The sequence below is a fragment of the Mya arenaria genome, chromosome 14 (assembly GCF_026914265.1).
Source record: "Mya arenaria isolate MELC-2E11 chromosome 14, ASM2691426v1".
NCBI classification, from domain to species: domain Eukaryota; kingdom Metazoa; phylum Mollusca; class Bivalvia; order Myida; family Myidae; genus Mya; species Mya arenaria.
Genome location: NC_069135.1, coordinates 20,851,216 through 20,923,304, shown reverse-complemented (window position 1 = coordinate 20,923,304; position 72,089 = coordinate 20,851,216). Strand labels below are relative to the sequence as shown.

Below are 72,089 nucleotides of genomic sequence, written 5' to 3'. Positions count from 1 at the left end.
CTTATACTATAAAATATTGACTTCAACTTCTATGGACTTGTCAACTATACATTCAATCATGTTACCTACTATTGACTTCTACTATTGACAATTGACTTCACTGATATTGGCTTGTATGACTTCACATTGACCTCTATCAACTATTATCTTAAACTGCTAAAATTGACTTGCATGACCATTCTTTGGCTTCTACTTCCAACTATTGACTTTTACTATATACTTCTACTACAGTATTACTCATTGGACTTGACAACAATAATTGACATCATCGACAAATCAGCTCTTGCCTTCCTTACGATGAAGCGTTGACGTCCACTTCTGACTACAGACTTTATCAAACTGTTCAATTTCTACTTTCAACTTTTGAATTTAACTACTAAATAAAGATCTTTAATTCTAAGTATTGATTTATATGACTTGCTATTTACCAATTATACTTGCTTTAGACGTCTACAACTATAAATTTATATGCACTTCTGACGATTGACTTCTGCTTCTGACTATTGACTCCTACTTTTAACCATTCTTCACTTCTTTTCATCTAATTGTCTTTTCGCGCCTGTTTAGACTCAATAAAGAACTCAGCGGAGAACATGATGGTCGCATTGCCATAGATGACTTGCTCGAAGCTGACGTCTCAGGGGTCCCCCTTTTTGACAAAGTTTGGGACATAAAAGTGACAAACTCTGAATGGAGAATGTCTTCGACAAAGAACAAAGACGGCCTTATGCCATTCAAGGCAAGCTTTCTTCTTCTTCTTCTTCTTCTTCTTCTTCTTCTTCTTCTTCTTCTTCTTCTTCTTCTTCTTCTTCTTCTTCTTCTTTAGAGTTTAAAGAGTTTCAAAACGTTTACATTAGATGTTAACCAATAAGTTGACTCTTTTAGAGCATGCTTAAATCATGCCGGAAACCAGGAGCAAAACTGATCACAGTCGGCGTGCTCTCTCACTCCGTCTTCATCAATAAGGACAAGTCCGTCTGCTTCTTTGACTCGCATGGCCTCGCAGGGAGACTATTTGCTACCAGAGTGGTTGACAAGGCATCTGTGTTCAAGTATGTGAGTTTAAATGAGTGGAGTGGATTTTTCAAATTAATATGTACACCAAAAACATCTCAAATACTCAAAATTGAAAAAATTATCTCTTGGTAATGTTATTTGGAATTATCAATAACAAACATTATAAAAGTCTGCAATTTTGAAATGATCCCACCCCCTTGTTGTTGTCATTTATGGAAGCAGCTGTGGTGGATCTCTGCTTCGTCGGCGTCCCATAAATTGGTTTACTTTTTGTCATTACTAAGGAGACTTTCAAAATATTTAGATGACAATTTGCACAGTTGTTGACATTGTAAATATACTTTCAAGAATACAGCAAGCATCTATCATTCTGATCAAAGTGTTTGTTTAGTTATGTCCCTTGTTCGACTGAAAAAATATACGGACGTGCGTTTCGAAACGGTTGTCGGGTTCTTCTCCAATTAAGTTTATCTCCACATATTCCCAACCATTCAAGTGTTTATAATTTTGATGGTGAGATTATGATAACACGGAAAAAATCAGCCTGTGCATAACGATGACGTCATATCAATGACATCGTTGAGCCCTGAAGACAGGAATTAAGTAATTTTCTTATCTGCCCTAAAGGTTCCCGACGATCGGCAAGTTTATAAAGTTCCTGGTGAGACTGCACGGCAAAAATAACCCCGTGCAAATCGTTGACGTCATCGCGACCAGGAGCAATACCGATGAGAAGACTGGTGATACTTGTACATGGTATATTATATTTTATAGGGACCTCTATTTCATATTGCCGACATGTTTTTCAAAATATGTTCATTTGTTGTATTTTTCGTAATGATTAGTTTAAACAGTTTGAAACAGAAATATAGAAACAAAAAACCGGAACAGAAAATATTTTGTGTCACATTATTCAAATATTTCAATAGATATCAGCTCGTTGTCAGTTTTATCATCCTCGAATCTATGAAACTGCATCCTCAGCATTCCATATATGATAAAGGCTATGAATACGCTGAGGTGCAGAGGATGCAGTTTCATAGAACATGCTCAATTTTAGTACTTAAAGGTTCGAAGAACATGTCATGAATAAACTGTTCATATTTGCTACCATAAAACATAAAAGCGTAAATTCACACCAGTTACAAGCCAAACCTTCCCACGGAAACTCTTCCAAAACACGTTATCTACGTGAAACCTGCCTTCACCGACGACATTGCCGACGACGACGATTCCGGCCCTTACTGTGCCTTCATGGCCGGCGGCAGAGAGAATTAAACAGGGGTATGTGTGCCTTTATGGCTTTCCCATTTACCAGTTTTAAAATAACCGGTTAACAAATACTAATTAATGTTTTCAACTCAAAATTCCACCGAAAATGCAGCCCACTGTCTTAGACTCAACTGATAACTTTATTTGCTAATTGAGATGTTGTGAAAAACTATTTGTACGGGTACGTGTACGTGTGGATTTCTGTTGGTGCAGTACGTCATCAGAATATGTTACATGCACGTTACGATTAAATGTCGTATACACTAGCATGGGGAACGCTTTTTATACCGATATCAGCGAGCTTACAAGCAAATGTTTAAAGTTTCGTAAATGAGATTTAACCTCAACAGCAATGTTACATGAACGTGTAGCTACAGATACAAGTACACATACAAATACCCGTACAATTACACATACAAATACACTTACAATTACACATACAAATACAAGTTCACATACAAGTACACATACAAGTACACATACAAGTACACATACAAGTACACATACAAGTACACATACAAGTACACATACAAGTACACATACAAGTACACATACAAGTTCACATACAAGTACACATACAAGTACACATACAAGTACACATACAAGTACACATACAAGTACACATAAAAGTACACATAAAGTACACAAACAAGTACACATACAAGTACACATACAAGTTCACATACAAGTATACATACAAGTACACATACAAGTTCACATACAAGTTCAAGTACACATACAAGTTCACATACAAGTACACATACAAGTACACATACAAGTACACATACAAGTACACGTACAAGTACTAGTTCACGTAAAAGTTCTCACACAAGTACACATACAAGTACACGTACACATACAAGAACACATACAAGTACACATACAAGTACACGTACAAGTACTAGTTCACATACAAGTACACATACAAGTACACATACAAGTACACGTACAAGTACTAGTTCACGTAAAAGTTCACATACAAGTACACATACAAGTACACGTACACATACAAGTACACATACAAGTACACATACAAGTACACGTACAAGTACTAGTTCACGTAAAAGTTCACATACAAGTACACATACAAGTACACGTACACATACAAGTACACATACAAGTACAAATACAAGTACACATACAAGTACACATACAAGTACACATACAAGTACAAGTACACATACTAGTACACATACAAGTTCACACACAAGTTCACATACAAGTACACATACAAGTACACAAACAAGTACAAGTACACATACAAGTACACATACAAGTACAAGTACACATACAAGTACACATACTAGTTCACATACAAGTTCACATACAGGTACACATACAAGTACAAGTACACATACAAGTTCACATACAAGTTCACATACAAGAACACATACAAGTAATAGTTCACGTACACATATAAGTACACGTACAAGAACACATACAAGTACAAGTACACATACAAGTTCACGTACATATACAAGTACAAATACAAGTTCACATACAAGAACACATACAAGTACTAGTTCACGTACACATGTAAGTACACGTACAAGTACACATTCAAGTACACATACAAGTTCACATACAAGTACACATACAAGTTCACATACAAGTACACATACAAGAGCACATACAAGTACAAGTACACATACAAGTACACATACAAGTACAAGTACACATACAAGTACTAGTTCACGTACATAGGTAAGTACACGTACAAGTACACATACAAGTACACATACAAGTTCACATACAAGTACACATACAAGTTCATATACAAGTACACATACAAGTTCACATACAAGTACACATACAAGAGCACATACAAGTACAAGTTCACATACAAGTACACATACAAGTACAAGTACACATACAAGTACATATACAAGTTCACATACAAGTACACGTACACATACAAGTACTAGTTCACGTACACATGTAAGTACACGTTCAAGTACACATACAAGTACACATACAAGTTCACATACAAGTACACATACAAGTTCACATACAAGTACACATACAAGTTCACATACAAGTACACATACAAGAGCACATACAAGTACAAGTTCACATACAAGTACACATACAAGTACACATACAAGAGCATATACAAGTACAAGTACATATACAAGTACATATACAAGTACATATACAAGTACACATACAAGTACACATACAAGTACAAGTACATATACAAGGACAAGTACATATACAAGTACATATACAAGTACAAGTACATATACAAGTACATATACAAGTACATATACAAGTACACATACAAGTACACATACAAGTACAAGTACACATACAAGTACAAGTACATATACAAGTACACATACAAGTACATATACAAGTACATATACAAGTACAAGTACATATACAAGTACACATACAAGTACACATACAAGTACAAGTTCACATACAAGTACAAGTACACATACAAGTACAAGTACACATACAAGTACATATACAAGTACACATACAAGTACACATACAAGTACATATACAAGTTCACATACAAGTACACATACAAGTACATGTACAAGTTCACATACAAGTACACATACAAGTACATATACAAGTACATATACAAGTACACATACAAGTACATATACAAGTACACATACAAGTACACATACAAGTTCACATACAAGTACACATACAAGTTCATATACAAGTACATATACAAGTACACATACAAGTTCACATACAAGTACACATACAAGTACATATACAAGTACATATACAAGTACAAGTTCACATACAAGTTCACATACAAGTACACATACAAGTTCATATACAAGTTCACATACAAGTACACATACAAGTACACATACAAGTACATATACAAGTACATATACAAGTACATATACAAGTACACATACAAGTTCACATACAAGTACACATACAAGTACACATACAAGTACATATACAAGTACATATACAAGTACATATACAAGTACACATACAAGTTCACATACAAGTACATATACAAGTACACATACAAGTACATATACAAGTACACATACAAGTACATATACAAGTACACATACAAGTACATATACAAGTACATATACAAGTACAAGTTCACATACAAGTTCACATACAAGTACACATACAAGTACATATACAAGTACACATACAAGTACATATACAAGTACATATACAAGTACAAGTTCACATACAAGTTCACATACAAGTACACATACAAGTACATATACAAGTACACATACAAGTACATATACAAGTACATATACAAGTACATATACAAGTACATATACAAGTACATATACAAGTACACATACAAGTTCACATACAAGTACACATACAAGTACATATACAAGTACACATACAAGTACATATACAAGTACATATACAAGTACATATACAAGTACACATACAAGTACATATACAAGTTCACATACAAGTTCACATACAAGTACACATACAAGTACATATACAAGTACACATACATATACAAGTACACATACAAGTACAAGTACACATACAAGTTCACATACAAGTACACATACAAGTACATATACAAGTACATATACAAGTACACATACAAGTACACATACAAGTACACATACAAGTACACATACAAGTACAAGTACACATACAAGTTCACATACAAATACACATACAAGTTCATATACAAGTTCATATACAAGTACACATACAAGTTCACATACAAGTACACATACAAGTACACATACAAATACACATACAAGTACACATACAAGTACACATACAAGTACACATACAAGTACACATACAAGTACACATACAAGTTCACATACAAGTACACATACAAGTTCACATACAAATACACATACAAGTACACGTACAAGTACACGTACAAGTACACATACAAATACACATACAAGTACATATACAAGTTCACATACAAGTTCACATACAAGTTCACATACAAGTACACATACAAGTTCACATACAAGTACACATACAAGTACACATACAAGTACACATACAAGTTCACATACAAGTACACATACAAGTTCACATACAAGTACACATACAAGTACACATACAAGTTCACATACAAGTACACATACAAGTTCACATACAAGTACACATACAAGTTCACATACAAGTACACATACAAGTACACATACAAGTACACATACAAGTACACGTACAAGTACTCGTTCAAGTACACATACAAGTACACATACAAGTACACGTACATATACAAGTACAAATTCACATACAAGTGCACATACAAGTACACATACATATACAGGTATAAGTTCACATACAAGTACAAGTTCACATACAAGCACATATATAAATACTGTACACATATACCAGTCACGTACAAGTGCTCGTAAAAGTACTCGTAAAAGTACACATACATATACAAGTACAAGTTCACATACAAGTACAAGTACAAGTACAAGTACACATACAAGCACATATATAAGTACTGTACACATATACCAGTCACGTACAAGTACTCGTAAAGTACACATACACGTACTCGTTCAAATACACAAACAAGTACACATACACGTCGTATTTCGCAACCTTTCGAGTTCTTGCACCGGAATATTCAAGTCATCAGCATTCATTTGTATAAAAAACGTTCATTCTTTGGTTTCGTTCAGTCAGTCGATTATGTATATTGATTGGTCAATATTTATCCAGTAGTGATTAGTTGCCCAATTAAATTGCTTACATGTGCAACCTAACTAAAGGATAAGTATCTTTCATGGCCGAGAGTGTAAGATAGGCTCATCCCGACCCGAGCGTAGGGTGTTTTCCGGAAACGAGGTTTACTAAGTTTCAGCAATACACCCTGTGCGAGGGTTGGGATGAACATATCTTACACGAGCGGTTATGGTAGATGCTTTTCCTCCCACCTCAGTTAAACAAAATTAAGTAAAAATGTATTGTTTTGCTGGAACTCTGTTGTGCGTAGAGAAAATAAATGCGTATGTTTTTTTAGTTTAGGATGGTAATGCATTTCACCTCGTTAACACCAAAAATGAATGTAACTTTTGGTGCTCACTCGGTGAAATATATTAGGATTTAACACTGAAACAAACAATTATCCTCTATATATCCTTGAGATATCCGCATGCAAGTTAAGATTGAAAAGCCTGTTGTATGATTTCAGACAAGACCAGCTGTGCCGAGCCACCCATGGTACGTGTTCCTACACAACACCACGCAACATCAAAGCTAAGCCCTATAAATAGTGTCAAGAAAATCGCGCACAGGCGCTCCTGAAGATCGAAAGAGATAGATTGTACACACGTATCATGGGTATAAATAAAACGTCGACGACTGCAAATACCTGGCAAAAAATACTACACATATAAGGCCACAGGACATTTCTTGAAATCCATATAGCAAACGACTTGTTCTTGAAAATAGTACATTCATACGAAAAATGAATAAAATTGAATAAACGCAACTCAGTTGGCGGCGGATTATACCGTCGTTGAATATATTGACGGCGGATAACGACGCATGGGGAACTACTTACGGCGGATGATAACGCATGGGGAACTACTTACGGCGCATGACAACTCATGGGGGACTACTTACGGCGGATGATAACCCCATGTGAACTATTGACGGCGGATCATATCGCCACGAGAACTAATGAAAGGCGGATGATTCATCCACGAGAACTATTGACGGCGGATGATATCGCCACGAGAACTATTGACGACGGATGAAAACGCCACGAGAACTCTTGATAGCGGATGATATCGCCATGAAAAATATTGACGGCGGATAATATCGCCACGTAAATTCATTGCGGCGGATGATATCGCCACGAGAACAATTGACGGCGGATGATATCGCCACGAGAACTATTGACGGCGGATGATATCGCCACGAGAACTATTGACGGCGGATAATATCGCTACGTAAATTCATTGCGGCGGATGTTATCGCCACGAGAACAATTGACGGCGGATGATATCGCCACGAGAACGATTGACGGCGGATGATAACGCCACGAGAACTATTGACGGCGGATGATACCACCATAGGGACTATTGACGGCGGATGATTACGCCATGAGAACTATTGCCGGCGGATGATATTGCCACGAGAACTATTGAAGGCGGATAATACCACCATAGGGACTATTAACGGCGGATGATTCCGTCATGAGAACTATTGACGGCGGATGATATCGCCATGAGAACTATTGACGGCGGATGATACAACCATGGGGACTACCGCCACAAGAAGTATTGACGGCGGATGATACCGCCAAAAGAACTTTTGATGGCGGATGATATCGCCATGAGAACTACTGACGGCGGATAATACCGCCATGGGAACTGTTGACGGCGGATGATAACGCCATGGGAGCTATTGACGGCGGATGATAACGCCATGGGAACTATTGATGGTGAAAGATAAAGACATTAGAACTATGGACGGCGGATGATAAAGCTATAAGAAATATAAGCGGCGGATGATATCGCCGTGGGAATTATTAGCGGCGGATGATATTGCCATTTGAACTATTGACGGAGGATGATATCGCCATGAGGACTATTGACGGCGGATGGTATCGCCATTGGAACTATTCGTGGCGGAAGATACCGCCATAAGAACTATTTACGGCAGATGATATCGCTATTGGAACTATTCACGGCGGATGATAACGCCATGAGAACTATTTGGGGCAGATGATATCGCCATTGAAACTACTGACGGCGGATGATAACGCATTAGAAACTACTAACGGCGGATGATAACCCCATGTGAACTATTGACGGCGGATGATATCGCCACGAGAACTATTGAAGGCGGATGATACCGCCACGAGAACTATTGACGACGGATGAAAATAGCCACGAGAACTATTGACGGCGGATGATATCGCCATGAAAAATATTGACGGCGGATGATATCGCCATGAAAAATATTGACGGCGGAAGATATCGCCACGTGAATTCATGACGGCGGATGATATCGCCACGAGAACTATTGACGGCGGATAATATAGCCACGAGAACTATTGACGGCGGATGATATCGCCACGAGAACTATTGAAGGCGGATGACACCACCATGGACTACGGATGATAACGCCATAAGAACTATTGACGGCGGATGATACCGCCATGAGAACTATTGAAGGCTGATAACGTCATGAGAACTATTGACGGCGTATGATAATTCCATGAGAACTATTGACGGCGGATGATACTACCATGGGAACTATTGACGGCGGATAATAACGCCATGGGAACTATTGACGGCGGAAGATAAAGCCATGAGCACTATTGGCGGCGGATGATAAAGCCATGAGCACTATTGGCGGCGGATGATAAAGCCATGAGAACTATAAGCGGCGGATGATATCGCCGTGGTAATTATAAGCGGCGGATGATATTGCCATGGAAACTATTGACGGCAGTTGATATCGCCATGAGAACTATTGACGGCGGAGGATTCCGTCATGAGAACTATTGACGGCGGATGATATCGCCATTGGAACTATTCGCGGCGGGTGATAACGCCATGAGAACTATTGAAGGCAGATGCTATCGCCATTGGAACTATTCGCGACGGGTGATATCGCCATTGGAACTATTCGCGTTGGATGATACCGCCATGAGAACTATTGACGGCGGATGATATCGCCATTGGAACTATTCGCGACGGATGATATAGCCATTGGAACTATTCGCGGCGGATGCTATCGCCATTGGAAATATTCGCGGTGGATGATAACCCCTGAGAACGGCAGATGATGCCGCAATGGGAACCATTCATTGCGGATGATCACACCATGGGGACTATTTACCGCGGATGATAGCGTCATGGGAACTACTGACGGCGGATGATAACGCCATGAGAACTATTGACTGCGGCTGATGCTACCATGGGAACTATTGACGGCGGATGATAACGCCATGGGACTTATTGACTGCTGCTTATACCGCCATTGGAACTATGGACGGCGGATGATATCGCTATTGGAACTATTGACGGCGGATGATATCGCTTTTGGAACTACTCGCGGCGGATGAGAACGCCGTGAAAACTATAGACGGCAAATGATACCGCCATGGGAGCTATTGACGGCGGATGATATCGCCGTTGGCACTATTCGCGGCGGATGATATCGCCATTGGAAATATTCGCGGCGGATGATAACGCCATGGGAACTAATGACGGCGTTTCATAACGCTATGGGAACTATTGACGGCGGATGATATCGCCATGGGAACTAATGACGGCGTATGATACCGCCATGGGAAATATTGACGGCGGATGATACCGTCATGTGAACTATTGACAGCGGATAATACCGTCACGAGAACTATTGACGACGGATGATACCGCCATGGAAAATATTGACGGCGGATAATAACGATATTGGAACTATGAACGGCGGATTCTAACGCCATGGAGACATTTGACGGCGGAAGAGAACGTGTCGGGAACCGTTGTCGAATACGAAATAGCTTCTGATGAGCTATTCTGATGGTTGGAGGTGACGCCTAGGGGGGTATAGGCGACAGAACATAATGCCGTGAAAAACACGCTATGGGAACTATACTACTGGGAAAAAGAAACGTAACGGACAATAGTGACGGTTAATGATAATGCCACTTGACGTGTCTACGGCAGAAGATAACGGCAAGGAGACGCAGGAACAATTGATGAGGGAGGGATGGCGCCATAGGAAACGTAGATTATACTACAAAACTATTGATGGTGGAAGTTTTAGAAACGTTGATGGCAAAATAGGTTGTTAAGATTGTCGAGGTGAGGTTAAACTGCGGAATAATAGTGTGGACAACCTTGAAGCCGGAATATCATGACACATGGGAGTAATTTACGGCAAAAATGTAATAGAGCTGGAATTTTACGTCACGGAGTTTATTGACGATGTGTTTGTAAAACGACATTGACCTAATTCCTGGATAGGGCTGGTCGATGACATCTTGAGGGGTCTGTAGGCGGGCGACGGCCCCTCGACGGTAAACGGGATTAACTTTTGACCGCTGATCACAACGCAACAGGGATCAACGAATGGAGGAAATAACGCCACCGAGACTACTAAAGCTTGAAAACAACGCCACTGGGACTTCGAATGTTGAAAATAACGCCACAGACACTATTCAGATGGAAAATAACGTCACGGAGCTGTAGACAGCGGGTAATGTTGCTACGGAAAATTTGTGAAGCTTCGGAGACTATTGATGTCGGAATATTCAATGCATGGTTATACTACACTAACTGACTTTGTGTATATATATTTTGATATTGGCATTGTTAGCAATGGCTTGTTTGTTGATAATAAAAAAGCTAGTTTTGTTTTTAAGTTAGGCTTCTTCTTTAAAGCAGGGTTACACAAAGTGAAACCTGGTTATAAGAATGACGCACGTCGTTGTTCGGGCAAGCGGGCGGCAACAAAATCAACTATGGTATTGAATAACTTTAGTTAGGAATAACAAATTGCGACTAAACTTGGTAAATAGGAAGAGTTTAGGGAGACCTTTCATTGGATTGTGTTTGGGGCACCTAGGGTCAAGGTCAAGGTCACTATTACTAAATATAGAAAAAACGGTTCGTACTAAATAACTTAAATAAAGGTTGAATTATTGTGGCCCCATTTGGGACCCTATGATCAAGTTCAATATTACTATTTCTAAAAATAGAAAAAACGATTAGTTCTGGATAACCTTTCATGAGATTGCATTTTGGGCTCCTAGAGTCAAGGTCACTGTTTCTAAATTAGAAAAACGGTTGGTATTGAGTTACTTATTGCGACCAAACTTGGTACGAAGGAAAAGTTTATGGAGCATTTGATGAGTTAATGAGATTACGTTTGGGGGCACTAGGGCCAATGTCAAGTCCCTGTTACTAAACTACTTTTAAAATAGGGAAAAGGTTTTTACTGAATAACCTAAGTTAGGGTTGAAATACTGCGACCAATCTTGGTATTAAGGAGGAATTAATGGAGACCTTTGATGGTTTTGCGTTTGGGGGCACTAGGGTCAAGGTCACTGTTACTAAAAAAAATAGTTGAAACTCAATTTCTCTGGTTATGGTTGTCAAATTGTGACTAAACTTGGTATGCAGTAAGATTATTTGAGACCTTTCTTGTGGTGTAATTTGTGACCACTCAGGTAAAGGTCAGTGCCACTGTTACAGAAAAACAGGTGAAACTGAATCTCACAACGATGGCTTTTTCGGTCAATCATTGTAAACCTGGTTTCGTCGCATTTCGGCGTTTCTTTGAATTGTTAAAGTTCATTAAGCAGAATAACGATATTACTTTTTGGAATTATACCAATTTAATTAGTTAACACATACATGTATTCAAGGTACTGGTACTAATTGAAATCACACGTATTGCATGCCTTAAGATACAAATCACGTATGTTTCCACAAATCTTTCCAACAATCTGAAAAACACAAATATGTCAAATTATCAACAAAACAACCAAACACAAACATTAGATAACCTTGGCATCAACTTAATGTAAAGTAAAAACACTGAACAGTCCATGCATCGTGATGACTCACTGTACAAACACTGAACAGTCCATGCATCGTGATGACTCACTGTCAGTCCCTGACTTTATTTTGATGATTACAAACTAATAAAATCATAAGTGCATTTACACTTACAGCAATAATAACTAGTATCAAATGGCTATTTTAATGGGAACAAAGGTGAGCTAAGAAGTTGAATTTGCAAAACATACAATGCTCGAATAGCTAGCAGGCAAACAGTTCTTTTTTAAAAAAAATGGAATACACCGAAATGCTATCATTTATTAATCATTATTGAGTTTCTGGAACACCCGGTGTCCATGCTTTTTCTATTCAATTAGAGTGATTTCCCTTGTTTTACTATGCGAAAGAAATTTAAGCGGAAAGACAAAATAAAATAAACGAAACGCAGATTCAGTCCTTTAGTACACGGCACAAATTATTCGATTAATTGATACCGACAAAACGTCGTCGCAGATTGTTGACTTTCAGCCCGACTTCCGCCGTTAATCGGCCCATCACTAATGATAATAAATTATAAAAATCCTGACGAAAACGCTTATTAGAAATTGGTAGTTGTAAAATGTTTATGTTATTTTAAGTATTAGTTTATTATGTTTGTTTCTGTTGGTACTTGTCAGGGTTTGTTTTCTTTACTAAAATATTGTACCTTGTTTGAGAGCACTTTTTCTAATCAGAACAGTAACCAGTAAGCCTTGCTACCGTTCAATTAATAGCGTGCGGTACTACTGAAATATTGGTATAGTTTATCAGCATGGCAACCTGACTGAGGTGCACGACCTTTCTTGCATGCGATTACGAAGAGTGTTTATTTAAGATATGATTGTAATCTGATTGTATTGCAAGCTAATCGTAGTTTTTTAACTTGTTTTTTTTTTTTTAATTTCTCGAATCCAAGTGGTAATTAAAACGGTACACATGTTAGAGTGTTGTAATTATAAGAAGGAAAATATTTGATACGGATATTACAACAAACACAATCATGAAAATGAATAAAAACATGGTATTCATAAGTTAAAAACACTAATTCCACAAACATTTGACGATGGAATGACCTTGATTTTTATCAATAAAGCTAAATTTACGGTATCTGAAAGAGAAATGGTTCCTTTCTACAAAACTTTTCAAGACAAAAAAAAAACAAAACAACATTTTATCTTTAAAAGTAATGCCAAACATTTTAAAGAAAAGGCACTGAAAACCTTCAAAGCAGTTTCGCCCTTTCGCCATTCGGTAGGTATGTCCTTGATGGTACCAATAAGAATCGCTAGTTTGCATAATTTCAATAACTATTGCAAAACTTAGCTATCACATATTTGGTAACTCAAATTATTGGCACTCAAACTCCTTAAATGTGCGTTTATCTATACAGACTGACGTGGAGACGTCCCTTGATATTTTTTTGGGTCAAGGAGCAAGTTAGTTATCTTGTAAGTTACGCAACTATGCATGTATTTCGGTTTTACAGTAGTTCCGGAGCAGGGCATCATTAGTGGCGACCGGCGCCTCAATGTTGCGCTTATTATTAAAAAACGGAGAATTCTATTGCCATAAAAAGAACACCTTGCATCTAAAATAGTTCAAATGAGCATTTTAAAGGGTTGTGTGGGCTGGTTCGCTAAACTCATCATCGAAGTTCGTGTAATATTTGCAATCGATTTACAGACAACTCATGCACCAAATTCAATTCAAAATAAACATCTTATCTAAGTGAGTTATCGTAAACTTAATAGCAGTTACTGTACTTTGAACTAACCATGCGTTCAGAACATGCTGATAAAAATGCTAGCAAATTTTCTTTATTTAATTTAGTTATATACATCACGGTGCGTATCCATATCGGTTCCCTCTTTGCGACATCTAGGCCGGGCTTATCTATAGCACTTCAATGAGTTTCAAGTCGGCTTAGGCGAAGGCAAAATATTTCAGTTCGGATGGTTGCCACACTTCTAGAGATGGGCAATTCAAACTTCTGTCGAAACTTCGAGCAGCCAGAGTTACCGCCTTCAGTACCACAGACAAGTGATACGCATATAACGTTACCATCATTCGATTTCTTGCCGTGGCATATTAACAAAAAGTAATTGGGTTAAATTATACAAACTATTTGCCAATTCGTCACACCTCTAGCAGATATTTGCAACGAATGGGTCACTTTTACTTCATTATGACACAGCGATCATATAAATTGTTACTGATATACTTTTCAGATTCGCCGACCGTTGTCGGCAACAATATCTAATTGCCCATGCTGCCCCTGACAATGGCAACAGAATGTCAGAGGAATGTCAGAATGTCGGGGAAAAAGTGCGTAAGGCACGCTGAGAGTATACTCATAGTTGTCACTAAAAATCACGTAGGATATAAGTATTGCATTGCAGACAACAGCCCGAAACCTTAATTTCGAAATGCGCGGGGACAACAACATGGAAGACATGTGTCCAGAAAGACCAAATGTAGACACAGAAATTAAACAAAACTGTTCGTAGGGCATGCCGAGATGGTGGTCATAGTAGTCTCTAAAGAGCACGTAGGGCATATTGCATTGCAGAAAATTGCCAGTTCCTCCAAGTGATAGCATTACCAGTTGGAAGAGATCTAACACTCGGAATGGATAGACTGTTAATGGGGATCCGAATCGTGACAGAGCGTGTCCTACTTTAAGTGTTACCTACCGTGACGAAGTCGAGGTCTAATTTTGACATTGTTCCACTAAATGATTAATTGGTGTCCATTTTTAAAGGGACTAGACACCAGATGGTCCCAAAGTCGGTAAGTACAGTATTTCATCAAAACAAACCTAGAATGTCCAATACAAGCTAATGTGTTGCCGATAATTCACTATTGTTCATGATTTAAAGATTTAACGCAAATATCTTGTCGACCATAACGCAGTCGTTTAGGCAGCAATGAAGTGTGTAAATTTAGCATGTGGAAGTCACGTGATAAGTGATGAAAAATATACAGCCTTTTTCTAAACCTACTGGGATTTACGGGGTACAAACCTATAAGAATTCGAATTGGAAAACTACGCAAAAACTGCGAATAATAAATGTGTCGTAAGCAATGTGATACATCAGTAAGTAAGATTCAATGCGTTGAACACAACGATGCAAATGTTGTGTACGTTTTTCATAATTTTCTTTTTTCTGTTTTAAACGTCAGATTCCAAATTCTTAACCCATACCTACCCGGTTAAAATTCCATTGAACAACAAGAAAATCTTTGTTTCTATCCAACAAATGTACCAATGCAAAGTTCACCAATTTGATTCATGAAATAAAACATATTTTATACATGATTATATAATTATATACATCTACTTAGGGCGGTCGTTTTGACATTACACATTTGCAGGTTGATATATTGAACTTCTCTCTGTATCCGAGTTATTTGTTGAAACATTTCGATTATTACTGTTTTCATTTTTAAGCTCTAAAAACTCACACTTCATTACTTAATAAAGATCGAGTTTAGTTTTTTTTTTAATGGCGAAGGCTGAAAACCTACCGAAGACGCTAAACAAGAATTAAATTTTCGATTGCCTAAAGCTTAAGCTGACATAAATACGGTGGACGCGTCTAACATAGTCATACTATGCTAGCTTACCTGTGACCATCCAGACCTCAAGACTCGAACCAATATGAGTTTTGCAAAGTCTGCGGTATACCTGATAGCGCTGGTATTTCTTGGGACATTTGTTTTTCAAAAGAATACCATGATGGAACTTGTGAAATCAAACATAAAGACAACTCTAAGATAGAAATCGATGCAGCTTATGATGTGGTGAAAATAACATTTGAGCCTGACGAGAATATAAGCATAAACGCTCTGCCGAATGGAAAAGACTACGATAACTCAAAGGCATCTAATTTCTACGGAATTTTTGTGTTCTTCCTTGTGAATTCTAAAGGTCGACAGCTTTTGCGATCCCGCAGATGTTGGCGGCACAATTTCCTTCAGAATCATGAGTTCGCGAAGAGTAGAAGTCGAAAGAGCAATCGAAAGTATTGGTATAAACTGTTCGTTTGACTATCAGTATATTAAAGAAAGTTTGAAAAATATCACCATTGACATAATACAGGATATAATAACGGCAGAACAAGAACTGTACGTTTGCCGGTATGATGTGTATTATAATTTTGCAATCGTTTATTCAATCATAATTCCGTATTTCACATGGAACCATTTCGACACTGTTTGTTTCAATGTCAACGGAAGTGATGAACATGTTTTGCCGCAGTCTCCGATATCGTATCTGATTTATGCTACCTCAATTATGGTACTTGTTTCGTTTCCTTGTATTTTGGTAATTTTGCAAGCAAAAAGAACGTTCAACTAGACCGATATCAGAGTGTTGACGTTCCGTACAGTTTCCGTATGTTCTGGAATACAATCATCTACCGTGAGGTGCCGATTAAGTGCATGAATCTACAACCACTTATAAGAGTATTTATTATTTTTGCGTCGTTGACATTATTTTTCAATGTATATATTCATCAAAAAATACCAGAAAAAGACCAAAGAGAAAAAGACCTTGTCCAAGAAACATTTTCAAATGCACTTTGGGGTGGCGAATTGGACGTGTGGTTAAATGCTATATTTTACTGCATTTCGACAGGCCTCCTGTTTACAAAACTTTTAGGACTGGGATTTCATCAAAATGATAGAGAGGTTGTGTACATAATTACTCCGGACGGCATAACTGAGGTTGATGCTGATTTACAACATTTATTCCCTGACATATCTTTTCATTATTACCTTGTTAAGCTTTTTGAGAATACTTTAATGTCGAAGCGTTTTCTTATTCAAGTCCTACAAAAACTAAATCCATGCAAGTATAATATGTCCCCAAAGTTGAAATCATTCTTTCTTTACATTATTGGATTATTTGTTTTAATTCCGATTTTGATATTACAATGTGTGCCATATCTAAGACTTAGCTTTGTTTACCCTATCAAGATTATCGCTGGTAAATTTACAAAATATTCAACGTTTTTCGGTATTCTATTTATGTTCTTCTGGTGTTCAGCGATGTACCTTTTCATCTGTAATCTAATTGTAGTTTCGTTTAAATTTTTTATTCAGGTGTTTGTCTATACGCTATTTGTGAGTGTTTCATTTTATCCCAAAGTAGCTTTGCCGAAGATTACCATTTTTATTGTGTTCTTCAAAATTTTAGCGGACTCTTGGGGAAGTTTTCAAAAAGAACTTCATATGGTTTTGTCGGAGTTATACAGTCACTATTTGAATGAGAAAGCTGAACATATAGCTGTTAAAGCTAAAAATGAAAGGTCTAGAGCTCAAGAAAAACTAATGACTATGTCTAGGGACAATTCGGAACAAAATGCAGACATTATTATGGTAAAGAATGAAACTATTAGAGCTAATGAAGACACTATCAATGCTCTAGAAGACATCATTAAAGCTAAAGACGATTTGATTAAAATTGTAACAAAAGTAAGTGTCATAGAAAAAGAAAAAAAATATCTCAAAGGCGGCGTATACCTACGTTTTGGAAAATGTACATGGTCCAGTTTTCAGTCTCTTTTTGGCTAAGATGCTTATTCTAATTTCGGTTTTCTTTATTGCTTATGAATCACTCACTACTAGTGGAGAGAATGGAGATTGGGAAAAGGCATTTACAGCCGCATTTCTATTTGTTACACCCGATGTTTTTGACAAGCTAATTGGTACAACGCCTGATTTGAAAAGGCATCGACTTTCCGACGAAATAAGGATTTTTTTAGGAAAAGGGAATGCCGCAAAAGGTTTAAAATATTGAATGAAGAAACTGATGACGAAAACGAACGCCGACGGTTGATAAGTTTTGATGGTGTTTCACTGAACTCCTTCGAGTAAGATTACCAAGGGCGTTGGTGGCAATCTCGGTCAGGAATACTGAACTCAAAGTGATACAAGTATATACAAAAACGTTTTTCCATCCCGACCGATACATAGTCGGAGGTACTAGTGTTTCGTGCATATTAAGCTGAAACATCTCATTGTGGCGAATAATGTATTGTTCAGCCAGGACATGTTTAAGAATAATTGACAGAACAATTATGTTTGCTCGTCTATTTACCCTTTGTATGACCTCCAGGACTTTGCTTTGATTCAAACATGTTGATACTTTTTTATCATAAAGCGATAAATATTAACTTAACTTAGGCTAGCTATGTCGGATATTTGTATAAATCGGACATTTCAGAAGTTGGCACTGTTGATCCGGTTGTGTTCATTCGTTTGCAGGTGATCAATGTATCTCGTTGATGCTAGCTTATATTTGTACATGCATGTGTAATACACTTTCTTCTTCATTGACTTCTATGGCTCTGATGGAGCGTAATGTTTTTGTTGTAATATGCATTTAGTGATAAACGTTGGTGTTGTTACAAGAATGGTATTTCTGTATTTCCTATTTAAAGTATTTATCTACTTCTATCAAATATTAACGTTTATTTTTTCTTTGTTGAACAGTGTATTTTTCTTTCCAAAATCATGTCATGTATGGGCACAAGTTAAAGTGTGCTCCTTCAAGTTTACAAAGTATAAAGTCTTGACCATATCAGGTAACAATTTTAAGAAAAAAACATGGGCACACTGAAGTAGGAATCTTAAAATTCACATTTACTGCTCGCGATTTATTGAGGTTAGATAGCCATAGTAGCTAGTTTACAACCCGAGTGAACTCCTGTTTCGCTGATATGCATGCATGTGTGTGTGTGTGTGTGTGTGTGTGTGTGTGTGTGTGCGATGCGTTTAACTGTTGTTAAATTTCTGATTTCTGGGCTTATTATCCCTGTAGCTTTCATTGAATTGTTCTTATCTTCAGGAATTGTCGCAAATTAGAAAATATTTTTAAAGGTTTCCATCAGGTTATCCTTTGGCAACTTTACACATTTAAATAACATGATTGGTGAATAGAAAATACTGAATAACTATTTGCCAATCATTAAACATTTTGGCTAAGTTTGACAAACATTGGCCACTGAAAGCTATAGTTTTAACTTAAAAACATGTACACCGTGTAACTATATAATCGTTTTTTTTTTACTTTATATCATTGTATTGATTTGCATTTCATATGACAAGTATGTGAACATGTGTATTAATATATATATAATCATGTGTGTACATAATTTCTTAACTTCGACTACCATATAAATTTGTGTTGTGTTGTACTATCCTATGACTGCTCGAATATGGATGTTTGTATAATTATGTTGTGGATGAAAATAAATTCAATCATCATAAGCAGTTTTGTCGCATTTTGAATTGTACGGCCGTATGTGTTAGCGAGTTGGAAACAAAAAAAACTGTGTATATTAAGTTTGGTCTCCGTTTGGTACATGGGGCTCGAAGTGAGTCCCATTCTGTATTCAAATTTTGAATAATACAGTATTGAGAGATCCATTGATAAGTATTCAGTAGCCAATCGCATAACACCGCAGATATATAAACCAATTGTGACGTAACTCAACTTTGAACACAAAGACAGGGTTCCCCTATTCCATGTTTTCATTCAGTGATTACAAATCAACAACATGCATAATTCGAGTAAGACTAGCCAGACGTAATCCGGCTAACTCCAGCTCGCCAAAAACACTCACTACCAAGCCCATGTCCAAAACTCAACTACTAACACAGAGAAATGGTCCTTATACGTATATACCAAGATTGTGGGGGAAAATCGTGACTACTAAGCTACGCAAGCCCACACTCATTGTAATAAACATGACAACTTATTCGTAGCTGTGCATTTGTACACAATTAGCTGTCAACCACATTACCGCTTAAATGGAAGATACCATAACAATCAAATATGTGCTACACTGATTAATGTGTATGTACAGTATCAAAACATGTATTACAGCTATAAATTTAATAAAAAGCTAATTGATTTATAAACGTTACGATAACATTCTCGTCAAGTAACATAATCAAATCCACGGTTTACAGACCTGACCGTGATAAAACAAAGACAGGTGGTACACAGATTATCTTTTGGCATGTTTGTGAATTTAAATGATTTGATTAGTTAATAGTACGAATTGGAGAATTGTTGACCAATCGTTACACATTATGGCTAACTAAGAATTGACAGATTTACACATTTGGTCGCTGAACGCCACCTTAACTATTTGATGGAGGAAAATATCCCTAACAATTTGGCTACTGTGACGTTTTTCACTGACGTAATGAGTCTGAAGTTGAGTCTTAGGCTCAGAAAAGTGAATTCATGAAAGTTTCAAAACGTCTTTGATACAACTACTTTTGACATAAGATATGGGTATGATTGAAGAACAGTTTTTTTTTTAAAACGTGTACATCTTTTTCATTATTGCACTAGTAAGAGCAATGTTACAAGACAAAAATATAGGCAGCTCTGAGTCTTACAGACAGACAGTCACACATAAGTGAATAAGAAACCTGGTGGCACCAAAAGATAATTAAAATGAAAACTATTGACAGTGGATGACAGCACCACAAAACCTATATATTGGTGGAAGAAGATAACGCCACAGAGGCTGTTTGCGGCGGGAGGTTTGCAATTGAACATGACATGACTATTATTGACGTCCCATGATAATGTTTAACACATTCGGAACTCCTCGGCCATTTTTTATCGAAAACAACCTCGGATGAATTTGGACGGTTTACATACTCAAAAGTGGTACGTTTAAGTCCGCTGCAAGTAGATCGCGTAGTAATTTTATTTAGCTGTTAAACTGTATAACTTAACTCTTGTGAATCTTAATGATGTTTGCAATAATTCACTTCACTGGCAATCAATATAAACTTAGATCAATAAATACAATTCTTATACACTACATTTAATTAATGATATAATTCAAAAATTTACGAACTACTTCAACCTATGTACCGGTGTAACGTTGTAAAGTGACCCCCATAGAATAATGACCCCCCGGTCATTATTTTATATAAAATAATGACCCCCGGTCATTATTTTATATAAAATATTGACCGGGGGGTCATTATATTATGACTGGGGGGTCATTATATTATGACTCCTCACACGTAGAAAAATGACCCCTCACGTAGAAATGTGACCCCCTATAGAATAAGGACCCCCCCCCCCCAATCCAAACCTTGACCTAACCTATCTAAGGTACACTTGCACAACATAATTATCTTCATCCATAGACATCGGAGGAGAGATGGCACCCGTCCGTGCATGCGTCCATACTGCACGTTTTTTTTTGACCGCAGTTAGATGGAATTGATCCAAGCTTCAGGGATTACCACTACCGATGCCTATTTGTGTGGAAAGAAAAAATGGTTAAAGTCTCCGACCGAGAATCACTTGCCCCTCACCGTTGTGAGTTCGACGCCTACCAGGGTCGTGTATGGGTGACAGGCATACAAACTGTGCGCTGCTCAGTTTATCATTTAAAACATAGGCGATGGACTGCATAGGAACGTTCCATCAACAAAATACGCAACTACTTGTTGTAATTTACGGCCTGTTTGAATATCAACAATCAAAAATATTTATAATCACAGAACTAGCTAGTTTTCAGGGGGCGAGGGTGGCTGGATTTCAATCTAGTATCGTTGGACTTCTTACCAGAACTCGTCTAATCCTGATCTGATGTAACATACTTCGATAGCTTCCTCGCCTAAGAATCGAATCTGTGCAACTGGATTAGGAGTCAACTATATAAACCTCTCTGCGATTGAAATTAAATAATTATTAATTATACAAGCAGAATCACTGTAAGTGCACTGTAAGTGACAAGTGTTTGTTAGTGATTTGAATCATTTTCGTAGTCATCAAAGTTGTATAGTGATTAAACGTCCCACACAGATTAATGGAACTAGCAATGATGAATGACTTAAAAATATTATCCCTTTTTTCTTTTCATGACCATTCGAAAAGTGGTTTTAGAAATCATTTAGCACAAAAAGGATAAGCAATTCATGCAAAAGATCTGAGTTACAGGTTAATTACAGCAACCTCTTATTATCATAAATGTTCTTTCTTCCCCAGGACTGTGTACCATTGGAACAACCTACCACTTACTGTTGCCCTCCTCCCTACCCCTGAGCAGTTCAGTGCAGCTATATTTAAGAAATGAACGCCTTCTCGCGTCGGTTCACGATTATATGAATACAACAAGTCTCGTGCATAGTTCGTAAACCCCGAAGGGGTTTACGTTAACTATGCACGCTACTTGTTGTATTCATATACCCGTTGAACTATAGCGAGAAGGCGTTCATTTCTTATATTTATATTATCATTTATATTATTTCTACTTATATCAAAAGAATAATAGTCGATTTATTGGATTATCTTCTAAGAAAATCGATTGCATCTTATTAACACGACGATCGCGTCCGTTATTCGGAAGAGCGGTGGCCAGCCCATATGACGTCACGGAGACTTGTTTATTTCGTATGTGCCAATCAGATTGCGTGACGAAATATCTCGCTCATTTTTTGAAGGAATTTAACATTAACTTGAGATATATTTTAACCTTAATTAGAAGACGTGTCGCGCACACCACCCAGATCCGCTCGTCAAAGGTCAAGGTCACACTTGGAGTCGGCGCAAAATCCGTGTCCGGAGCATAACTTCTATATGGATGGAGGGATTTTAATATAATTTGGCATAAATGTTCTCCATGGCAAGGCGGTGTGTCGCGCGAAAAAATTATGTCTCTGTGGCAAAGGTCAAGGTCACACTTAGAGGTCAAATGTCAAATAACAAGTTCAAGGTTACATAGACCTTAAAACTGAAAACGGTTTCCGCTCAATAACTTAATTATTGTTCAACCTTCAGCTGCCAAACCTGATAGGATGATCACCCATATTGAGTAAATGACCCCTATTGTTTTTGGGGTCACAATATCAAAGGTCAAGGTCATTATCATTCTTTCATCTTCACAAATGTCCATTATGAATCTTTCTGTGAAAATTTAAACCTACAAAGCGGGCTCGACATCTGCCCGTGGGCATGCAGAATGTATTTCTAGTTAACCCTTTTAAACATTCTTTTAAATCTTTTTAAACTACTCTTTAAACCTTCTTGCGATTTTGACGCGCAACCATGTCTACGTCCCCGGGGGTGTTTGACATTACCGGAAGACAGACAGACAGACGGACGGACGGACAAACGGACAGACGGACGGACATACTTCTAATTTTGACCTAATATGACTCAGTTTTAAACTCACTCGAATTAACTAGCATTCTGACCAAATTTTATAAAGATTCATATAAAAATGTGGCCTCTAGAGTGTTTTTACTTTTGTGTGAATATAGATACGGGTCTTGGTAGCATTATCGTTGAATTTGCTAGATCTGATTTTATCACATGACATCGCTTGTTTTTCATGTAATATAATCATTACGAATTTCTTTATATTTAACACGTGTAATATAACTTTGACGTGACTCATTTCCGCCAATACATTCCATATAGAAAAAAGGCGTGAAAAGCGTGCGTACTCATAGCGTTAAAAAGGGTTTATTTTATATGTTTTATTTTTATGTTTTAAGTCATGTGATAAAACGAATCTCACATTCGTTGTCAAAAAATATAATATTTTATTAAACTCGTTCAAGAAAATGTTATAAAGCTCGCCCGAGGCTCGCTATGTAACATTTTCTTGAGCTCGTTTAATAAAATCTTATATCATATGACAACTCATGTGAGATCCTATATATCCGTGGTTCGGGAGTGTTGTTCGGTATATAATAAGGACAATTTCATAAACGAAAGGACTTTTTATTTAAAACTGTATGGAATATAGAGGCGAATCCAACAAAACGTCCCAGGGTGTTGACCTGTGCTTTGGTAAAACTACATGTCACATATGTTTATATCTTAAGCTATTATTTTAGTTAGTAAATCACACAAGGTATATTTAGCACGCATTGTTATGCTCATCAGATGCAATATGTTAAACCAAATTTAGCATAAATTGTATCGTTCTCCACTGAGTTGTTGATTTATTCTTGCACGTGTCACTTATCAATTAAGTATGTTTTCGACATCGCTCCAGTCACATACTATATTGAAAATATTTGCATCCACCTCGTCAGATAACCCACGCAGCCCTTCTACATTGTAAGGCGTGTTAGTAAAAGCCTTCACATATACAGTCTTTACACTTTTGTCAAGTTTTAATAGCAAGGCTTCGTCTGCGTAACAATTCACTAAAGCAGCATCTAATATGTCATCACTTATAAGGGCGTGGTATCTTTCTGGAATGTGGTTCCGAATTCGTTTGTATGGCTTTCTTGAGAACTCTTCGCCATCTACCTCTAGCACCGGGACAAAATGGTCGCTGGAATTCTGAATGTACACTGCTCGACCCCTTAAATTACCACCAATGAGGCCTAACGGTTTGTATTCTAACCAACGCCACTGTTCCTTACTGCCATACTGTGAATAAACATACACAACGCTTCTGGTGAGAGTTGCAAAAGCAAATATCTCCACTTCTGTTCCCCAAGTGTTTTCGGAGGCCATCATTGACGTGTCTAGATATCTGGAAACCGAATCACGTGTAATGCCTTTCATTAGAGTTTCGTTTTCTTTCATGAAGTCAACAATCGCTTGCCTTATCAAGCTATGGTGTGTTTGTACGCCAAAAACTAAATAACTGAATGTTCTAAACAAACAATTGCCATCCCCACGCATGTTTACAGTTTTAGTAGGTTTGGCGTCTCGTCGTATATATTTGTCTGGACCGGATGCATACGTGTTTTTGACTGCCGACTTAAATACACTCGAGATTTGTTCCTGCCATTCTTGATTAGATGGTCTGAATTGAAATGGTTGGGGTTCTTGATTAGTAGATTCTGTAGAATTGGTAGGTTGTGTTGCAACATCTTCTCGCGATACTCTTCTCTTTTTTGGAGGGAGATTGCAGTCGTCAGATTTATCGTTTCTTTTTGCAGGTCTTTCAAACGCTTTCTCGTTTGCTTGGGTTCCTGTTTCTTTGTTTATTAGACTGTGGTCATCTTTTGGACCTTCAGTTGGTCGCTTTTCTGTGTTATCTGTAGCAGCATCGTCATTACTCTGCCTATAGCGATTCAGTCTGTTCCCACTTACACTTGTTTTCATTCCTTCTAGGAAATAAGTGCCTTTTCCAGTTACTTTTGTTATTTTGAATGGTCCTTTCCATTTTAGACCCAATTTCCCTCCTTTTCTCGTCAATTTTCTGGTGTTATGAAGAAGGACTTGGTCGCCGACTTCAAAACCTGCTGTATCGTCTTTAGGTAGTGAAGAATCGTAATATTTCTTCTGCTTCGATTGTGCCGTTTTAATATTGGACGATGCTTCTTTTCTGTTGCACGACAGTTTAATGAACGAGTCTATTCTTTCCTTTAGTGACAATTCAGAGTCTTGGTTATCATCCGATTGCATTGCTAAGTCTAGTTCTATTGGTAAGCGTGCGTGCCTTCCAAACACAAGATAGAATGGTGTTTGTTTCGTCGACTCATGTTTAGACGTTCTATAGGCAAACAGTACGTATGGTAACTTAATGTCCCAATTTTTCTGCGACAAATCTACACTGTGCACAAGCATATCGCACAAAGTCCTGTTAAATCTTTCAGTATGTCCTCCTGTTTGTGGGTGATATGCTGATGCAATTCTATGTTCTATCCCAAACTGCTTGCAAAACTTTTCATTCAAGTCGTTGCAGAATTCTCTCCCCTGATCCGTTATTAATACGCTGGGGCAACCATGTGTCGTGACAAACTTTGTGAATACTGATAGTACAGTTTCAGATGACTTGTCTGGAATCCCTTCTGCCTCTACCCATTTTGTCAAATATTCTGTTATAACGACAATGTACTTGTTTCCTGAAATGTATAAATGTAAGCATTTTACAATACTTATTTTAATCAACGATGCATTGTCAAAGACAATACTAGTATATCCCCAGCCGATAGATGTTTCTTTTCAAGTTTGAGTTTGCATAGAAACTAGAATTTCATTCTGCATGTCTACGGGCCAGCATCGCAGTTTTAAGATGTTGCATAAAAATTCCCTCATGCATATAGGATATCCTCTAGAAAAGCACTTCTAATGACCTCTGTTATCTTTACCTTTAACTGGAGACCTGGTTGATGCGTGCGACACTAGATCTCATGGTAGTTAACATTTGTGTGAAGTTATAGTAAAAAAAATCTCTTCATGCAGTTACCAGATATGCCCTGCACAAGCATTTATCAGTGATCTCTAAGAAGACCTTTACCTTTGACCCATAAACCCAGTTCATGCGCGCAGAACTAGAACTCATGGAGGTGATCACTTGTGTGAAGTTTTTACAGAAATTCCTCCATTTTCATTCAAATTGGAGTTATGGTCCGTAAAAATCAGGACGGACACATGCACGCACATATAGCGAACATCAAAACCTGGCGACTAAGGGTCGAGTTCACCGAAGGTGGGCTCGACAAAAATGGAAGGAAAATAAAAAAGCACTACTCTGTTTCTTAATAATATCTTTCTCAAGTTTACAGTTGATATGTTCTATACAAACTACTTTAAGAAAAAAATCCCCCATTCATTTCGCTTGAAAATTGCAAATTGCTAGTCAAATGCTATAACTCTTAAAAAAAATAATTGAAATCTGGCCAATAGTCTTCAAGAAATAGCCCGGAAACAAAATTTGGACGGACGGACAGACGGGACAGACGGACGGAGGGCAATCCTATCTCGGTTACACCGGTAGGGGAGTTCCATAAAAAAATTCAATGTACTTTTGGAGATATAGTGGAATCCAGTTAGGTTAAAGATGTGTTGAATGTTTTTTAAAGCAGACAGACAGACGGACGCAAAAAACGAAAAAATAAATAAATAAAAAGACGTGCATAATCTCCATATTGCCCTTTATCACTATTCCAAGTTTCATGAATTTTTTTTAAGTATTTTGAAGATATCGCGGGATCCAGATTTTCGGACGGACGGACGGACAGACGGACGGACGGACAGACTGACGGAGGGCATTCCTATAGTCCTCGTAGGGGACTAATAAGCCTGATCATATTTGACTGACAGGTCATAAACAGCTGGTACATTGACATATCAGCTGGCAACCGTCGACGGCGTTTAAGTTACAGAACTATCAAAATTTAATTTAATAAACTATGGTTTTCCCGTAAAAATACAGAACTATCAAAATTTAATTTAATAAACTATGGTTTTCCCGTAAAAATACGACATATATTTACAGTGCTTAAAAAGAAATGCAGTTGCTTTCGCACATGGCCCTGTTTCACATGGGCGGTCGCTTTGCTTGTAACTAATCGTAAACTGCGTAAAATCTATTTCAGTTTACCACCACTCAACAGGTGCATTACCGATACGTCTCTACCGCTCCAGTAACTAAAAATCTCAAGTTAAACTGACTACAATGTATTACAACGTTTCAAATGAGTACGGTGGTACAGAGGTGAAATACCCAGTAGGTTGTTTTCCACCATCATTTAGCATTAACTTCACCGTCAAACCACGTGAAGACTGGACATGGTGATTTTATCAATATAAGTATATTGTAACTTAGCAAACTGATCCTTATAGAAATATGAGTCGCATCATTACTTTTATGCATAATAGTGACTAAAAATGAGCAGTGCAACCGTTGGTACTATGTGAAGGGCGTTTTCTATGTGTAGGGGAGATGTAAAATTATGACCCCCAGTCACAGTTTATGACCGGGGGCACAATATTATGACTCTGCCTCACACAGAAAATAACCCTCATATAGTGGTTTGTGTGAGACTCATTTTCCTATGTGTGGAGGAGTCGTAATATTATGACCCCCGGTCACAGTATTATGACCCCCCGGTCATAGTATTATGACCCCCGGTCACAGTATTATGACCCCCGGTCATAGTATTATGACCCCCGGTCATAGTATTATGACCCCCAGTCATAGTATTATTACGGGGGTCATAACATTATTATGCCCTGTGGTGCCGCATAGCGGTGTTGCCGCATAAAGGTGGTCGGACTCGTTTATGCGGTGATTTTCAACGCATATAGAGGGTGACCACCTTTATGCGGCGACATGCCACGCATAAAACAACTAGATATGTGTCCATAGGACACTGGTGCACCCCTACATGATGCTTAGTAACATGTTATATCATTTGATCTTTAGCGCATATTAAGTTTGTCTTAAAAAGGTTGTTGTGCTCAAGCATGAAGAAAACTAATAAATAAATAGCAAAGTTTTAGTCACTTTTGGGAAATTTCAAACTTTAAAGTCCCATAAGGCTTTTATTTTTATGTTAAAAATGGGTTTAACATTTGTCTAAATAGGGAATGTCAACAATAAAACGTAAAGAAACACTCACTTTTAATTATCCTACATGTAAACATATAGTAAAAAGAATTAAGGGAGGTAATAAAATATTTTGTTTTCCTTATAATGCTTATTGGATATACAAATCTGTTAAAAAGCTTTAAGAAAACAGTTATTTCTTATATAATTTAACTTGAAAAATATATAATTTCTTTAGTATACTTTAGTCACAAAAATAGTGGCAGCCACTCCAAACACAAAGGCCTTATGAGGCTTTAAATTTGAAGGTCAAGGTCATTCAGAGGCCAAGGTTATCTTCATATTAATTTTTTGAAGGTCCAGTTCAAAGCTTTGTTGTGTTCAAATATGAAATTAATAAGTATATTAATACCAAAATTATTACTTCACAAATATTTCCTTATATAATGTATAGTGAATAAAACAACAAAGGGCCATAATTCTGCTAAGACTAAACGCAGCAAAAATTCCTGTCTGTACGATCATCAACATATTAAGGTTGATCATCTGTGAAAGTTTGAACAAAATCCCCCAAGCGGTGTAGGAGGAGTTGCGTTCACAATTTTTTTTCCATATATAATGTATAGTGAATAAAACATCAAAAGGCCATAATTTTGCTAAAACCAATCACAGCCAAAATTCCTGTCTTTACGATCATCTACACATTAAGGTTGATCATCTGTGAAAGTTTGAACAAAATCCACCAAGCGGTGTAGGAGAAGTTGCGTTCACAATTTTTTTCCCTATATAATGTATAGTGAATAAAATATGCCCCCACTTAAGATGGAATGACCTTCGGAACTTAAGACTTTTTCAGAGGAAGAGAGAGTGAGTACATAAAACTAGATCCTGGTCTGGTTGAAACTTCATAGAAGTAACTAGTAATTATCGTTTATGTTTTAATGGGTTTCTTTATGCGGCGAAAGGGGGCCTTTCTGCCGCCTAAACATGCCCTCTGCATGCGTTGAAAATCGCCGCATAATTTTGTTTGACCATCTTTATGCAGCAACACCGCTATGCGGCACCACAATGCCCCGACATATATTGTCTACGAGTCAAAGTCACCAGGGTCTACCAAAGCAGCCCAACAAACCGACAGACAAAACTTACCCTGATAAGAGGTTTCTAGAGGACCTATAAGGTCCATGCCCACTTGCTTGAAAGCCTCGGCGGGAACTGTGATAGGTCGCAGTGGCTTCTTTGCTTTCTTCAGGTTCACCTTTCTTTGACAGTTGTCGCAGTTCTGTATAAACGTGTGTACATCTTCGAAACATCCTTTCCAGTAAAACCTAGTCGAAATCTTTTCCCATCTGAAACAAAGCAAACATAACTATTAGTCCAGATAAGTTACCAAAATACAGTCAACCTTGCCTTAGCGACTCACTGATTTAGACAACTTCCTGCCGTATACGACCCTGTTTACGACCGCCTGACGTAAAAAAATCTATATAAAGTCACTGACTGAATTAAAAGACTCCCTGTCTGACGCCACAAACGACCGTAATGTTTGCACCCCGTGATGATAATATGGCTTAATTAAACGAATTTCATGCATTTTTCAGTCATTAACATATAGCGCTTCGGATCTTGGATTTCTTACCAGCGTGTTAACTTTACTGTGTGCTATGGCAAAAATGTTTATTTTTCTCTTTTATTATCTGAGTTAAGTCAATTTAACCATAACTTCTAATATGTCCAAAATTGGACGATCTGTGGATGCACGAGTTCATTTTATATAATCCGTACGAACAACTTTTCTTGTGAGAAAATCGAATTGGAGCTACCAACCTAATTAAAATTTCGAAATTTCAAAATCCCTGCTCCTTTTAGTATTACCAAACAATAATAAAATATGATGGAAATATAATCTCATATAAACCTATCCATTACCCGATGAATAAACGCGGGATTTGAAAACTCAACCGATGTGCAGTAATATGATATCACGGCAGACAAAATGGCTTGCAAAACAAGTAAAAAGGAATTAGACAAATAATAATGCAAATACGTATACATATTCTAAATAGGGAATATCTTATATCAATTTAAATACCATAATCCAAGAAAAAGACAGGCATCAGGATTTACAAGAACAAATAATAAATTGAAACACTTGACGTTAGTGGACCTGAATTAAAAGACTCCCAGTCATACGTGACCTTTTTGTTAAGGTCTCACGGAAAGTCACCTATTACAAGTTTCACTGTAGTATCATTACTAAAAATAAAGCTAGCCATGGATGCACCTGAGACAAGTTGAAATCCAATACATGTTGTTCTAAATGTTCTAAATGACGATAGAATTATTAGAATTAGTTTTGAGTTTACATAAGCAACTTTCAATGACTGTGGCGTAGTGGTATAATGGAAGAATGCGGAACACTACACATGTTATGATCATGGGTTCGATCCTCATAAGTGCACAGATACAACCTTTTCCTTTTCGGCGGAATTCAAATACTTTCCTGGCATTCTTATAGTTTACTTGGAGGATACTGTCTACTTATTATGTGTACTCGGACCTTATTTGAATTATACATGCAAAATCGAGATAAGTGAGGTTCTCGTGATTTAGATTTTTACATAACATTACTAAATACAAACTATGTAATTCTTTCCAAAAATGAAATAACAAGAGCTGTCACTGTAAGAGACAAATGCCCCCCTAGCACATTGACCTTAATTTGACCTTTGACCTTGAAGGATGACCTTGACCTTGAAATGTTTGAACTCAAAATTTGCAATTCTGTGAAGTTTGATTCAAATCCATTCAATAGTAAAGAAGTTATGGCTGAGACACGAAAAAATTGAACTTTGACCTTTAAGTGTGACCTTGACCTTGGACCTGGGGGACCCGAGAGTTGGATGCGACACACCGTCTCATGGTGCTTTACAATTCTGTGAAGTTTGATTCAAATCCATTCAATAGTAAAGAAGTTATGGCCAAGACACGAAAGATTTGAACTTTGACCTTTAAGTGTGACCTTGACCTTGGACCTGGGGAACTGAGAGTTGGACGCGACACACCTTCTCATGGTGCTTTACAATTCTGTGAAGTTTGATTCGAATCCATTCAACAGTTAAGAAGTTATGACGAAGACACGAAACGGGACGGACGGACGGACGAACGAACGAACGGACGAACGGACAGACAGTGCAATCACTATATGCCTCCCACTTTGTGGGGGGGGGGGGGGCATAAAAAAAACTTCCTCACTTGAGGTTCGAACCCACAACCGCTATCGTCATAGATCTGAACGATACCACTGGGCCAGCGACTCTATATGAGAAATTAATATCTGTAATTTCATTAAGTACAGAGCATTTTAGAGGACAATTAAATTAAAGTGAATATGCTAATGCATCAAGTAAATAAAATACTTATCAAAACAATAACATTTACCTGGAGTCATCCGATCATTACACCCCTATTTATTGACAATAAACTCGTATCTCATAATCAGCTTTTTTAAACGGACTATACTTTAATATTGCACACTGCATATCAAAATAAACCAGTATCATTTACTATTGGCATGAAAAGCGGACAATATATAGACAAAACACTTTATTTCAGTTTTATCTAATAATGGAATGATCCAAAGACCTGTTCACCTATATTATAAACTTTAAAATCAAGTACCGTTATATATTCTTTACCTTTTTCAGTATAATGGTTTTGTCAGCGAAAACCAAAATATTGCGTTCGGACTGTTCTCACAATATATTTACAGTTATTATAATCGAAAATTAATCATAACTGATACAAAGATCTAGAGCTTAATGTTAGTTTGTAAAACGACTCATCTGATACGCCTTATTTATACATACATGACTGTTTTAAAGCATGAAATAACTTTGAGAGTATCCCCTGCCTGTCGGTTGTTCGCTCTCAGTGTCCGTGTCCGTCATAATCCGTACAAGTCTAATAACAAGATAGTTGTCTCGTTATAACGAGATACTTAGTCGTTTTTACGAGATATTTATCTCGTTATTACGAGTTCAGTCACGTTTTGACGCTTTTGTTATTCAGCTTTCGTACTAATTTAAATAATCTTAAATGTCATATCTAACACAGGCTCACAGGAATCACAAGTTCCTTTTTGGTCATGATAATGAAATCATTATATCAAACTTACGTTTTTGAAACTCCCAAATGTCCTCCGTGATCTGATGCATGCATGCTCTGAATGATGTCATCTGTCTTCCCTTTCTTAACAACTTGCAAACGTTTTGATGAGCTGGTTTTCTTATAATACAACCCGTCATCAAAAATAAAAGGTTTGCACTTTCTACGAAAATTCCTCTTTTTGTTCTTGTCTTTTACAGAAACGGGATACTTCCCATTTTTTACAAACTCTACAACATCTGTGTAATCTTTCTCGTCCATGCTGCAAGGTTGGACTGACTGCTTACCACAGACCTTTATATATACACGCGTTTACGTAGAACTGCTTTCGGTGTCGCTGTCGTTTTCTTTGATGTTGAACGAGCGGCTTTTCTGAGGTAAATCAAAGGAACTATTTTTAGAAATGATGCAGTCTGCATAAAACATAAAAAACACCGCTCAGTGACATCATGGACTTTGATGTAAGTCATGGCACGAACAGTGACTGCTTAAATAGCTCCTCAAAGCCTTGCATTTTTAACACATTCGTTTTAAGCAATGCCTCCACGGTATGAACAAAGGCTATCTAACGTCAGATGAAGTAGAACAATGTTGTCTTTGAAGTTGAATCATATACAGCTACGTTAAAGCGACTTATGTATATTGTATTACATTGATGATAATTTAAATGAAATTCAAATGGAAGCAATTTTATATTTCATTTCAATAGATGTAGACACAGCAGCTTCTGCAGCAGTAACATGCAGCGGCTCCAGAAGCAAAAACAACAACAACAAATATAAAAGCCATAGAAACACGACAGTGACTTGAATTGATATAGATATGTTAGTAACAGGCTAAGTGGGGGGGGGGGGTCAATATTTTACAGATAAAATCGGGGGGTCATTATTTTATAAGGGGAGTCAGTATTTTATAGAAAATGGTCATTATTTTATATAAAATAATGACCGGGGGGTCATTATTCTATGGGGGTCACTTTACAACGTTACACCGGCATACATCCGAGGTTGTTTTCGATAAAAATGGCAGAGGAGCTCCGAATGAGTTTAACAGTGGCAAATAAGCGAAACGGTAAAGCCTGTTGAAAGGAGAGGAATTATTTTGTTTCGTGTGAATATTTAAACATAATAAGCTTTCCACAAAGATGTTCTAAAACGTATTATAAGAAGTTGTCAGGATTTTGACATATTCTAATCTCACGCTTTAAACTGCTTGAGTGCAGGGTAATGTTGGAATCTTCGCACTGAAATACTAAGCATGGAAGCTTTATGTCATCCAAGACTGGGGCCGTACTATTTTACTTATATAGAACCTTTAAGACTCAGGTTTAGAAAAAGGAATTCGTAAATTAAACATATCTAATATAGCTAGTGTTATGGACCTGATTGTAGTATATGATCTTATTGTCTAGAGATATTGCTAAAGTAAGATCAATTCACATTAAAATGAAATTCTACATTTCCGTCTTAAACTCGTAATGAAGACATCAGTGATAAAGGGACTTGATGTCGACAAATAACATGAAAACAATCAACAATGGAAATGAGAACGCCACAAAAACTATTGTAGCGGGAATTTTGTGTTAGACATTATTTGGACGGTTGTCGGGAAACCGTAGTTTGCCGCATTTTATTATGCCATGGTCTTTATTAGGGTCGCCTGAAAAGTTCTTGGTTATATTAAATTTACAGATAAACTGTGTATTCCTGACTTCACTTTCATATCATAATATTTTTATTTTTTTAATAAGTTTATGAGGTCACTAATCCTTCTGGATGGTCTATCAACGCTTATATAGATGCACAACGGCTTTAACCCCCCCCCCCCCCCCCACACACACACCTCCATGTGACATATAGATAAATTTTGTTGCCGAAAGGGGGATTTTTACACCCCTCCATATCCCAGATATACGCCGAAGAGTAAGCTTATAGTCGAATAATCAAAGTCTATAGCTAATCGCTATAAATGGCGTATGGATGGTTACATTTTGAAAGGCTGCTCTTTTTAAGACTACACATGTGGTATTCGTCGAGGTTACAGTATTGCTGAGGCTGAACTTGGCAGTCAAAACACTTCAAAAACACTACATATTGCATTCGGGTTAAAAGACAAGGGAAATGCCACATCAAATTAATGAAGGGGCTGACCAGAAAAGACTTCTTCAGTCTATCATAAATCTTGTTTTACAGTGAAACAGCATCATGTTTTACATGTAGTTGCAATTCAAGATTCAGTATAAATAAATATACAGTGCAAAATTATCATTCATTTTTTAACTTTCAGGTAAATGATATTGAGCTAGAAAGATCAATAACTACTGCAGTATTTTAGTTCATACAAAAAGATAATTTATCAAACATTTAGATGTTGAAATATTGTTGCATTATTTTGATCATAATGTAAAGTCTAAATGCTCTTTTACCATATTTTCATTAAATAACTCTATAGGCACTTTCGCTCCACTGGTTTCCGTCATATTTGAGGCATATTTTATTTGGTAGTGTCTAACCTATGATTGCTTAAATCGATTATTAGGTAATCTAAACCGGTTTAACAAATCAAGTATATTTGTTATGTAAACATTTTATTTCGTGCGTGGAGGCAACCTATCCTTTTTGCAAATCAAAGTGAGCATCGTCGGTACATGTTGAGAAATAATATAAAGTATTGTACAACGTTTCAACCTACATGTAATATAATTATTGTCACCTGATTTTTATCTAGTAGTGTTGACTTTTGTATTTCGGATAAATTTCGGATATATAAAAAAAGTTGAATTTCTTGCCAACTTTTTATTTCCAATTTCAATGGATTTATATATTTAATTGATATAAATATATATTTGTGTATATATGAATATTGCGATGGCTGTCATGATAATCATGATGCCTATGATAAATAGTGTTCTGTATCCTCAGCCGACGGGCAGCACAAGTCAAAAATAAAAGACATGTTAATTGTTATAAGGGATTCTTCTAATCACTAACGTCAAAATGGGTTTGTGCAAAAAACAAGGGTTGTTTGGAAAAATATTGAAATTTTGTTCAGAGAAGTATTTTATGTTTGAAATAGATGATAAAGATTTTTAATCATTTTCAACAACACAAGCATTAAATGCATGTATGTATATATTTCTTTAGACCTTGTGGTCAAGGATAACCTGTGAAAGTACAAGCAATTATTTCTAATCCTAGCTCTGTTTCAAAGAGACCCCTTGGTTCTTTTAGGTGCTAGGTGTTAATGACCGATACACAGGGTACAACTTTCCTGGGTTAAACCAGTATGGAGTACACCACTTTCCTAAGCACTACCCTTTAAATGCCGAGCGCCAGGCAAGAGAGCTACTTGTACCAACTTCTATTGGTTTGACACAGCCAGGGATTGAACCCACGACCTCCCGCTCCTTAGGCGATTGCTTAACCACTAGGCCATGAGGACAGAAAAATGGGATTCACCTTTCCAATAAAACAAAACTTTACTGACACAGACAACAATTAAGCCAATCATTACAACTTGGCCATCTCTGGCAACCTTCGAGATAGACCTTGTAAATACAATCATAACTACTCAGCCATTTCTGGCATGTTTCGAGATTGTCTTTTTAATACTGGCCGAGGTGTTCTGATTGTTGTATAAAACACATTAAACGCACAATAATTCAGTGGATATTAACTTTTGTGTACAGAATTAATATAAAAATAACATTGTATATCTGGTAATGTTACTTGTTTTTATTACATTTTATATGAATGACTAAATATGCTTTAATCTGGAATAACTACCCACTTTTGGTACAAAACAATTTGTAAATGAAGAATTTGTCAAACCAAAAATTGAAAAAAGCATCTATTGAAGTCGCTCTGGAGTCACTCAAGCTACATGTAGTGCTGTTTTTAGCAGCTGTCTGGTGTTGAGCATGGAATTTAAGTTAACCTTAAGAAACAGTTAATGTGCCTAAATTGAGGGCCAGTGTTTTTTTTAGATTATTTATACTTTGGGAAAAATACAAAATCAGGCCAAAAAAGCTAATATAGTGGCAAATTATACATATTTTAACTTTTTTATAAAAAGATCATATTCCATCAGCTCAGGCTCTGTTGATAATAAGCATGGACATGTGTAAAATGACTTATACAAATGGTTGTCCTAGTAATTACCAACAATTTCAAGATATTTTTTTAATATTATTGAATCTTTATTGATATGAGAATTGAGAAATATTTTATATGAAAGACAATTGATTACAATCATATAAAAAAATCTTTAAATCTAGACTACGTTAAGTGAACTTAAGTCATATATAAACTGCCCAATTCTGAGAAATAATTTTTACATTATTCGTAGTGCTTGCACACTTGGCAGATATCAGAAAATGCTGCCAGTTAAAATGTTGTTGCAATTTAGATCTTGGATATATAGCACAAAATAGACAGTCTGTTTGAAAGTTAAAGTAGTGGTCAGACCTTAACTCTACTTTTTGAATATTGGTCTCTGATTTACGCTTGAGCAAACTTCTTCCAAGCAAGTAATTTTTCCTACATAGTTGATGGACTGTCTGACCAACAGCTGGTTTCAAGTTGTCACCGCGACTTTCACTTATTGCAGATATAGTAGCACAAGCCTTGTCTCCAAGGGAGATGATTTCTTTATCGCCAAATGTGTCCATGCACAGGATACATGTTAAGTTTGATGCCATATCTGTATAAAGACATAAAAGAATTCCTTACCTTACATAGAAAAAAATGTTATAATACTTAAACAATTAAAATGAATATTAGTTCAGTTATACAATCCGATGTTACTCTTCTACATTTTACTTAAAGATGTACTCTTACTCCCAAAGAACGTTTAATACAAATGTTTTAGACCGTCTCCGTGGCCTAGTGGTTAAGCGTCCGCCTACGGAGCGGGAGGTCGTGGGTTCGATCCCTGGCCGCGTCATACCAAAAGACGTTAAAAATTGGTACAAGTAGCTCCCTTGCCTGGCGCTTGGCATTTAAAGGGTAGTGCTTGGAAAAGTGGTGTACTCAGTACTGGTTTAACCCAGGAAACCTGTACCCCGTGTATCGGTGCTTTACACCGAGCACGTAAAAGAACCAAGGGGTCTCTTCGAAAAAGAGCTAGGGTATCGCACCCGGACTTCCTTGTATCCCACCACTGTCTCTTCAGCGTGCTGTCCCTTCAGCAAAAACAAAGGACCCCGTTGGAAATAAGTGATTGCACTTTCACGGGTTATCCTTGACCACAAGGTCTAAAGAAATACATACATACATACATTAGAATATCAAAAAATATGAACAAATGTCGAAAACAATAGTTCTCATGAAGGATACCAAGTTTATTTGAAATAAATGTGCAGAGAACACGGTATTTCTACCTTATGAGACGGTAGTAGATAACAGTAAATCTTTTAGCACTCACCAATCATTTAATATTTTTACGTGTTCAGCTGTTTCAATCTTGTTATCATTACCCAATAGTTTCCATAACTGCATTATTATGTCACTTTAACTAAAACACTAGACATTTATTTTTACTTACTCCACAACAAGATTGATATCATCAGCAATGGCAACTGCATATCAACGGTTCATCAAGCATTTATGCGGTTTATGGTGAAGTACTGGCTCAAATGTTGCCATCCAGCATCATTGAAGAAACCCATGCTGTTGGTTATTTCTGTAAATTTAATAGCATTTTGATATTTAACTGCTGTAAAACAATGCAAAACATCCATTGGATAAAAAAGGTGATCAACTACTAAAACTGTAACTTTCATGATTTGCCATCCGAATGAGATCTTTCCAAACATATATTCAATAAGTCAAGTCAGAGAATGTAACAATACATATAATATAATCATTGTTATAATTGTTTAATTAAATACTGATATGGGGGAACATATTCTTACCAAACTAGGAAATCTGGGAGAAAGTAATAGCTCTATTTTACTGAAATGGATACAAATGTCCATTGTTTACATTTGCTGTCTGCAATATCTTAAAGGGGCAAATTTGTAACAAAGGGAAGCCACTCTTTCAATAATTAAATTTCAAATCCAAACCTTATGAAAATTCCAGTTGAAGCTTAAAGCTGTCAACATATTTTTTATAACAAATGTGCAGTACATATTACAGCAAAAAAATTGAATGGTATTGATAATCATACCTGATAATGGTGGAACATCAAACTCCCCATATGATTGTCTGTACATGTATAGCTTCTCCGAGACAGTCTTCGCATGCATTGAAATTGGACATTTACTTCTCCAAATATAGCAAATCGTTATTAAAAAGTTACTTATAAATCACAATTATGTTAATTGAAGAAAATGATCAAAAGTTGTGCAATAGATTAAGATGAGGTTAAATAGTTAAAATACACGTAACACTTCCCCACCCACCCACCATACACATTTTTTTTGTCAGACCTGTTAAAAAAATATCAAAATTTACACATATTGAATTGGTTGAGCACATGAAAGGCTTTATTAGTCATTTTTGCTATAAAAAATTAAATGAAACAAAACAGTAAACAAATAGTTTGATAAAAAAAATACGTATATATATAAATATATATTATGATTTTTTTTTAATATTTTCATAAAAATAGAAACTATGCCATAACAAGACTTCTTCCTATAAATATTGATATAATAATGACAATAAATAAGATTTTTTAACATTCAAAGCCAGAAAATGTAATTCATTGAAGCAGTAATATGATACCTGGTATTTTTCAAAATGATGGCGGCCATCTTGGTGGCCATCTTGAATTATAGAGTTTCCCAGTCTGGAACTTTTGGGAACTTTGTGTTTATGGAAACTACAGACATTGAACTTTCAGAAAACACAACTTTCATTTCTGTATCAATTTTGTCCGGGTTCAGCCTGTTTTGAGGCTCAGTAGCCTTGACTAATAATGCATTTAATGCATATCAAAAGGGCCCTTTCTGACCTGGAACCCTGCCTCTTTCAAATGCAGGCTGGAGCACTGCATAGAATATCCATGTATGTCCAACCTGTTACAGGTGATTCAATTATGAACAGAGAGTTTTGGAGGAATCCTCTATATGGGTCTTTGTAATAAAGTAATTGATTTATTTTATTTCTAGGTACCTTCATGTGACAGAATGCCACGACGTAGAGCGGTTAAAAAGGAAGAAGACAATTCTGACAGGAGTGTTGTACCAGACTTGTCGGCATTTGCTAAAAGTTCCAAAACTCGCAAATGTAAGACTAAGAAGGTGTCTGAATACTTCAGTGCAGATTCTGATACTGATAATCACCTTGGAAACAATACTTCTGAGATCCCTAAACTAGATGGACCTTATGAAAAAAGGGGAACTATTGCATCAAAAGTAAAAAAACTCAATCAAAATAATCTCGTTGAGACTGGTAAGAATGAGGTCAATGAACAGATCTCTGGAGACAATAACAACAGAAGTAGAGGCAGAAAAAGAAAGTCTGATGATGTACAGGTCAAGAAAACAAGTCAAGTTAATGATGCAAACTGTGCAAACACAAAAGAGGGTGTTGTCAAATCAGGACAGTTGAAAGAAAGTAAGAGAAAAAAGAAAAATGCTGCTAAAAAGCTAACAGTTGTTGAGGAAACAGATAAACATTTAGAAAATAAGACAACTAGAAGAAAGAAAAGAACTGCTGATGTAGATGATCTTGAAATTACTAAACCAAAAAGGACTAGGGGTAAAAGTTCCGTGAAAGATGGGATTGCAGTAGTTGGAAACAAAAGATCTGAACGTAATAAACCCAAAGAAACGATAGTGAAAATTGCCAGAAAGAATATACCAGTGGAAGTCGAATCTGATGATGAAAGCGATGATGATTTCATGGATGTAACTGACTCTAAAGATATGAATAAAGATGAAAGTGATGATGACTTTGATGAAGTTGATAGTTTGCCTGATCATGTTGGTGGTTTCACAGCAAAAACTGAGTTGAACTTTGATGCTCCTCTTCCAAAATCGGTAGATCATTCAGACGCAATGGCGGTGTTACTTCACATGGAGGGAGAAATTATGCCATCATCAAATCAACCCATCCCTGCCATCCCATCAACATCTAAATCTCATGCAAGGTCAGTCAAAGGTCAAACAAGGCCAAAGAAAGATCGGAAAGTGTCAGGGAAGAGTCCTGATGTGGATGAAGATGTCGAAGAGATGGAAGATTCATCTGAGGAAAGTGAAGAAGAGTGGGAAGATGTAAAAGGTATCAATATTAACATTTCTTTTGCAAAAGTTCTTTTCGTACATGTAGTTACAATAGCTGACATTTTAGACATTAAAACTGCTTTCAAGCAGAAAAACATAATTTTAACTGTTTATTAAGTATAGATGATGAATAGACTCTGTTAAGTATTGTGTCTGTTAGGCTAATTAAGAAATAATCACACACATTTATTTTTGGCTGGATGGCAAGTTATGGACTTTAAGAACATTAAAACAATGCTGTTAACATCATTGTTACCTTTAAAAAATATCTGAACAATCAACCCATTAATGATTAGTAATATGATGACAATATGGTGTTTAAATTCTCTTCAAATATTCATGAGAAGGAAAATGAGACAAAACATCATACATGTATCCTTTTAATCTCTTCTCGTACGTACCATTTTTTTACGTTTTTGTTTATAACATTCTATATCACCGATTCCCTTTGATTTCAGACCACCATACAAGTCCAAAGAAGTCCCAGTTGCCAAATGGACCAGTGGAAATCATTCTTGAGGCTCCTGTTTTACACAAAAAGAAGTACGTACAAGTAGTCATGGGTTCTCGACTTTGAATTTTAACTCATCTGTTTATTACGAAGAAATCAAGTGGAGGTTTTGTGAAAGCCCTGATGTTGTTGTCTACTTAGTCATTGTCATTTGTGTAGAAACTTTTACCTTGGCCATAGCTGAAAACTGGAGAAATATATTGAATCAAAGTTGGTACAGATTATATGCACATGTACAAGAAGGCCCATAACTATGGTTTCCCCTTTATGTTTGGCCATAACTGAAATAGTGGTTCTAGATATAAAAATGAATTTGGTAGCAGTATATACATTGCCAGAGACAAAATGCAAATGTACATCTACAATATTTGTTTTATACCTATCAGGGATGTGATTTGTCTGCGGTTTCGTGGATTTCAACGTATCTCATGGCTCCAGGAGAGCCCTTTAATAGAGCTTCTAAAAGTCAGTTTTGCTACTGCAGTGTTGCAGGGTACTTTACCCCAAAAGCGCCCAAGAACCTATCCTCGAAATGCTTTCATCCCTTCAGCTGCCACTGATCATTTCCCTTTGACTATTACTGAAAAAGTGGTTCAAGATATTAATATGCATGTTTACCAGTATAAACCTAGAGTATAATTATGGAAAAAAAATAGACGCACTGTACTGTATGATATTTTTTATGATTAACTGTTATTGTAAAAATCTGTTATTGTAAAACTTTGTCCTTTCAGGAAAAAGAAGGGCTTTGATCTGGAAACCTACTTTAGAAGGCAAATCAACAAATTCAAGAAGGAATTGGCCATTGACATTCATAAGGTAATATACTTGTACGTGTACATGTAGCTACATGTAGGTTCAGTACAACTCTCTTGTCTTATAAGTAAAACTTTAATACATTCACCTACTCTAAACTATTGTATGGATTTGACATTGTACGTTTGTGTTCTCTTACTGTATTTTGAATCTATTTAGTGATTAATTATTATGACATTTAGACTCTTTCATGCAACGTTTCCATGATTTTCATTTACTCACATTTTGCAGTCCCTAGCTGGAATTCTAATCCATGCTGGTCAGTTTTTAAGTATTGATCATATGAAATTCTCAAGATGTAGCATTAAATTTCTTTTGTATGTTTTCTAGGTCCACCTGATGTGTTTGTTGGCAAGGTGCCAGTATTTGAATTCCTTGTGTCAGGAAGAGACCATTCGGGCGCAGGCTTTCTCTATCGTTATGGTTACCAAGGAGTTACAGTTGCCGGCTCCTGCCAAATGTAATGAAAACCAGATTGCCAGAGCAGTTGTGTGGATGAAGTCAAACAAAAAGTATCTTGTGAGTGATTCATAAATATGTTTATGTTTTCATTGTTGGCAAACCGGGATATTTTATTCACATATATGTCATAATTCCCCGGTGGTTGTGAAAATCCCCCATAATTCTTACATGTCCCCAGGCAGGGAATTTCCAAAAATAAAAGGGAGAAAACTCGTTTAAAAATCTCAATTCATTTTATAAGAGTGTTAACAGCAATGACCTCACCGCTGTAACTTACTTGATTGTGTGTGTATATTCAGTTAACACTACATTAGTAATAGTACCATGAGAAATTAGACTGACAAAATCTTGTTTCCATGAATATTCTTGCGGTAGGGGATTCTTCCAATTAAATCTCATTATAACTTATTTATATTTATATTATGTTTCAGACAGAAGTTTTTGGGGAGTCCTTTCAGCCTGAGACGAGCCATCTGAATACTGTTTTGGTATGTTGAAGCGCACTTAAAGGGACTAGACAATAGATGATACAACTGCAAGGAAAAAAAAGAAAATTGTCAAAAACATACATAAAATTGACATCCTTATGTACATTGCATTATGTCTTACTTACTGATGTATTAAATCGCTTACTACACATGCCTCTTTCGCAGTTTTTGCACATTTTTCCAATTCAAAATTTACTGGGGGTTGTCTACAACGTAAATCCCAGTAAGTTTCAAAATAGTGTCAGTATATTTATTGTACTCATAAATAGATATGATTTAAACTGGGAAACCATTGTGCGCTATTTTAAACAGGGAAACACATATGAGAACGCAACATGATTGTTGTATTTATTATTTTAATCATGTTAAATGATGTATTATCGGCCTCCTACTAACTCACATAGACAATTTTAGGCTTGTTTTAAGAAAATACTGTGTTTGCCGATTTATGGACCATCTGGTGTTTAGTCCATTTATCATATTTATCAAAATTTTATGCCTTAAATGAGGCTTTGTATTGTATTAATGTGGTTAATGCAATGACAGTGAGCAGTTTTATTTTTTTAATCAAATCATATAATAATTAATACATGAAATGAAGAACTGCTAGTCACTGGTCTGATATGTTTTGTAAATGAAAGCTATCTGAGAAGATTTATTTTCCACAATTTTATGTTGTAGAAAAATGTCTTATAGTAGTGATATTATGAGAAATTGTCAAAATCTTTCCGATCTGTGTGATGCTTAAGTCTTTTTTCACGGTGACTGTATTCAGCTTGATTTTATGATGAATTGATTTTGCTGTGTTAAAAAGGTAACAGGCTGTATCCATGAAAAGGTTTATAATGCCAGATTTAACTGTTAACCAGACTTCTACTTGAAATAAACATATATCTTGTCAATGCTTTTTCAGATCTGTGTGGTGCTGTTACGTCAGATTGGACTGTTGACCAGACTTGTGACGTCCTTACAACCTCTGCCACTGAAGGAGTGTAGTGCCAAGGTTTGCATTGAAATATAAAACTTACTTTCAGTAATGTTCTAAAAACAATCACTCTTTTGCATTGGCTAAACTTTTCCATGGGCTGTTTTCAATAACCACCCTAGATTTCACTTAATTTTAAGATTAGAATTCTAGTGTTTTGATTGGACTGTAACAATAACTGCCCAATGGACTGAATGGAATAACTGAGGCGTGTCTAAGGACAAGGATAAGAACAATGTTGAATTGGGCACCTGGACTACTTCTTTTTAGCTCGACTATCAGAGGAATAAGGAGAGCTATACTACTTACGCTAGTGTCGGCATCAGCGTCACACCTTGGTAAAGGTTCTGCATGTAAGCACCTTCAAGTCATTGTATCAGCAAATACATCATGTACTGCATTGAAACTTGGTATGTGTTCCCAACTTTCCAACCTACTTCATTAATTAAGTTAGATAACATGGATTTGAATTACTGTAACACAAATTTTGGGCCTTTATCATTAAACTTAGAAATTTTAGTTAAGGTTTGATTGTAAGCACACATAAATTAATATCTCACCAACTACTTGATGTATTGCATTGAGACTTTATTCAATGGTACCCAACCAGCCAACCTACTTAAATAACTAAGTAAGATAACATTTTGCATATAATGCTTATTATGGCCCTTTATTATTCGACTTAGAAATTCTGTTTAAGTTTTGCATATCCACATCATAGTCAATATCTCAGCAAATACATCATGTATTGCATTGAAACTTAAGACAATTTGTGTTCCCCACTATCAGGCCTACTTGATAAAATCAAGTTAGATAACTCCATCTTGAAAATTATTTAAATTTGGCCCCTTTCTTAATCAACTTATTCTGGTTGAAGGTTTTGCATGTAAGCATATATAAGTCAAAATGTCTGAAACTACCTTGTGTATTGCAATGAATTGAAACTTTATACAATCAAGTATGATAACTCTATCTTGCATATAATGCAAATTTTGCCCCTTTATTTTACTTGTTAAGGTTTTGCACTTAATCTAATTTTACAGTGGTCCATGCACGTTTCACCAAATCCTTAAACTTAAAAGCGGCGGAATAGTAGAGCTTGCTGTCTATGTGACAGCTCTTGTTTTATTTTACAACTGCTCATTTGAGAATAAACATTCTAATTTTTCACTTTCTCATTTTAGAATGAACATGAAAACAGATATAAACTGTTACATATTACACTGGAGTCTGTTTCCTGATTTAGACAGTACATTCACTTATGTCTTAAATATAAGTTTGAGTATCAGTCTCAGAAAAGCTGTTTTTAAAATGCTATTTTAGGAGCAAAGATGGTAAAAATGACGTCTCTTTGTCATAAAAAATCTGTTCTACAATCAAACAGACATCTTTTATCAAAATTAGTTTATCTGATCCTATGTTTTGTATGTGTGAAACTCACGACTCAAGATGTTAGAGAATAATGTCCCTGGTGTGAATTTCGAGAAGTCTTGTTTTTTCTGTTGGGTCTTGGACCATGATCCACATTGACATTGGAGTGATGCCCCTTTATTTTTATTATTAATCCACCTTTCAATATACTCTCTTGATAAATCAGCATGTCTTTGGCATCAATACTGCAACACACAATGTCATATTTTATTGGGCAATGACAATTTGATATCAGAGGCCATTTTGAATAACCAACTTAAATTCAGTTTAAAAGTAGAATCTGAGTGTTTTGATTGGACTGTAAAAATAACTGGCATTAGACTAAATGGAATCACTGAGGCATATATTACGATAAAGAGAAGAATACCGGGGTAATATTAAAATTCTGTCCCTGATAAAATGTCTTTCAACAAACTTTGTAACTACACCTGATGACGTCAATTAGCAATGCTTCGGACATTGAAATAGGACAGATTGTTGAGAACTGTGTTAAAGTTAACAGCATTGTTAACTTTAATGGTAACTTTAATGGTGAAATGTTTTGCGATGTGCTGATCTATTTCAATAAAACAAAACCTGCTGAAAGAGTTGTCCAAATATCTGTCAGAAAAAATGCCGATGACCTGTGTGTCCATGCAACTTCTGGAGAAGTAAAGGTTTAAAGGTAACAATGATGATGATTACATATTGTTAACTTTAACAAAGTTCAGAACATCAGCCCTTTGTTGTCATTTATGTTGCATTCTGATTTATACAATTAGGATGAAGATTACGGAAAACTGTCAGCCCATAGTTGTTATTCATGTTGCATTCTGCCTTATACCATGTTAGTTGCTAACCCATTTGATAAAAAATAATGAAAAATTATCTGAAAGCTGTAAAAAATGTTAATGATCTTTATCTCAGGGCAAGGCAGCAAAGTCAGGAAAGAGAAACAGTACTGATGGTAAGAGATCGACCAAAGAGAAATTGGAAGTAAGAAAGGAGACCAAGAAAAAGAAGGGAAAGAAGAAGAAGGTGGAATCCGATTCTTCACCGGAATTGTAAGTTGTTACAGGGTGTAGATCCGGTGAAGTTAACTGCTTATTTAAATAATTGACATAACGCTAAGTTGGAAAAAGATTGCCCTTGATAATTACTACCTTTGTATAACAAAAGAACATGCTGAATCCAAGTCCAAATGCATTTGTTTGTCCAAGGTTATCATGTGACAAGTACATATCTCCATTGGTTTAACAGTTATGAGTATCTTCATCAGTGGTGGTCCGACATCAATTTCTTCAATACAGGGGATATCTACGTCAATATCTTCAATACTGGGAATATCGACCCTCATTATATTTGAACATAATTGTTTGTTTCAGTGAGATATTTATCACACTTCATCAAATTAGCACTGAAAGGACATTTTCACGAGTGCACAGCCATGAGTGAGATAACAACTTTCAATGTTTTTAGATGAAAATATCTCACTGAAACAAACAATTTTTCTTTTAATTATATGCTAAAACTCAATTCAAATGACATCAAATGGTATTTACTGGGAAATGAATGACAAATCTATTGTAAATGGCACATCATTTTATAAATAATTAAGTCAGCCATGTCAACATCCTCAGTGCATTGTGATCTTCCAGGTACAACAACTCTAACAAGAAGTGAAAAAAAAAAAAAAAAAAAATATACATGATTTAAATTTGTTTGAGAATAAAGCCAATTTTATGAAAAGGACATTTTGCCAAAAATTTCACTGAAAACCATTTCATCAAAGCAACTTAAAATTCAACAACAAAAACAACAACAACAACAACAACAATGTCCTTTATTTGTATAATGGCAACTTTATATCATAACAACCAAGAAAAAAACCCACTTAACATTCCGAGAGATTCACTTACGAGGGATGTGAATCTGATTTTTAAACTTCTAAAATAATTATAAGGAACAGTTAGTTTCAGCAAGGAGTACCAATGGTAACTTGTCGAATTATTCAAGGAACAATATGACTATACATTTATGTGCAAAATATACACAGTTTATCTGATAAACTTTGCATTGTGTACTTGATAACTTTGATGGATACAAAAATGCAAAAACTATAAACTGAAGTTAATTATTCAAACAATTGTTGTTGTTTTTTGTCTAAAAAGAATGCAAATACGACTTCAGGGTTTGCCCCCCACTAAAACTTGATTTTTTTTTTGATTTTTTGATATCATAGAGAAAAATAATAATAAGTGTTTTCAGATGCATTACCCGGAAAATTAATTTTTGGTCTAAATACATGAGTCCCTTTAAATCATGAGCAATTTTCAATCAGTTTTGTTCCCATGATTTGAATGGGATGTGTATATATATATAGAGAGAGAGAGCTCCACCCAAAAGGTTCAGTATAAGGGTGCTGCACCCTGTCATTAGCTCTACTGGCCAAAGGCCAGAAGAGCTTATGCGATGGTAATGTGTACGTAGTATGTGCGTTCGTGCGTCCGTGCGTCTGTAAACAATTGCTTGTGAACACGATACAGTCTTCAGTTTTGATTGTATCTCGATGAAACTTGTACAGTATCTAGATATCCATTAGAGCTGGGTTCCTTTTGAAAACCAGCCAGATCCGCCCATGCATGCCTAGATTATGTTCCTTGATAGTATAAAAAAATGCTATTGTGTAAACAATTGGTTGTGAACACGATACAGTCTTCAGTTTTGATTGTATCTCGATGAAACTTGTACAGTATCTAGATGTCCATTAGAGCTGGGTTCCTTTCGAAAACCAGCCAGATCAGCCCATGAATGCCTAGATTATGGGCCATGAAAGTTTTAAAAAATGCTTTCTATTTTTAGCCAGGTCTGCATGAGCGAATTCTATTTTTAGCCAAGTTTACATGTACATGTAAATTCAAGTCTAGAGTTAAGGGAGACAATTTGCAAGTCTAGGATTTTGAGAGACAATTTGCTTTTTGCTTCTGCAGTTGATTTTGTGAATTACTCTGCCTTGTTCTTGTTGAAAGCCCAAAGGCCATTTTTTAGCTTTAAGTTCTGTAGTTTGCACATTCATCTTAACAAAATTGGTTGTGAATGTTCAAGTTATGCACCTGGTGTCATTACTGGCCACACCCAGGGTTCATAGGTAAACATAAATCTGGAAAGGTTTGAAAATCTTTTTGTGTGTTCGTGCATCCATCTCAGCACAATTGATTGTGAATGTTTGTTCAAATTGAACAATGTTGTCCTAGGATGCCCTTGACTTTGACCAACTTTTTTTAACTTTTAAAACTACAGAAATTTTTACTATGAGTACAGTTTTGAAAGCATTTTTTTTTTGTCAGATGACTTTTACTTGGCACTTACTAAAATAGTTCATGCAACTAATCTGCTTACAATACTTTCTGGGCTCAGATGTTGAACGTGCTAAGTTTTCAGGTAACCCAAACACAAAACATAAACTATATGTCTGTTGCCTTTTACCCATACATACATGCTCTGGATTGATATGACCACAAAAGCCATGCCAGTAGAGCATAGGCCCTTTTGGGCCTCTTGTTTTTTTGAAAGCAACCTTCTGCTCTCGTGGACCTTAACCACTTAAGACTGTCAAATATTACTTTTATTTTGATTAAAACTTAATATATGATTATTAATATATTACATATTTGGCAGTCAAAGCATAATACTACCTCAATTAAACACATCTCTAACATTTCTGTCAAATTCATTATACAGTAAAACTGCGATCGCTCGAAAACGCAGCAGACCGAGCCAAAACCTTGAGGGAACCAATGTTTCGAACGACCCGAGTTTCAATTTTCCAGTCTGTTATGAAATATCTTTCAGTGTGTTTTAAGTCTGAAGTCGTCAAACCGATTGTTTACTAAGACACAGATAATGTGTTGCGTTGTGAAAATCGCTCATATGTTCAAATGCTGCCGTATATTAAATGTATACTTAATGTAAAAGAAATAACTATAAATGAATAAATAGAAATGTTTATTTTTACAAAAAGCACATTTGCATAACAAGCAACATTTAAATATGACAGTACATATTATGGCATTAGTTAGATTTAAGTTTCACAAAATCAAGGATAGATGATTTGGCACATCTTGTCGGTCAATTACATTTCTCACGATTAACTTTTCATAAATATCTTCTCAATTGCCCTTATCAACTACTATCGGTCATGCATAAACGGTGATAAATGATTTTTCACACCTTATCAAATTGCCTTTTAACTGTCATTGCAATTTTTACAACTTGTGAAAAATTTAACACCTATCAATTGTTTGTTTATTTTGGAACACGCGTTCGGGAAAAAGTGTGAAATTATGACCTCGACGGAGCCATAAGGTTTTGTGCATGACTTGTGTACTTGTGGTCGACTATTGTGCTCGACTTCTCGACTTATTTAGGTTTCGATGCAGCGTAGGTATATTTTATATGAAAATAGAAGGAAACATGTTCGGGACCAAGCTCCGACCTCGAGGGACCGCCGGTTCTCGAACGACCGCTTGTTCGAACGACCGCGGTTTTACTGTATAAAAAAAATCACAGCCCAGTACATGATGTGCCCTTTTCTCCCTTAGCACCCTGTCACTCTTCTGCAGCACCCTGTCCTTTTAAAAAACCGCCTAAATCTCTTAATATACATGTACAGTGCATCTTGTGTTTGCCTACCCTTATTAATCAGAATTTGTTTATTTTGCACAATTATCGAAATAATAAATTAAAACAAAAGTTAAAGTGGGTTTGGTTCATTGGATGATCAAATTATTCGGCCATTAAATAGTTCAATCGTATTTTATTGTAAATAATATACACACATGATATAAATCAATTGGACAAACAATGTTATTATACTCGAGTACCATACATTTATGTCTAATGTCTGTGGGTTAGGATCATCAATTTTAATCTTTCATCATCTACTTAAACTATAATACTAATAGTACACAAATCAAATGTGTTGCCACTTTAAACATGCTTAAAGCCAACAAATGCATAAACTTTCGAAATACGCTTTGATAAAATGCGATATTTTAGTTCTAAAGGTAGTTTTTCAAAAGGTTCCGTGTTGACAAGACTTTTAACTTCTAAGCACACCAGATAGTCCTCTCCTGTCTTCAACAGTTCTGTGTAATTATACTTAATGGCCACTAATATTACCAATATTATCTTCTCTGTGTCCCCTGTATTTTGATTAGGGCTGCTTTTTGCCTGTTGGAAAATCTTGTCCGCTATATCATGACGCATTATTTTTTTGCACTGTTTGATCATGGCTTCAATTTGGTACTTTCTACGATTTCAACCATCTTGAACACATTTTCAACTGAAATTAAAATTGTACATTTCATATAACTTGACTGAAAAAACAGTATTTATCTTTTCTATCCAATTAAGGGCATATATTTAGCTCCGTTTTCAATGCCAAAACACATTCTTTTACAAATATTAAAAGAAAATTTCCAATTAAAGACTATTAAAGAAAAAAAATGTACAAAGCAAAAGTTGAATCCATCCAGATTTTTTTTGTTAATTTCTAGGATAAATGGGATCTGAAAATAAGTTAAAAAACAATTTTTTTCAAGTCAGAAAGATCTTGACAACCTTTCCCAAAATGGTAGATAAACCAAGTCAAAATGGAATTAAAGAAACAGTAACATATTGACAAAGGCAAATTTGAGTGAAATACCTGTAAAAAGTTCGGATAGCTTTGGATCACACCATTCTAAAAATGTATTGAACTCTTCCATCTTTATGTCCTCAATAATCACTTTCTTGTCCTTCTTTTCATTGAAATCATGTTTCAACATGGCCTTAAATACGGGTGAACATCTTGATATGATGAACTTGGAGAAGAACAATTGACTATTGTCCTCCTTAGGAAAGGTAAACGCCACTTCATCATCTTCATCAAACTCCCCTGATTGTTCAAAATGACATTTTGCTTTCTTTAACGGACTTCTGTGCGCCATTTTTGTTTAATACAGTGTTATCATGTCAAATCAATTTCTGAAAATTGATACAGTACAGTGTTTTAAATGAGCCACATCACATGATTTGGGCTTCTGGACATAATTATTACAAATGGATGGATCATGCATAAAAAATGCTGAAATTAATAAAAAAACACAATATGTTTATTAATTTGTTCCAAACTTCTTTCTTTTATAAAGGATTATCATTGGGACATCATTTTCTCGATGATTGATGCCTATTAAAGTATTCAGTTTCCATAGCAACCATGGATTCCGACCCAACTTATTTTGACTGCATCCATAGTCTGTGTTTAAAAATGGCCGAAAGGATTTATAATAAAAAATAATATAGATTCCCTGTTGGGGAAACAACTAAAATTAATAGCAAGTTTTAATATTGATACTTTAATTTTCATTCATTTTAATAACGTACTTTCGTAATATCAACATGTGTGTGATGTCAAATTTAGTATTCAGAATACGCAATACATGGTCTCATGTGTAAACATGTATCTTATGCAATGTATTTAAGTTAAATCATCATGAAATTTTCAATATTACTTCTTGAAATGTCATTTAATTTAAGTACAAAATAAAATAATAATAGCATATGTTTGTCTGAAGGTCCAAAATCATGGGATGCAGCTCAAATAAGATTACTCCGCTATCTTCCTCTAGGGTTTTATCCATCGATTGGCATATACCATGTGCTTGTTTTATGTTATCTTGAAGAGGCACAATATAGGGTAACACTTGATAAAAAATGAATAAACTATATATATATGAGGTTTTCAATACTAGCTATGTGAACACAAATATCCAGTTTAAAAAGTGCCAAAATCATTTTTAATCTGTACAGAAATCCTAAAATGTTTGTTTGTTTTGATCATAAAGTAAAATGAATTAAACAAAATAATGCATTAAAATTGAAAATAAAATGTTTTGGCATCTATCAACAGTACTGTTACCTATATTGTGCCCCTTTTAGCAGTTGCAGCCCCCCCCCCCCTTCGAATTTCAGTTTCATTGTTTCAGTTTCATTTCCCTGTTCAAAATTTTCAGCTGTCAATATCCATTTATGTGTATTAAAAAAATATAAAGATACTGTATAGCATAAGCAATTAAATATTTGAAGATTGGTGAATGCTTCATCCTCTTATTACGATGTTTATTGAAATAGAATGCTCATTTTCGGATATTGTCCCGTGTAAATACTAACTTAAAGTCAGATTTTCAACGAGAGAATGGGTCCCATTTATCCCAAATTGGGGAGGAAATGTTAATTTCAGTGAGATTTTTTAATAAGAAATGGATAACGCATTGATAAAACAATGCCTGTAAAACAATGATATATATATATATATATATATATATATATTTCTTTGGCTAGAATGAAACACTTGTATTGAAATAAACAGATGTAAAAGTAGTATTCAAACTACTTTTAATCAATTTAGGCAATGATAAAAGTTTACTTATCATGCACAATAATGATTTTCTGGTCTTTTTCTTCAAGTAAAATATTTTGAAGAATTACAAAGGTTGTGCGAATCTTAAGGTTTATACTAAATACAAATACCTCAGTGATAGTTAATTGCTTTATGCAGTTTTCAGAAAGCTTCCGATAGTGTATACGCTTATTAAATGCAGATTGAAACCCGAAAACAAAACTTATTCGGGTTGCAAAAATGCTTCAAACAAGTGCGTAGATGATATCGGTGAAAAAAATAAATAAGGAACAGGCAGACCATAATAGAAAGTGACGCCAAATTTTAATATACAACACGAGAGGCCATAGGTGACGACCACGCTTTCAATTTACTCCACGCTGATAGCAATAAGGCTACACCTTCAGTGTCCCATGACGCCTTAGTAAGCCTTTAATCATGCAGAAGCAGATGTTGATATTACAGAAGTTATCCTTGACAATCAGATGAAATATACCATGGAGTATGGTAAAACATAGCAATAAAAGTAAAAATATAACATTAAAGTGACACTCTTATTCAAAATCAACACATACACATGTATAACAAACATAAATTTTGAGTGATAAAAACCTTTTAATACTTACTAAATAATGCATTTATGGAAAATATAAATTACTGATTACAAGAGTGTAAATTGTATTTAATAGCTTAAAACGCAAAACATTAAATGATTGGTGAATGCTAAAAGATTTACTGAGATCTACTGTCATCTCATAAGGTAGAAATACAGTGTTTTATGCACATTTTCATTCAAATTAAGCAAGGTATATTATAAGAAGCATTGTTTTTTTTACATTTAGTCATCCTTTTTGATTTATTAAAACAATTGTATTGATTGGTAAATCCTATTTGGGAGTGCATCTTTAAATTAGTTCTTTATTATTAGTTAAATGCAATGTATGATTCAGGTAGAAATAATTTAATGTCTGAACTTGAAAATAATTTATTTCTAAATAATATCGGGATTTTGGTACAGTAGAATCTCTTTTTTAAAACTCAAATTCAGGGATACAAAACCTTAAGTTCATTAATTTCCTTTAGGGAAGTCAACAAAAAAGATGTTTGTTTAGATCAAATGACAAAACTCAATGGAATTTGCTGTTTTTCTCCCTTTCTCCATTAAAAATCATCTGTTTAATACAAGTTGACTAAATTGTTATTACAATATTATTCATATAACTACCTTTATGTTTCTCTCAATGAATTAATATCCATTAAATGAAATGCAAAACTGTTCTAACATTATAAGCAACAAAGAAGTTAGAAACGATCATAGTCATTATCAATGCTCAAGTTTTTATTTTGATTTGTCTCATCTACAAAGATGATTTATATTATATACTTTTTGTGACCTTTAGTTGTGTGATATTAGATCTTTTTATCTTTAAAAAAAAAAAAACTCATATCAACTGAGTATGTCCAAACAAACTTTAATCAAAGCAAATGTATATCTACATGCATGCTTCAGATTTAAAACTTAACATACAAGAAGATGACTGATTTCAAAATAAAAATAAATCACAACATATTGCATTAATATAATACACTAGTACAGATAATGATATTTCCTATTTTATTTTAGATGGACAGAAAATATATGTAGAATTATGTATGGTTACATTTACGATTAATACATTTGGAGGGTTGAAATAGTCTACTTAAAGATCACTTTGTTATCAAACAAATACCATATTATGCATAATTTCAGCGACATTAAGTGAATAATGTCAATAGTTTGGATTTCCCGTATTGTCAACTCTGGGCAACTGATAAGCCCTGCCTTATCTGGACGCTGATTGGTCAGTCGCGTATCCACTGACAGGCCGCGTCATGTTCATTCGATCAAAAACAAAAGCAAAAAGGCACAAAATACATAAACTGCCAGTGAGTGCAAGATCATCTTGGATTTAACTAACTGGAACGGTAAACTGATATTAAGATATGAACCGGTATTCAAATTCAGTTCAGTCTTACAACATTTATATGTTTCACAAAGTGAGGATCTATAAACATCGTCCTTCCATTTTTGTCTACAGCAATCAGCAATTCTAGATTTAAAATAATGCATCAATTCTATATTTATATCTCTAACATCCTGGGTGATCCAAGCATAACCAGCATATGTCTTTAATTCAAAACTGCCAGGTATGCCTACCTTAAAGTACAAATGTTTAACTATTTTGAGTGATAAACCTTTAACTACTTAACTAAATAATGCATTAATAGAAAATATTAATTACTGATAACAGATTAAATCCGTGTATTTAGTAGTTGAACACGTAAAAATATTAAATGATTGGTGAGTGCTAAAAGATTTACTGTGATCTACTATCTTCTTATAAGGTAGAAATACCGTGTTTTCTGCACCTTTTTTCTAATTAAACTCGTCATCCTTTATAAAAAACATTGTTTTCAACACTTTTTCATCCTTTTTATTACATTGAAACATTTGTATTATTGTGGTAAACTTATTTTGGACTAAGAGTGCATTTTTAATAATCAATAAATATAAGCATTAATCCTTCAACAGGAGATAAAAAAGCAATCATAGAAAGGATGTGATGTTAAAGCAATGTTTTTATAATCTTAACAACGAAGACATGTTTTAATCACCTGAACAGTCATTATTAAGCTACTCTTTAACAGACAGTTTTGACATATTTCTTTTAGATTTTGTCTCAGAATCATCTGATTTTGGTATCAATGCATTCATTTCAGTCATATTAGATATCTCACAGTGGAACAGATCTCATTCGTTTTGGAAAACTGCCGAAAACTTCATTTTTTCCTTAAAGCCTTTAACTCAAGCTTTTAGCCATAAAACATCATTTCTCCAACATAAATATGAAAACCTGCAGTCTGATATTTTGCCGGTAATCTTGTATCACTCAGGTTACCAGACATTTAGGCCAAAATTGGCTCATTCCAATACAAAAAATAAAAAAAAGTTGTCAAAATGCTCAATCTGTGCAGCCTTAGTATTTTTAGGAAATTCATCTTTCAACATTATTTTATGGATTGCATCAATATTTTACACATTACTTACTATGTTCATCTATAAAAAAAACAATTATAAATAATATTTATAGAACTCTGAACCACGATTACAAGATTTTATATTTGTACAGAATGACAGCATTATGCTTTCTTTTTAACACTCACTCAAAATTATTTAAGAGCATTACATGTTAAACATAGTAATTTTTATTTCCGATCAATCCCCAATTCCATGCATATAAAAGATAACAGATAATTTGTAGATTTAAGTTACAGCAATTTTATTCCATGTCTGACTGTAATGTTAAGGAAGTCAACATTTTGGAGAGAAAGGTGAATCGTTTCACCACAATCATAGCTTTAAGGCAACATTTCTGTTGAATTATAATTTGCAGTTTTGAGATAAATGTATTCCAGGTCTGACAGTGATTTTGAGGAAGACAGTCTTCCAGAGAAGAGCAAGAAACTACGGCGTCAGACATCCGGATCCAAAAATAGGAGCTTGTTGCCTACCAATGATGTGGATGGAAATACAGGTGCGAAAAATATCTGGTTTTAAAGGCACACAGCTACCTGATCATTACTAGGTTATAAATAAACAAGAGTGCCGTGGAACCAAATACAACATTCGTCTGTTGTTGGCGATGTAGATGAAGCATAGCACCACTATAAGTTATGTCAGAGTTATGGGCCTTGCTGTTCATGTGCGTATTGTCTCCTGCAACATGTGCATAAAATTTATGTTGAATTACTTGAACTGTCTTTGAGTTCTCTTTTGGCCTAAGTTTTTGTAAGCCCTAGCTGACAATGCCAACAACATTAACAAGGCTTTGACAATAGCTGTACTTTTTTATGTAAAACAAACAAGCTTAAAACATCCATATTTCAAATAAACAAAGATTTGATTTAAAACTACACAGGTCTTTGATACCCAAAATGATACCCCCATTTCCAATAATGCAATAGATTTTCAAATTAATTTAGTCTCAATTTTCTTTTTTCAGCTTGTGATCATTGGGTGGAAGTGTTTGTTGCTAAGGAACAAAAATGGCTAAGTATGAACTGCGTCTAATGTCTAAAATACATGTATGTGATTTTTAAGTGAGTTATGTTTAGACACATGATTATTGAGAGGGAAAAAAGATAAATTGGATTAAAAAACAATGTGTCTTAATGTGTAGATGAGTTTATCGAGATAATATTTGAAATGTACATAAGTTAGGATATTATGCATAAGAAGTTGATAGTTCCCCACAGGACCTTGTTTCAATAAGATATCTTAGTCGTAAAACTTAAAATGCTAAAGAGTGCTCAGGTACACACAGTTTTGGGCAGAATCTATGTGATCAATGTCCTAATGAAACTTTTATTGAAATGCAATTATGCCAAAAACAGAGTTATGCATAGAAAGTTACGATCTTAAGCCTTAAGATCTTTATTAAAACAGGGACCAGGACTTTGTTTTTCACTACTAAGTGTGACATACACTGCTCATGTTTAAAACTAAAAGTATTGTTGGAGAATTGGTTACAGTTTGACTATCCATAAATGGTTATTTATTGTATACTGTTGAATCGATGATCGATGATAACCAATTACAATTGATTGTTGCCGATATCAGGCCTAACCAATCAATTTTCGATCAATCATCACCAGGGAACATTACTAACTTAAAGTATCTCTGGTTATAATAAACTAGAACATGTACATATAATGTTGTTAAGGAGAATGTATAATACACTTGCCAGTGATGTTTGTTTCATTTGGATCATTAATCATGAAAATAAATTTATTAGGAACTGAAGTATTAGGAGGTTTAAACTTGGTAAAATGAAAAGATTTTAAATGCTTGTTAATAAAATGGTTGTGTTGTTGTTGGTAATTACAGGCATAGATGGGGAGAGCTTGCAAGTGAAGAAACCTTATGAGCTAGAGAACAGAGTAACTCCACCACTGGCGTATGTGATTGGAATATCTCAAGGTCAGAGTCCATAGAAGATGATTTCTTTGTTCTTTGAGTCATTGATGGTAAGAACTGAGCCACTTTGCCATGGTCTTATGTGGTAGGAGTATCTCAATGTCAACTCCTTAAGAAATTGAGATTTCTTTGTTCTTTTTGAATCTGATGGTAAGAACTGAGCCACTTTGCCATGGTCTTATGTGGTAGGAGTATCTCAATGTCAACACCTTAAGAAATTGAGATTTCTTTGTTCTTTTTGAATCTGATTGTAAGAACTGAGCCACTTTGCCATGGTCTTATGTGGTAGGAGTATCTCAATGTCAACTCCTTAAGAAATTGAGATTTCTTTGTTCTTTTTGAATCTGATGGTAAGAACTGAGCCACTTTGCCATGGGCTTATATGGCTGGAATCTCTGATTTGAAAAGTAAGGCAGTTTCAAATTGAGAATTATTTACTAACTTAGTATGTACACTATTTTTAAGCTCAGAATCAAGCCGGCATTACTGTATTCCATTATGCCATGTTATTGCTCTAAGTAAAGATTGCTCCTTTTTATTGCACTCTGCAAAAGAAGTAACTAAAGGCCTGAAGGTAGAAAATTAGATTAAGACTGTTGTTTTTTTTATAAAGAACCCTCACTCCCTTTATAATAAACATTGAGGTCAGTAAACATCTTATATAAGCTATTGGCTCGTATGCTATTTCGGTTTCTTGTTGTCACAACCTACAATAATACATGAGTTTGATTTCTTTAGCATAGATGAACTGACTGTATGACTATATTTTGTAAGTAGATGGCCACATAAAGGATGTCACAGCCCGCTACGCCAGCCAGTGGTTGACTGAAACCAGAAAACTACGAGTGGATAGAGACTGGTGGGGGGAAACGCTGGCGCCGTACAGCAGCCAAGACAAACAAGCAGACGAACAAGAAGATCAACAAATGGCAGCAAGTCTACAACAGCAACCCATGCCAACCAGTGTGGGTGCTTTTAAAAGTCATCCTCTGTAAGTCAGGTCAAGTCAAAGTATATATTTATTGTTGGGTACCATAACAACAGTTTAACATAAGCTATAAATAGCGTTTGACCAACAGTACTTAATAAATATGATATATAATTACAGTACAGTAGATAAACAAAATGATAATATCACTAAGTGCAGCCATAAAATATTATCACATAAAATATATTAATTGAAAGACAGTATAATTTGGACAAAGTTAGTTAGAATTTATTTAAATTATAATACCACAAAGCATGCAGGGAGATACCATAGCATGAAAACAGTTACAGTAAATAAGGCTGCAGTTTGATATGACAATGATATTTTCTGTAGCAAAATTTGCTAGGAAATGATATTATGATTTTAAATCTGAGATTAGACTGGGGACCTTGAATAAAGATGTGCCCTGAACAGAAGTTAAACAATGGCTGTAATTTACCTCTGTAACTTAAAGCTGTATATAAATTAAAGCTGTATATAACCTTAAGTGATTTCATATTTGACACTGGCATGTTTTGAAGCCATCTAATCTGACGGATAACTGATATTAGAAATAGTGTATACTAGGGCAAAATAGTTGTGAGTCTTCAACACACAAATCTACATTTCATTGTAACATTCATTCTAGAAAAGAATTGAACTTGGCTGAATTACAAGTATATAACTAGTAGAACTATTATTTACATATATATTTGTCAATCAAATTAAACAAAGATGTTTTTGTTCCTTCATAAAAAGCCCATAATTAAATGGCATTATCGAACGTGTGTCATTGAAAACTCCAAAACTTTATGACAAAGAGTCATGTTACCTTAATAGTACAGGTTATCGCTTGTTATCTAAGTCTGAGTCTAGACTTGATCTTGAGACTGTTTGTAATTATGGTCCCAGACATCCACTTAAGTTTAAAGTCATTCACTCCGATTATGCCATCACTGGCAGGAACATACAAAGAACTCTTTTTCACCAGTAAAATAAGTTAAATTGTTCAGTCATCAACTGTATTTATTGAAGTCATCTTCTTCTGCCCTCATTCCCGTGGCTGATGTTATGGGAGAAACTGTTCGCTAGGATATGTGCGTGCACTGTAAGATTACAGTCTGTCTCAAATGCTGAATTCTTATGTATTTTAGGTACGTGTTACGAAGACATCTTCTCAAGTTTGAAGCCATCTACCCAGACTCTGCCATTCCTGTGGGCTACATACGAGGGGAACCAGTGTATGCTAGGGAATGTGTTCACGTTGTAAGTTGTGAAAACATTTAAAGTTACTCTGTGATATGGTATTCAATCTGAAAAGACCAAGCAATCATATTTTTGTGTATCTCAGTATAGGCAACCCTTATTTATTCTATCTATCATCTTTAATAGACTGTTGAAAGCTGATATGAATCACACTTTGACTATGTTTCCTTGGTCAAAACCAGGACTCAGTTGTTCAATATAAAAAAATTTGTCATCAATCATTTTCAGCTTCATTCCAGAGAAAATTGGCTGAAAGAAGGCAGGGCTGTAAGGGTGAGTTGATATAAAAAAAAAATGAAGATGACATTTAAACTTGTTTGATTCTATGATGTTAAATCTTTATAAAAAGGGCAGAAAGAATTGTTGCCGCAGGATTTTAATCTTTTGTCCTGGCTTTTACTTATCTTAAGCTTATCTGTCAGTGAGGAAAAAAAGAAGGTATACCCGTAGTTATAGCTTTGGTGTCCTCTTCTTGGCATTTTTGTGTGATAGCACAAAAAAACATTCAAGAATTTTGAGTAAAATGTTGCTATAAACAGTGTGCACATGTACAGCAAGGCCCATAACTCTGGCTGTAATAATTGCCGTGTAATTCCATTTTTCAATATAAAGTGGAGCATTGGTGTTCCTATGCCTGCACTCTTGTTTTACCAGAAATCACAATATACAGAAAATAATTTTGTGTGTGAGTATTATAGTCCACAAAATCAGAAGAATTAAATATATGTTAAGTGAATAAATTGAGAAGTTTTTCCCACTACAGTCAGGATGACTTTAAAAAATTTTTACATGACATTATGGTATTCTTTGTTTCAGCTTGCTGAAGAGCCATACAAATTTGTTAAATCTAGACCAAAATGGGTAAATAAATTTTCTTCACTTTTATATTTTGAAGCAGAAGAGAAATACAAAATGTATTGTGGCATGCATGATATAAAAGCAGATTTTATGGGATGGCACTTTTCAGAAACTTGAAATAATATTTCACACGCTGGCCCCAATTTGATAAACCATCTTTCCTTATAACAGTATCAAGCTAAGCACAGTATATTTGTTTTAGTATAAATTGTGTGTTTTTCTCTTTAAAAAGTTTTGAGTGGTAAAACATCAAATATTTTAAGATTAATCTTGAAAAAGTAAGTAATTTGGCTAATTGAAATAAGATACTTAAGCTTGTTATGCTTAAAGAATTTTGAAATCGGACCAAGGTTCATGTATGTAATTATGCATAATGAAACAGTAGATGTGCAACATTAGATAACAGTATTGTTCTGTAATTATGCATAGTGAAATGATTAGCATAGAACATTATAACAGTATTGCTCTGTAAATATGCATACCAAAACGGTAGAGGTACAAAGATTACAACAGCATTGCTCTAAGCATCCATTTTTTTTCAGAACAAGCCAAAAAATGACCCTGAGGCTAAAGACCTGGAGATATTTGGAAAATGGCAGACAGAAGTGTACATTCCCCCACCGGCTGTTGATGTAGGTTTTTAGCTCGTTAATTACCTCGTCATTTTTTTAAAGAAACAGAAGTTGAGGTATTGTCAAAAACAATTATTATTTTGTATAACAGCGATTCATATATCACAACAACCAAAAAAAGTGTATCAGATTACATAGCGAGGCATCAGAATGTTATTTAGGAATACTGTGATTCAGCACAATAATTATTTACACAATAAACAGTCATCTTAACAATCTAAGGAGAGTAATAAATGGTAGAATTAATAAATACTTGAACTATTAAATATCTAGGACAGCGTTATAGCAATGTCATGGCCTTGCTGTCATTTTTAGTCTTAAGACTTATCCTTTTTTCTAGTAACTGCATAAAAAAGTGTGAAAGGTATTTTCATAGCCTTGACTTTGTTGTCGCCATTGTCAACTTCAAACTTAGCAATAACTCAACAACGGGTCAAGTCATTCAAATTTTACTTGGTACACACTTCGCCAGAGATTTCACTAGTGCACAAAAATTTGTTTGGTTAAGGTGATGGCAGGGGGAGTTTTGGTTTCCAGGATGCGTAACAAATATGACAAAAAAAACTAATTATTCAGCTATAGCCAATGAAGATGTACAGGTCAATTATTTGTAAAACTATATCGACTAATGCATTTAGTTATATGTAACCAGAGGCTTTTTGTTACAAAATACTTTGAGGTGAAAACAATGTTTGTTCTAATGATCTAAACTACACGTGTATTACAGGGCAAGGTTCCGAGGAACGCACACGGCAATGTTGAGATGTTCCTGCCTTCCATGCTTCCTGCTGGCACAGTCCACCTCAAACCTTGTAAGTATGCATGTCAGTGAAGTTAGTGAAGTTTGTGGTTTTATCAAAATTCTACATCCAACTGTTAAGAAAATATAACTTGTGTTATCTTGAAGATGCAGCTTTAATTAGGAAGTGATTGATTAAACTTCAAATATTGAGGTAAAGCATAATATAGATAAGCATAATTTTTCGATATCCTTAAGATGTACGGTGTTGAAAGCAATCAGATATAACAGATGTTGTTTATATCCTTAAGATAAATCATAAGATGTAGATATCTTTACTTCAAACCATAAGGTGTGTATTTCCTTAATATAAAGCATAAGTTATTGATTTCCTTACAAAGCAGTGTAAGGGGTCTACTTTTAACTGATGCGCTGAATAAAACCTAATTATATTATGATTATAACATTTGTTTTCCAGTTCCTGCATTAAATAGGATAGCGAGGAAGCTAGACATTGACTGTGCCCCTGCTATGATTGGCTGGGACAACCACTGTGGATTCTCTCATCCCCTGTAAGTTATAGAGTATGTGATAGCAAATCAAACAAAGGGGTGATAATGGTCTAGTTCTATAGGTATCAGCCTCTCACCCAAAAGGTAGTTTGATCGAGCCCCACCAGGGGTACCCTTTCATGGCCCCTCATAAAGGACATCAGTACTGGTTTCTGCCTAGGAAATGGTTTGACAGTCGTTCAAATCAGCTTACAGCTGTATTAATATAATCAAGCTTAATTAATAAGTATAAACCAAATCAAACATAATCAAGTTTGTTCTGGTAGAATTAAGAATTATGTTTGTCATGAAGTAAAAGCAACCCATGAGCGAATATCATTTATATTTATGTGAAAAGCTACAGAAACAAGCTCAGTAGCAAAAAGTTTAAACATAAACCCGGTTTAATGGCACTGGGTAAAGCCAAAGACATAAAATCACAAACAAGAAACATGGGAGAACAGAACAAAACTCAACAAACAGCAGTGCATACGTACTATAAGTAAAAAAACTAGGTGTGTTTATCAAGGATTGTTAGGTACCGCCTTGGAATGGTCAGTAAAATGTAAATTTGCTGGGGCTTACACCAGTATAAATGCACAAACCTATTGATTTATTGCAATATTTGTAAGTGCTCCCTATATATCTTTGTCTTAGACATTGTACAAAGGTTTGATTATTATTTGTTTGTGGTACCAGTAAGCACATGGTCATGATAAAAGTTCAGCAAGTTGGTTGTCTGTTAGCGCAGTGGTTAGAGCAGTGGTTAGCGCACTCGCTTCTCACCAAGGCCACCCGGGTTTGATTCCCAGTCTGGGCGCATGTGAGGTTGGTTAGTGGTCACCAAGCCGGACAAGTGGGTTTTCTCCAGGTACTCTGGTTTCCCCCACAACACAAGACCACACTCTCACGGAACATTTTGCCTTTGTATAATATATCATAACTTTTTTTACAATCGTTGTAAAATATATAATGTTTAAACCAAAAGTTCAGCATATTATGTTATATTCCAGGATGGATGGCTGAATTGTGTGTGAGGAACACAAGGATATTCTGATAGCAGCCTCAAGTGAGGATCTAACATTGTCTGTATATTTTATGAAGTAGTAGTTAACATATGTTGTATATTCCAGAATGGATGGCTGGATTGTGTGTGAGGAACACAAGGACATCCTGATAGCAGCCTGGGATGAGGAGCAGGAAATTATCAGGGAAAGGGAACAACAGGTACATTGTATGAAGAAAATAATCTTTTGCAATAAAATTTCAATAAAACCAGTCAACACCCAATTATATAAATAAAAAAACATTTATAAACCTTTGTCATTTGCCATGGCCATAAATAAGAAAAAAATGCTTTAAAGATATTAATATGAAACTAATGTTGATAATGTCACTTATGGGAATATCTCTATATGTATGACTTTTTAGCAAGGTTAATAACTGTAGTGACTTAAACAATTTTGGAGTATTTGTTGACCAACTCATTGAACTGTTGTGTGCATACAATCAAGGCTACCATAGTAATATTCTTATATATGAAAGTTGAAGGAAACTGATTCATGGAATAGTGGTTCGACAAAGGTAGATAAATAACTATGACTTAACAGAGGTTTTTAGCAATTTCTGACATCTGATTTTAGAAACGTGAGAAGCGAGTTTACGAAAACTGGAGGAAACTTATCCGTGGTCTTCAGATTCGGGAAAGGTTGAAAAACAAATATGACTGGGAAGAGGTATTTATCTTTCACTCAGAATTGCCAAAAGAAATGAAAATTGAACATGTATATGTTGAAATTTTTGTAATAAAAAGTTGTAACTGGAGAAATCCATTACAATGATTCAGTGCAAACTATAAGCCAGTGGTGGTTGATTAATTCCAGTAATAGTTTTAGAGTCTAGGGAAGAAGTGCTAGCTTGCTAAATAGATTTGACTTTTATGTACATGATAATTGTGATTTCTCTTACCTTTATTGTTACTCCCAGTAGTGCTGTTTATGGCAATAAATATATATTTCAACGAACATTTTTTTAATTATTAAATTATTTAAATCAAAAAGCTATGCATTTTAAGTGTGAGTAAATGAATAATGACACCTCATCTTAATGATAATCGTTGTATACCTTAGTGAACAAAAATTGCATAAGCCTGCATGCCTGACGGGCCAGGATTTTAAAAAAAAACACCTTGATTTTGTTTTAGGCTAAAATATTTGGGATTGTCGTTTATACTTTCATTAGCATATGAACTTATTTGGGCTCGCTGAAGAAAATCTGAATTTAGAAAATTGCCTCTTGATCTCTCATCCATACGTCATAATTGAAGACTATGTCAACATTTTCCAGGAGTCCAAGCCTGAGGACAATAAAGCGGTGGAAAACAAAGCCACAGATGGCTTATCAGTTGAAAATGATGAAAATGCTGGTAAGAGTGACTCCCAAAGTCAAAACACCATCACACCAGAGAAGGTCTCAGATGTTTGCAACTCCTGGCCACAAAACAGACTAACAAATGCTGGTAAAACTGTATTAGCAGGAAAGTAGGATCTGTGACAGCCAAAGAAGGCTTATCAGTCAAAAATCCTGGTTCGAGTGATTCTCCACTTGAAAATTATACTACACCAGAAAAGGCCACAGATGTTTGCAACTCCTGGCCACAAAACAGACTGACAACTGCTGGTAAAACTGTATGAGCAGGAAAGTAGGATCTGTGATTGCCAGAAATCCTGGTTAGAGTGATTATTTATGTGAAAACTATACTACACCAGAAAAGGCCATGGTTGTTTGCAACTCCTGGCCACAGAATAGACTGACAACTGCTGGTATAACTGTTTTAACAGGAAATAGGATCTGTGACAGCCAAAGAAGGTTTATCAGTCAAAAATCCTGACTAGAGCAATTTACAATGTGAAAACTACACTTCATTAGAAAAGGCCATGGATGTTTGCAACTCCTTGCCACAAAACTGACACATGTTAGAAGGGAAGTAGGGCTTATCCCTGCTTAGTGACAGTATTGTAGAAAAATGTTGAATTGAATGACTATTTTAATGTACATGTAAGTAATACATCACCCCCAATGAAAACCACCTCTACACCAGAGAAGACCACAGATATTTGCTACTCTTGGCAACAACAGCTTGGTGTTTTGGTTGGAAAATAGTTTTTTTGACAGAATCATTGTTAAGGAATAGGTTTGTTACAAATGTGAAAAAGGCACATGCAAAACAATATCATCCAATATAACTGTTAACTAAGTTAAAAGTCTCAAAAAGTTGTGAACATTTATGTGCCTTACATGCAAAAATGATGTGACATGAAACATAGTTGTGTTGTGAGAAGGATCTACCTCTCTAACAGTTTTGTAAAACATGTGTCTGAATCAACAAAATGATGTTTACTTTATAGATAAGCAGATTTTATTATTGTGGTACCTTGAAGTCTGAAATTATTTTTAACCCATATACAAACTGGTTTAACAGAAAAGCTTGACTGGTTTTTATCAGTAACTTTGTTGAAATGTGAGCCTTAATTGAGATAATGTACTTATCCATAATTATGTTAAAACATAAACTCGTGAGTATGTACATCAGGGGCTGTATTCATAAAACATCTTAGGTCATTCCTTAACTTGAGTCAATTTGTGATAAAAGAAAAAAATATGCCTTTTTTTCCAAAAAAATAATATGTATCTTGAATCAAATCAATGAAAATTAAGTAATTCAGATACTTAGTATTATGAATCATATGATAAGTGAAATACTTAACTTAAGAAAATGACTTAAGTTAGGAAATGATATTTTATCAGTACTGGCTCAAGGATGATGAAATTTATAATTAATCCTTAAATTAATCTCAGACTACCATAAATTCCTGTAAGTTATTTCTCAGGAAAAATAACTGAACAAATCATTAAGTTAAGTCTTAAATGATTGATAGTCTAAATGCTTTTTTCAAAATACTAACAAAGAAATTCTTGTTACATTTTAGACTTTGCATGGCAAATGTAATGTACTGAATGACGTTCTACATGGAATAATGTCAAACTTGTAATTTAATGTATTCCCAATCGACACATACTGTAACGTTCTGTCACGTATCAGCATATATATTTGTTAAGTGTTTTTTTCTGCAAGACAGTCGTGTTTAAAACATTGTGAAGCATCTTTAAAATGATACCAATGACTTTGAAAACAATTTTAAGAGGGGTCTTAGTATTGGCCCCTTTATCATGCCATTGGCCTGAATCCCTCAGGTTTTATAATTCCAACAAATTCAAAGTTTAGAATTTCCAGCATCAGGATTTTCGGTCTTTTATCATTCCTGGTACATTGAATACAAGAAAATCATTATTTTAACCTGAATGATATTCCTTTTTTTTACCTCTGTGTTCAAATGTATATTTTTTTATAAAACATTACAAACCATGAATATCTTGTTGTCAGTAACTTTGTGTTTACGCCCATGCCTCTGCAAATGTGATCTCTTGATTCTGATTCAAGTTAATAGAAAGCCTTTGATTTAAGTTAATAGAAACACATTCGTGCCCACACTATGCAAAGTAGTATTTATTCAAGCTTTACTAAACAATTGATTCAGCTGCTGGGATGTGGCCGGCTTTAGCCAAATCTACTGTTAGGTTAAGCAGAAATAATTGATAACTTACCCGTGCTGGCAAGATTGTGTCCATACTAGTTACTCATTACACCTTCTGGTACATTGGAGGAATGATACTATGCGTTCAACAAATTTATTATTGTCGAACCACTGATGAATGAGAAGGCTCTGAACTATGTAAAACCATTATTTGGTATGGTAAATGAAAGGTTATATATGTTTTTAGTTTTCATATTAAGCATAACCCTTAAAAAATCAGTTAAAACATTTCTCAATGCCAACTATCGTTGACCTTGCTTCAAAGCCTAACATTGGTCATACAGATGTGAAAGGCTAGCTAAAATCAAGGTTCACGGACAAAACATACTATAGTTTTTCCTCTCACATATTCTATTTTTACACACACCTGGTTTGTAGAAAAAAATATAAATAAAACACTTAGTGAGGTTCATATACAAATTCCATCGACTTATAAAAAATTATCGACAAAACAACTCATTTGTAGCTAATCCATAATGACATCCTTATTTTTTGTAACAACATGACATTTCCCTTTAAGAAGTGGTATTTTGTTTGCATTTACATGTATTTGTTATCCTGTCTAAAAAATGATAAATGCCAGAGTTAGTGTTCTTGCTGAGCAGTGGTTGATTTATTTCCAAGATATACGTTTTAACGCTGCCACGACGTGGATGATACGTGGGTGACTTGCACAATATCCTGACGTATATCTTAAAAAAGAATGTGTAAATAATGGATACATTGTAATTGAATATATAATCCTAGTTAGACAAAGAAAACATCGAATGATCGCAGGTTTCCCAGATCCATGTCCTTACTATATTTGAATGTTCTTAATTACTGTCTACTTTACATCACTAAGATCTGGCGATAATAGCCGTCGAAGCCTCTGTGAAAAAGAGCGGGCGACGATTTCCGCCGGTTCCTCCGTTTGTACGAGCTCATGACGATAACCCCCGGAGTCACGTGAGCGGGCGACGATAACCGCCGGTGTCTCTGTGAGCGCGAGCGGGTGAGGATAATCGCCGGTGCCTCCGGCTTGTACATGTTTTCAAATGTAAGATTGATATATTCGCAATAATCAAGATTCCGAATGCCGTCGTTAAACTTGAAAACCCAACGAAAGCTTTTTCGCAGGTTCGTGTTGGCAGCAATAAACATATTAAAATTTTAAAATGCTTCAACAAACACTCAATATTCCATCAACATAATTATCAAGTTTAGGGGATGAGATTGTTTACCCTGGCAATCTGTTGAAATCCATTCTGCGAGCACGGTTCAATTTACATGTACAATCTTCTATTTCTATTTGTATTTCTGTTGAAATACTTGAACATCGCGGTAAGCCGCATCGCAGCGATATGCGTGCATGTTTTCGGAAGTCGTACGCGGTAGCAGCAGATGGACGCGGTGATAACGATGACCACCGCGTTGGCTACCGCGGAATATATCCCCACGATTTCCCGCGATGACACAATCTCGCACGCGGATAAAAAAAAGCGTGGTTGGTAGTGTTAGTCTCTGTCTAACGGAGACTATCGATGACAAACTAGAGATGTAAATTTAATTGAGAGTGTCAATGTAATAAGTGAGATGTAGGTCTCCATCAAATCGAGACTGTCGATGTACGTTCGATGTATTTCGCGCTTTTTGTTTGTGCTCTAGGGGATATATCCTTTAAAAGTAATTTTATAAAACGTTCACAATCTAGTAAGCATTCTTCCAAAGACGATGGTTTATTCGCACCCAATCACCAACATTGAACAAAGTAATTGTTTCATTATTATTCGATTGCATTTCACCTGTGTGTGTAATTTCTATTGAATAAAGCAATCTGCTGGTGTTCTGAAAGAAATAAGTGCCAATGTATTAATTGACGCCAGAACGGGTTTGATAAAGCGTTAATTCGCTTTTTTTCATGATTTTACAAAAAGGAGACAACATCATACACATAATATATTGATATGCTCGTTAATAGGCACATATTATACTAACCATATATATATATATATATATATATATATATATATATATATATATATATATATATATATATATTGTACAATCTACATTAATCAAATAGAACATAATGTTACAAATGGTTTTTGTCATATAAAATGGTTCAAAATTCAATTAAATATAAGTATTTACAAGAAGCTTTTGGAATCCAAAGAATACCATATCACTTATAGCCAGTGGTCTAAACAAAACTACTATATATGACAAAACTGCAATGTACTTACCAACAATAAGGAAGATCCCAGTTCGAAATTACAAAATCAAACATTGATCGTGTACAGTACATGTATTAAGATAACTTGATAGCAAGAAGTGTGTCTTGCTGTCCACCAACAATCAGAGAAGAGGTGCGGCTGCAGAAAAATAAATCATGCGGTCTGTACACTCCGCCTTCTTTCCTTGCCAGGGTGGCCAACTTCGTCTTCCCGTCTTTGTCAACCTGCAGCACTTTGCTAGAGCCCGAGCAGCAGACGAACACGTGTCCAGCAGGTGTCACGTGTACTCCGGTAGGTCCTATCATGTCAGGGTCAGTGAGTTAGGTCAGCACTTTGCCTTTGTTGTCAAGGGTGATAAGTTGATTTGTATTGTAGTTAGTGATGTAGATTTTCTTCCCGTCGTTACTGATGACACATTTATCCACCGTCCTCCTACCAGCAGATATATCCTTGTATAGCATATTTAAAGTATATCCCGACACCGTGTAGACGTACAGTATGTCACCGGATGAGATGCAAAGCTGGCCACCATGATGAGCTGCGGCAACACATGTACAGGTGAAGCTTATTTTCCTCGTAGTTACGAGTTTCCCTTTGGTAGCATTAATGAAATTAAGTTCATGGCTTACACAAACGGCTACTTCATTCGCGGCAATGTGGATCACGTCAAATAGATACTCCAGGAAATCACAGTGGTCGAGCACTTTGAACTCCTTGTCTAGGAGCTTCACTTTATAATTACCCCCGTCTGCTATGACAAACTCACCAGTAGGCAATTCACATACGCCACGGATACTACATTGACGTGTGTCACCACTCATCTTCACGTTGTACTCCTTGTACTCTGCAACACTGAAGACGTGGTTTGGATCGTAAATGGGATCTTCTCGCTGTTTGGTCATACTAGTAACAGTTTGTTCTTCAATCGCGCCAAACGTCTCAATTGATGATAAAAGTTCTTCTATAAGGTTATTGGCTTGAAATGTTACATTGTAACACTCAATGGTGGGTATGCCACGAAGATGATCGTTTGCTTGTGAAATCATATCCGGGCTCTTTCTGTACGCAATATATGATTTTGACTCGCTTGATTTTGCTTTCGTTTGAAAAGCAGCAATCATGTTTTGCAGATCGTTAGTAATTTTATCACATGTTTCGATATTTTTCTTTATATTTTTTTCAAGTTTAGCTATAATTCCGTCCAATTTCTGTAAAGTTGTCTTCTCAATATTGTCAAGGAATTCGATGATCTGTTTACGTATGGTTTTAATTTCATCAGAAATGGCTGCCCTGGTCTTTTTCAGAGATGTCGTATTTTTCAATCGTGCTTCTTTCATCTTCTCGAGTTGCTTTTGAAGTTCAGCTATCTTCATTGGAATTTGTTGAAACTCAATATTTCTCTGAATACCTTTTGCTACATCTGGGATGTTTTGGATTTTGGAACACTGTCTGAAACAAAGAAGTTTCAAAACTGTAAGTTGTTATCAGTTCTGCATAAATGTATATGAATGACCTTGCTTATGTGGGACAATGTTGTAGAAAATGATTAAAAATTTGTCGCAAGTTCGTATGTCTAATCT

The 72,089-nt window shown here is 35.5% G+C and overlaps 1 protein-coding gene across 2 annotated transcripts; it reads left to right on the top strand.

Annotated features, from left to right (window-relative positions):
* Nucleotides 1-35,835: 35,835 nt before the first annotated feature.
* LOC128216655 (DNA repair protein complementing XP-C cells-like) lies at nucleotides 35,836-68,039 on the top strand. 2 transcript variants are annotated; one of them, XM_052923274.1, is made up of 21 exons: nucleotides 35,836-35,892; nucleotides 40,380-41,493; nucleotides 41,954-42,038; nucleotides 42,741-42,825; nucleotides 43,153-43,341; nucleotides 43,716-43,772; nucleotides 44,686-44,775; nucleotides 47,095-47,231; nucleotides 57,065-57,183; nucleotides 57,652-57,702; nucleotides 58,536-58,628; nucleotides 59,403-59,616; nucleotides 60,747-60,858; nucleotides 61,087-61,131; nucleotides 61,675-61,719; nucleotides 62,259-62,348; nucleotides 63,076-63,160; nucleotides 63,566-63,659; nucleotides 64,772-64,865; nucleotides 65,282-65,374; nucleotides 65,985-68,039. In XM_052923274.1, exons 2-21 carry the CDS (start codon nucleotides 40,398-40,400, stop codon nucleotides 66,180-66,182), a joined length of 3,072 nt encoding a protein of 1,023 aa, XP_052779234.1. In that variant the 5' UTR covers nucleotides 35,836-35,892; nucleotides 40,380-40,397; the 3' UTR covers nucleotides 66,183-68,039. The 2 variants fall into 2 exon arrangements, with proteins under 2 accessions (XP_052779234.1, XP_052779236.1); XM_052923276.1 differs by having other exon boundaries at nucleotides 35,847-35,955.
* The last annotated feature ends 4,050 nt before the right edge of the window (nucleotides 68,040-72,089 follow it).

Excerpts from the sequence above, each read along its gene's own strand:
- LOC128216655 (XM_052923274.1), top strand. The coding sequence starts at position 40,398 with ATGCCACGACGTAGAGCGGTTAAAAAGGAAGAAGACAATTCTGACAGG. Across the intron at positions 63,660-64,771 it reads TGTGGATTCTCTCATCCCCT|AATGGATGGCTGGATTGTGT; the intron begins GTAAGTTATAGA and ends TGTATATTCCAG. Across the intron at positions 65,375-65,984 it reads ACAAATATGACTGGGAAGAG|GAGTCCAAGCCTGAGGACAA; the intron begins GTATTTATCTTT and ends AACATTTTCCAG.